Source organism: Coregonus lavaretus, assembly GCF_964263955.1.
Source record: "Coregonus lavaretus genome assembly, chromosome: 23".
Lineage (NCBI taxonomy): Eukaryota > Metazoa > Chordata > Actinopteri > Salmoniformes > Salmonidae > Coregonus > Coregonus lavaretus.
The window spans coordinates 43,746,839-43,818,927 of NC_140010.1; the positions used below are offsets into that span (position 1 = coordinate 43,746,839).

The 72,089-nt window shown below is 41.8% G+C and overlaps 3 protein-coding genes across 5 annotated transcripts in view; 1 reads left to right on the forward strand and 2 right to left on the reverse strand.

The window, feature by feature from the left end:
• The first annotated feature begins 20,082 nt into the window (after positions 1–20,082).
• Positions 20,083–37,119, forward strand: tmem71 (transmembrane protein 71). Of its 2 annotated transcripts, XM_084187961.1 has the most exons (11): positions 20,083–20,249; positions 23,060–23,119; positions 23,940–24,046; positions 28,033–28,087; positions 28,600–28,815; positions 30,178–30,362; positions 33,870–34,055; positions 34,240–34,306; positions 34,526–34,587; positions 34,689–34,738; positions 34,843–37,119. In XM_084187961.1, exons 3-11 carry the CDS (start codon positions 24,016–24,018, stop codon positions 34,864–34,866), a joined length of 876 nt encoding a protein of 291 aa, XP_084044087.1. In that variant the 5' UTR covers positions 20,083–20,249; positions 23,060–23,119; positions 23,940–24,015; the 3' UTR covers positions 34,867–37,119. The 2 variants fall into 2 exon arrangements, with proteins under 2 accessions (XP_084044087.1, XP_084044088.1); XM_084187962.1 differs by lacking the exon at positions 23,060–23,119 and having other exon boundaries at positions 20,091–20,249.
• A 2,262-nt stretch (positions 37,120–39,381) lies between these two features.
• LOC311150459 (uncharacterized protein) lies at positions 39,382–41,959 on the reverse strand. 2 transcript variants are annotated; one of them, XM_084187959.1, is made up of 4 exons: positions 41,542–41,959; positions 41,299–41,402; positions 40,873–40,975; positions 39,382–40,471 (listed from the first exon to the last, which is right to left on the reverse strand). In XM_084187959.1, exons 1-4 carry the CDS (start codon positions 41,906–41,908, stop codon positions 39,561–39,563), a joined length of 1,485 nt encoding a protein of 494 aa, XP_084044085.1. In that variant the 5' UTR covers positions 41,909–41,959; the 3' UTR covers positions 39,382–39,560. The 2 variants fall into 2 exon arrangements, with proteins under 2 accessions (XP_084044085.1, XP_084044086.1); XM_084187960.1 differs by having other exon boundaries at positions 39,479–40,471; positions 41,557–41,959.
• Positions 41,960–63,927: 21,968 nt separating this feature from the next.
• Positions 63,928–72,089, reverse strand: part of LOC311099215 (uncharacterized protein) — a 15,610-nt gene continuing 7,448 nt past the window's right edge. The window contains exon 3 of the mRNA XM_084139894.1: positions 63,928–65,587. Within this exon, the coding sequence (XP_083996020.1) occupies positions 64,626–65,587 (962 nt within the window). The 3' untranslated portion in view covers positions 63,928–64,625. The remainder of the gene's footprint in view (positions 65,588–72,089) is intronic.

Genomic DNA, 72,089 nt, shown 5'->3' on the forward strand with positions numbered 1-72,089 from the left:
GGGGGAGGATGGCAATTACTGATGAGCTACGTGTTCTTGCTGATTCCCTAGGCAGAGGGGCAGACCTTCGAGACCTTCAAGATCTTCAAGATATTTCAGATATCCAAGATGCACCAGATATCCCCATCATTGATTTCTCTGCCCTTGACTAGTTCCCTGAGAATAAGGGGAATGGCATACTGACAATAATAAAGAGCAAAAGAACAAGACATAGAAAAGATATAGACAGGATTAAAATGTATATTCTTGCACAGGCAGGAACCATAACTAAAATACAGGAAGGGATCACTATTAGAGTACGAGGGTTAAATGGTTATTGGTGTGGGAGGAACCAGCACAAGGATTATGGGGAAATCACATGGGGTAACTGTGACCTTAAGATAATAAAAGAAAAAGACAGATGGATCATAGACATAAGGATAACAGCCCACGACTTAGATAAACAATTTGATGTAGTACTTAGTGCTAAATTTCCAGGGGGAAGGTTTGTTGGAGTAGTTATTCTTTGGGAAAGTGCACTAAACCTTGTACATGTTAGAGCCATACCAACTGCAGAAGAAAGGGAATGGAAGGAGCCGTTAAACAATGACTAGTATAGATGAGTACAATATATTACATTAAAATTAAATAAAGAAAATAGTCTAGTATGCACCACATCTCCTTTAAAATAATTAACAGTAATTACAAATCCTCACAGTTACCAAGACTGTGCTATGATTCAACCACAACTTCTGTCATTTAAGGAACTCAGAAAGACCATATCGCCCAGCAGAATGTTTGTCATATTTAGGAAATTCTAAATGTAAATAATTTTATAATCAACCAGGATGGGGAGAGAAGTGTAAGCAATTAGATGTTAGAATAGGAACAAGGAAAATGGAAACACCAGAGTAATATCAAATAGACTATGAGCAAATATAGGAATGTTACAATAAAACAATTGGGTTATAGAATTTGGGAGAATTCAAGGGAGAATGTGAAACTATGTGGCATTTATACAGATAGCCTTTGGAATGCAGGGACCCCTCAAAGATAAATCTATCAGGCAGCAGGATCAAGTATTATAAATTGGTATTAAGAATGATTGGTGAAACATAATAATATGTCATATAGTCAATGCTGACAGGGATTTCTTGGATTGTAAATGAACTTAACTAAACTGTTATGATCTGTCCTTCTCGAGGTTACTACGGATGGTGTCTTAATGCATAGCAGAGATAATTCGGTCCAGAACGGTGTGAACCTCAATAAAAACCAAAAACCCTCTACCCGGCTGAAGAGGAGCAACAAAGGCGTTGAAGACGTTCCTGTCCAGTACCACCTCTAGCAGGAGACCTGATTCAGAACCAGCATCCAATCGAAGCAATCAACTGCCTTTTCTCTTATGCCTTTTCTTTCAAGAATGTGACAGGAGTCCATGTGGAGTGGGCAGGAAGAGAGAGCTATTCAAATACAACATTTCTCATAGTTTGGGTATACTGGTTGGCAAAATGGACAAAACAGAATGGAGGTAGAGGTGGGGCGGCTCAGGTGTGAATTGGAATTGGGACATTGCCATGGGCAATCCAAGATGAACTATGAAGTTATCTGAAGAACATAATGAAGACACGCCAGAAGATTGAGTGCCGGGGGAGGAAGGGATTGTTATTTTAGGTAGTAGGTTGATTAAGGAGGTATTATACACAGCTAAATGTATAGTAATTTAGACTAGGAATGCATTGATATACTGATCTGTTGTAATTCTCTTTATGAGGAAGCTAATGCTAGAATTATGGATAATATAAATGTACATTCTGCCAGTGTCAGTATGTGCCAAGTTGAGAGTTTTAACTTTGAATGATGGAACCAAGGTGACTAACTAAAAATTGCCGTTCTAAATTTGTTTTGGGTAATTCATTTGATTATGATTATGAATTGTAAGCTGACTGATTGATCTGAATGAAGTTATGTGAGTTAAAGATGTTGACACTATTCTTAAACATGTCCTAGGTAGTATGGTTAAAACAACGCTACGTTAGTTTTAATGTGTTAGGATACTAACACTTATGAGAATTGTTTTGAGTAGAAATATTGATATAGTTCATTGTGAGTATAACCTTGAATGCAAAGATTGTGATTGATAGCATAAACATAATATACTTTTGTAAATTAATGGGATTAGTAATCCCTTATGGGGGGATATGATGGAGATTTTTTTGTGGACTATGAGACAAAACTGGGTTAATCATGAACATAAAGTTAGAATTCTTTGTTGCTAGGCAAATAACTTAATTGGGTCATTAAAATGTGTGTGTGTGAAGTGGGAATCTGACCTAGGGTCGAATTGCTCGCTCTTACTTAAATCCATGGCTGTCCTACTTTATCAGAGACTGAAACCAGACTGTGGCCTTTTGCCTCTCTCCTCAAACAAAGTGGAAAAAGTGGCCAGGGTTGGACAGAGTTCAGGCTAAACCTTTGTCTCTCCTGGGCTATCTTCTTGATTGATTACAGCATGATGGGGTGGGGTTTGTGTATGTTTGAAAGATTTAAGCATGGACCTGTCATGTTCAATAATCAGTCTTCAGGTCAAGCCCGGGAGAACCGGGGTTGAACAGAGTTTAAACTAAACTTGAGTGTTTTTGCAAGATAAGGGATTGATTGATTGTATTACTATTGATTCTGAACTAAATGAAAGTCGAATTTAGCCGCCATCACAGACAAAGGAAGTGGGCGGAACAATAAAGAGCAGGAAACTGAAAAGGGAGGGGTTTTGAGCTAGAAGGGATGAAAATGGGACTATATAGATGGGGAACAAAAAGAGAGAGGGGGCCGAATCTGCAGATTAGCCTGGCTTTGTTGAAATTGTAATAAAGTCATTCTTGATTCTACAAGAACTTTGATTTTTAATAAAGTATAGTGATTATTTTCCACAACACTAAACAAAGCTAAAGAAAGTGGATCAGTGCCTCAAAGGACCTTTAACCAAAGAACAGTTGCTGAGTGCATATTATGATGTTTTCAACGATCCATTGGAGTCTGTGCCAGGAGTCTGTACTGGACCCAAGTTGCACCCCTGTACAATGTGCACCACGGAATGTGCCTGTAGCCTTGAAGGCACGAGTGAAAGCCCAACTTGAGAAATATGAACGTGATGGACATATCCCCCCAGTGGCTGAGCCAACGCCCTGGATAAGCAACATGGTTGTAGTTGCCAAGCTAGAAAATATCAGATTATGTATGGACCCAAAACCCCTTAATCAAGCACTGAAAAGGTCTCACTACCTTATGCCAACATCAGAGGATGTGTTGTACAAACTGCCTAAGATGCCTTTCTCTAGTGTAAACTTGATGAGGACAGCTGCAGGATGACAACGTTCTGGATGCCATGGGGGAGGATGAGATGGCTGAAACTTCCCTTTGGGGTGTCCGTGGCCCCTGAGATTTATCAACGTAAGCAACGTGAACTGCTGGGGGACCTCAGAGGCATCGAGCCGATCGCAGATGATATTCTTGTTGTCGGATGCGGTGACTCTGATAAAGATGCAGAGCGTGACCACGACGACAATCTGCATGCACTGATGGAGCGGTGTAGGGAGGTGAGACTCAGGCTCAGTGTGCAAAATCTGCAGTTAAAGCTGAAAGCAGTTCAGTTTCATGGACACATACTATCCTTAGAGGGACTGAGAATAGACCCAGAGAACACCAGGGCTGTACTGGACATGCCGACGCCCACTGATGACAAGGCAGTACAGCGTTTCATTGGATTTGTGACATACCTGGCCAAGTTTCTGCCCAAGCTGTCTGAGGTGTGTGAGACACTTTGCCGGCTCCTGGACAAGAACAGTGTGTGGCACTGGCTGCCTAAACATGACTAAGCTGTACAGGAAATAAAGTGCCTGGTGTCTGTCACGACTATTCTGAGGTACTACGACGTCTCGAAACCGGTCACTGTGCAGAGAGACGCAAGCAAGAATGGATTAGGGTGCTGCCTAATGCAACAGGGACAGCCCGTGGCGTTTACTTCGCGAACATTGACGCCAACAGAGCAAAACTATGCTCAAATAGAAAAGGAATGTTTGAGTATTATATTTTCTTGCCAGAGATTTCATCATTCTCTGTATGGCAGAGTTAATAACAGCAGAGACAGATAATAAGCTGTTGATCGCAATCTTCAAGAAGCCGCTCCTCTGTGCCCCTAAGCGTCTAAGGTATGTTAATGCAGTTGCAAAACTACAACTTGGGTGTCATCTACAAGCATGGGCCAGAAATGTTCATTAGCGACGCTCTGAGCAGAGCAACAACACAAGGCAGGAGGACAGATGCACCACACACACAGCACACTGTGTGCAACGTAGAGCGTGAGCAGGCTGCATTCACACACATTGACCAGGCACAGGATCTCAATGTTACAACCCACAGGTTCCGTCAGATTTTACAGTACACTGAGGTCGATGAAGACCTACAGGATTTAAAGTCAGTTGTTCTCTCAGGATGGCCTGCTGTGAAATAGGACACCTCTTTGAGTGTAAGAGATTATTGGTCCTTTCGTGATGAAATCAACGTGCAGAAAGGGGTGCTGTACAGAGGACAATTTGTTATTATTTCAAGGGCACTGAGGGCGGAAATGCTTAGCCACATACATGCTAGCCACATTGGCGGGGAGACAGGCAAGGAACACACTTTTCTGGCTGAACATGAGAGGGGAAATCAAGGACTATGTGTCCAACTGCTCAGCCTGTAATGAATATGCACGAGCACAGCAAAAGGAATCAATGATGTCACATGACATCCCATGGCAAACAGTGAGCATGAACCTTTTTGCCTATGCAGGGAAGTACTTCCAGATCTTGGTTGATCATTACTCAGATTACTGGGAGGTGCAACACGGGATGGACAGTAGACTCAAGTCATCGCTGCCGGTGTCACCCAGCCTGCTGCAGCCATCTGTGGTTGTGGGTGTCACTGAAAAACCCAGACAGAAAATAACCCTATGACGTGGCCTCCAGAGACCTCCCTGACTTAAATAATGGAGATCAGATCAGAATGCGACCATTACCAGGTGATACCCGCACAGGACGGTGGCGGCTCGGTTCCTGTCTGAACAGGGTCGCTCCCCGGGCGTTTCTTGTGGATGTCGACGGCACACTCTACAGACGCAACAAATCAAATCAAATCAAATAGTGTTTGTCACATGCGCTAAATACAACAGGTGTAGACCTTACAGTGAAATACTTACTTACAAGCCCTTAACCAACAATGCAGTTTTAAGAAAGAATACCCCAAAAAAAATATATAAAATTCACACAAACAAATACAATAATACGAAATAGAAGTAACAAATATTTAAAGAGCAGCAGTAAAAATAACAATAGAGAGGCTATATACAGGGGGTACTGGTACCGAGTCAATGTGCGAGGGCACTGGTTAGTCGAGGTAATTGAGGTAATATGTACATGTAGGTAGAGTTTTTAAAGTGACTATGCATAGATAATAAACAGAGGGGGGGCAATGCAAATAGTCTGGGTAGCCATTTGATTAGATGTTCAGCAGTCTTATGGCTTGTGGGTAAAAGCTGTTTAGGTGCCTCTTGGACCTAGACTTGGCGCTCCAGTACCGCTTGCCGTGCGGTAGCAGAGAGAACAGTCTATGACTAGGGTGGCCTTCCTCTGACACCGCCTGGTATAGAGGTCCTGGATGGCAGGAAGCTTGGCCCCACTGATGTACTGGGCCGTACGCACTACCCTCTGTAGTGCCTTGCGGTCGGAGGCCGAGCAGTTGCCATACCAGGCAGTGATGCAACCAGTCAAGATGCTCTCGATGGTGCAGTTGTAGAACCTTTTGAGGATCTGAGGACCCATGCCAAATCTTTTCAGTGGACCTTCGAGTGGCAGAACAGGCCGCACAGAGGCACAGGGATGAAACTCATTCAACGCCACAGCATGAGAAATTTGAGCGTGGTCAGCCAGACCCAGACAGGGCAGTGGGAACTGGAAAGTCTGGAAATGAGGGTGAGAAGCTGAAGGACTGTGGGGAGGGGCATATGGGTGAGCCACATAACACACAGGCATATGTGCAAAGAACACATTGCTCACCTGCACCACAATTAGACACTGAAAGACCCGCTGTGCATCTGCGTAGTGGCCGTCTGTCACGACCACCCAAAAGACTCAATCTATAAGTGACAAGTTTCACTGACCTAAAGCCGATAGGCTTTGGACTTTGGGGCAGACATATAGTTTTAATATTCGTATCAGGTTTTATTAAAAAAAATTTTTTTAAGACAATATATTTTCAGTTGAGCATTGTAGGCAAGGATGTTGGATCGATTTGTTATCTGTTGTAATGGCCGGCAGGGATGTAGCGCAGTTGGTAGAGCATGGTGTTTGCAACGCCAGGGTTGTGGGTTCGATTCCCACGGGGGGCCAGTATGAAAAAATAAAAAAATAATGTATGCACTCACTAACTGTAAGTCGCTCTGGATAAGAGTGTCTGCTAAATGACTAAAATGTAAATGTTCAAAACTTAAACATTTAAAAGAAAGGAGATGGTATGTGTAAGGCTTGGATGCCACCTGCTGGTATGGTGCTAAACTGTTAGGTTATAGATGCAGTTCTTGGGTTTCGAGCGCAGTGCGAGTGAAAATTTGAAATGGAAGTTATACCTTAGAAAAAAAGATTGCAGTTTTGAAAGTGCAGTAACTGCAGTTGACTGTGGTATTTTGGATGCAGTAATTGCAGAATAACTGCACTGTACTGCAGTTGAACTGCAGTTATACTGCACTGTAACTGCAGTTAAACTGCAAAATTACTGTAGTAAAAAAAAGTTTACTTTTGTATTTGCAGTATTTGCAGCATACTGCAGTTAGACTGCACTTTAACTGCTGTTATACTGCATTGTACTGCAGTTAAACTGCACTCTGACTGCAATCTTTTTTCGTAAGGGATGGAACTCCCTCGCGTGCTTCTGTTATGGGGAAAAGTCCATAATGAAACTGACATTAAATGTGGCGAATGATACATTTGCATCTGTTGGCCATCAATTAGCCTAATAATGTATTTGCCTATGTCAGTTACTGTAGCCTACCATTTTATACAATAAATATGTTGAAATGATTATATCATTGCAAATCAATTTGTGACACTTATGTAGCCTACCTGGAGCTGGCAAACGGATTTAATCAGTGGTAGAAAAAGTACCCTATTGTCATGTTTGAGTAAAAGTAAGATACCTTAATAGAAAATACTACTTGAATAAAAGTCAAAGTATTTGTTTTAAATATACTTAAGTATCAAAAGTAATTGTAATTGCTAAAATATACTTAAGTATCAAAAGTAAAAGTATAAATCATTTCAAGTTCCTTATATTAAGCAAACCAGATGGCACCATTTGCTTGTTTTTAAATCTACGGATAGCCAGGGGCTATCTCCAACACAGACATAATTTATAAACGAAGCATGTGTGTTTAGTGAGTCCGCCAGATCAGAGGCAGTAGGGATGACCAGGGATGTTCTTTTGATAAGTGCGTCAATTGGACCATTTTGTTAGAATGCATTAGATTGAAGGTAACAGTCAGTCAGAATAGGCTACAAGTAAAAAAAAAACACTGGCTGTTGTTGACAAGCATAGGCCTATTCAGTTCATATCCATATTATTAATATTTGATTTAGTGATTGAAATTACCCATCCTCAGTAGCCTATTCCAGCAGGCTATTGGGCAATTGAAGCACTTCTTACCTCGAAATCACCTTGTTAGTCATGTTTAATAAATGAGTCTGTCAATTTCAACTAAGCAAGCTGCTAAATCGTTCATCTTACATCTTGCCTACATCTTCCCTAGGCTACTGTAGGCAATCTGAAATGAGATGTAGGCATATCAGGGGCTATAGACTACTTACATCTAGCTAACCAAACCATGGCAAAGTTTAATTACAATCATAAACCCAGGTTTTAGTCAGTAAGCCTATGCCTATTGAAATGACAAGTCAATCTCGCAACTAGGCCATTTATAATGGTTTGTAGTCTTAACATCTGGCACATAATAATGGCTCAATTGCCTGAAAATAGCCTAACATTTATTTTTTTAAGTTTTATAAGGGCAAATTATATTTTCTCTTGCGACATATTCAAATTACTTTATTAGTCACATTAGCTCACAACAATTATTATTTTGATGGAAAAACAAATTTAGCTTCTTAGGTCATTAGAAGTTAAGTCGATATTCTTAATTTGCTCGATAACATTATTGAAAAAGGGTTTATTGGCTAACTGTGGCAACTCTTCTCTTGCTGCGAAAACATCCCCACCAATTGGGCTAGTTTTCAGGCTTTGTGGGCAGGTTTCGAGTAGTCTAATGTTAGGTAGACCTGTCAACCCTGCCTGTGAGGGCGGGACATTTTCGATACAACGTTGATCTTGAGAACGTGCAGGGCGACGACCAGGTAGCAGCTGCGCATATCTCATTCAGGGGGACACCTCTCAGCGCAGCCCAGGATGTGGCGACACTTCTGGTCGAGTGACATATCACACCTTCTGGGACAGGGAACCCTTGTAGGCCTGAGTGATGACATCCACAACCCAGTGTGAAAGCCTCTGCTTGGACAATGCAAGGCCTTTTGACTTTCCACCGAAGCACAGAAACAGCTGGTCTGATTTCCTGTAATGCTCCGAGGCTTACATATAGCGTTTGTGGGAAAAGACTGGACACAGGAGATTTGCTCGCTCCTCCTTCGCATTCTTGAAAGGAGGGGGGCGGTAGGCCGTCAGTTCGATGGCTTGATTGATGTGAAGGGGTGATAAAAGCCTTAGGCAAAAAGGTTGGATTGGGCCATAAGGTCACACCTAGGTTGTCCAGCTCCTCCGTATGCTCAAAGGGAGGTTTCGTCAAAGCCTCCAATACTATTGGCAGATATTGGAGGCTTTGACGAAACCTCCTTTCGACCGCACGGACGGCCATGGGGGGATGCAGCCGGCGGACACCTTGTAAGAATTGGCAGATGAGGTAGTGGACCCCTGCCGATTTTTCATTGATGCCGGAATTGATCCAAGAGGGACACCTGTAGTCAGGTAGGCTCTCTTCCTCCACGGCCGCAGATGTCACACCCTGATCTATTTCACCCGTCTTCGTGCTTGTCTCCACCCCCCTCCAGGTGTCTCCCATCTTCCCCATTATCCCCTGTGTATTTATACCTGTGTTCTCTGTTTGTCTGTTGCCAGTTCGTCTTGTCTCGTCAAGCCTACCAGCGTTTTTCCCGTACTCCTGTTTTGCTGTAGCCCGTTTTCCAGTTTTTCCCAGTTTTGTCCATTCTGCCTGTCCTGACCCTGAGCCTGCCTGCCGTTCTGTACCTTGTGACACTGTTCTGGATTACCGACCTTTGCCTGCCTCGACCCTGAGCCTGCCTGCCGTTTCTGTACCTTTCGCTCTCTGCCCTTGACCTGTTGTTTGCCTGCCCCCTGTTTTTGTAAATAAACTTTTGCTATTTCGAACTGTCTGCATCTGGGTCTTATCCTGAGTCGTGATAGCAGAGTAGAGTAGCACGCCCTTGTCACCCGTATTTTGGTGTTTCTATCCAGCTTGGGGTCCAAGCGGAGGTTGTTGAACCACACTTGTAGTGACAAAGACAGCAGGCCTAACGGTGTCACCGCGGAGGCCGCTGCGAGCATGCCCATCAGTTGTTGGAATGTTCGTACCTTCACCAACGCATTCAACTGGAATTGTTGCAGAAGAAGAATGCTGTCCACGCGCTGAGGTGTTATTCATGCCCTCATAGTGCGGGAGTTCAGAGCCATGCCAATAAAGGTGACCTTTTGGCTTGGTGTGTAGTTGCTCTTTTCGTTGTTCACGGTAAGACCCAGTGCGGTGACGTGGTTCAGTGTCAGCGCTGTGCCCTCGGCCGCACAGTCACGAGAGTGGGCGCAGATGAGCCAGTCGTCTTGATCCCCTGTAGGTGGAGGGAGCGAAGGGCTGTGCTCACGCATCTTGTAAAGACTTGAGGAGCCAGGGAGAGGCCAAAGGGTAATACCGCGAACTGGTATGCCTGGCCTTGGAAGGTGAACCGCAGAAAACGCCTGTATTCCGGTAACACAGGAATGTGAAAATAAGCGTCCTTTAAGTCCAGGGACGTGAACCATTCCCCTGCGGCTACGGTCTGGAAAACGTTGACCGTCGGCAACATGTGAAAGTGGAGATCTTTTAGGAAAACATTGAACCGTTTTAAATCCAGAACTGGACGGAAGCCTCCGTCTTTCTTCGGAACCAGAAAATAGGTTGAGTAAAAGCCATCTTGCTGTTCTGATGATTTATTATTGTGATCGCACCCATCTCCAGGAGTAATCTCCTGGTTGAGGGTGCAAGCTTTCAGGAGGTCTGTGACTGAAGTCATTCTGACCCATGAGACTGGTGGGGGTCGGCGTCGGAACTGCAGCCTGTACCATTTTGAGAGGGTCATCACCACCCATGGGTCTGAGTAGTGGGATGCCCAGTAGGTCAGGTGCTGCTGGGTAAATTGGACGACGGCCGACCCCTCCCTGCCATTCAGTTTCTGCCCCCACGCCTGTTTGTGGGGTGGGAGGGAGGGGGGGGGGGGGGGGGGGCACTGACCACGGCTCCAGCCTCTTAGGGGCTGGGTGGGTGGCTGCATCGTCGTCTGGGGCTGGCGAGCACCTGTGTTAGGCTGGTGGTAGGACCAAGGGCGGTAAGGTTCCCGAACATCAGGCATCCCTCTGCCACGACTCTGTGATGCCTGGTTTCTGGGCTGTGGGTTCCACAGCGGTGTAGTATGACTCTGTTTTCTACGTTTGATGGCCCGCTCAGCCGCGGGGCCGAAGAGCAGTCCGGGGACCACTGGGAGCTTTTTCAGCGTCCGTCTGGAGTCATTGTACATTGGGGTTTGGGCGAGCCAGACCTGGCGACAAGTCCCAACCAGGGTGGGCATCAGTCTGCCAAGCTCATGAATGCAAATGCTTGAAGAGATCCGTAATTTAGGTTGTAGAGGTCCAGGTCTGCATGCTCCGGCTGGAGCATCCTGTTTTGTGCTAGCATGAACACCGAGAGTGCGTTCCCAATGCGGGCCATGCGGGCCGCTGTGTCGTAGGCCCATGACAGTGGCCCCTCATCTGTGGCCCTAGGTGGATCTTGGCGAACAATGCCGGACGCTGGTAAATTATCTGTGAAAACCAAGCCCTCAACTCTGGTTAGCCACGCTTTCCTCACCTTCACAGGCAGGATGGCGCAGTTAATGCAGGAGTCAGAAAGGGTCTCACGCAGGTGGCCAACACCTAGGCAGGCGGGACACAGGTCATGACCATCTTCTACTTGTAATTCAGCTCCACAAGAGGAGCAGCCATGCATGCCCAGTATCATGGTGATGCAGTGTTCTCTCAGCTCAGAATGTGAAGAACAAAATTATAAAATATAAATATAACATATTTATTGTGGAATATACTGATTAATCAAATTAACTAATGTAATAGTAACCGTAGACTGTATACAACCGCTACCACAATACACAGTAAGGGTAGAGATATACAGTGGCTTGCGAAAGTATTCACCCCCATTGGCATTTTTCCTATTTTGTTGCCTTACAACCTGGAATTAAAATGGATTTTTTGGGGGTTTGTATCATTTGATTTACACAACATGCCTACCACGTTGAAGATGCAAAATATTTTTTATTGTGAAACAAACAAGAAATAAGACAAAAAAACAGAAAACTTGAGCGTGCATAACTATTCACCCCCCAAAGTCAATACTTTGTAGAGCCACCTTTTGCAGAAATTACAGCTGCAAGTCTCTTGGGGTATGTCTCTATAAGCTTGGCACATCTAGACACTGGGATTTTTGCCCAATCTTCAAGGCAAAACTGCTCCAGCTCCTTCAAATTGGATGGGTTCCGCTGGTGTACAGCAATCTTTAAGTCATACCACAGATTCTCAATTGGATTGAGGTCTGTACCTGTTTCTTCCAGCATCTTCACAAGGTCCTTTGCTGTTGTTCTGGGATTGATTTGCACTTTTCGCACCAAAGTACGTTCATCTCTAGGAGACAGAACGCGTCTCCTTCCTGAGCGGTATGACGGCTGCGTGGTCCCATGGTGTTTATACTTGCGTACTATTATTTGTACAGATGAACGTGGTACCTTCAGGCATTTGGAAATTGCTCCCAAGGATGAACCAGACTTGTGGAGGTCTACAATTATTTTTCTAAGGTCTTGGCTGATTTCTTTTGATTTTCCCATGATGTCAAGCAAAGAGGCACTGAGTTTGAAGGTAGGCATTGAAATACATCCACAGGTACACCTCCAATTGACTCAAATTATGTCAATTAGCCTATCAGAAGCTTCTAAAGCCAATACATACTTTTCTGGAATTTTCCAAGCTGTTTAAAGGCACAGTCAACTTAGTGTATGTAAACATCTGACCCACTGGAATTCAGTGAATTATAAGTGAAATAATCTATATGTAAACAATTGTTGGAAACATTACTTGTGTCATGCACAAAGTAGATGTCCTAACCAAGTGGTTGAAAAACAAGTTTTAATGACTCCAACCTAAGTGTATGTAAACTTCCGACTTTAACTGTAGCTAACAGTACACTTTAACTTGAAATGAAAACGACTTTCTGTCAAAATTAGAAACGTGTAATATCTGAAAATGTAGCTAGCTAGACTCTCTTGCCGTAAATATGGATGGACGCTTCTCCCTCTCTGTCACGGATGCCATGGTTGCCCTTAGTTTGAAGATGTAATCCGGAAGCTTCTGTGTTCTCTTTTCGACTCTGTCTGCTTATTTGCAATCAAACGCCATAATTTTCTCCATCTCCTTAGCTATCATACTCTAATTCCACTGATTTCAAAACTCTGTCTTCCAGAAAGTGGAGAGCAACTCTTATGCAGTTCTACAATGTGATATATATTTGTTTAAAGCCGCATTAGAAAGGATTACCTACACATACTGACCAGCTCATATTATAGACAGAAGCGAGCTACATGGCAGACCAATCCGAACTCATCTCCAGGCATGTCCAGCCCACTCATTATCTAAGCCAATCATGGCTAGTGGGAAGGTTGCTGTCTTTTTCAATGGCTAAACCAACTAGGCTCCTAATTTAATAATATAATAATATAATATGCCATTTAGCAGACGCTTTTATCCAAAGCGACTTACAGTCATGCGTTATTATTAAGGCACATGAAAGTTCACATGTTCCAGAAGGTATTTCTGCAAAAAAAATTGATTAAAAAAAGAAAAATTAACGTTCAAATGGCGCTGCTGTGAAGTAGTGACACGCGATATACGCCTAGTTTCCTGAAACAATCACATATTTAAAAGAATCCATCTACCTTGTGGATCTGTTTGGACAATTTGCACATTTGGATCAAAATTATTCTTAATTAATATCATCACCCCTTTTGAGTTTCTTTGCCTATGGGAGAAGTATATTTCACCCCCCAAGTCCTTTTCCCACACAAATTAATCTAAAATTGTTGAATGAGTTTCCTGTAAATAATAGATATTGTGTTCCTTCTCTTTTAGCCAGGTAAATACTGATAAGCTTTTCTTATTATCTGCTATTCCATTACCATTATAACTGGCTATACCTATTTCACCATTTACCATAATGAGACACAAGTTTCAATTATATTTATCATAATAAATGTTTGTAAATTTACCATTAAAAAGTACCATGATGATTGAGTGTCCATATAGCTGTACCATGATATTTGCACTGCTACTGAGTAAACCACCAATTGTTCTCCACTATTCCACCTGCTAAAACCTCCCCCCATCCCAAGTTGGGTTGTCGTCCCAGTGACTGGCAGACCACCCCTGTCCACCTGGATCCTAGGGCCTTCGAGAGATTGGGACCCATGATTTAAAAATAGCACACAGTGCCACCTACATACAGAACAGAAGCAGATTAACAGCCAAAAGCATCCAAAACGTACCATATTTGGTTAGTAAAGTCCCTACTGAGTATTTTCCAACCCACTTTAGCTGAGACAGGTAGAAAAGTTCTCTCTACAGGCCAATATTTTCAACATACCAGTGTCATCATTGTATTCTTTCATTATTGTCTTAAAACATGTTTTAAAACCATCTATTTGTTTTCATAAATTACTTATTTCATTTTCGTGTTGGCACAATAAAAGTGGGCATTGATTAAAATTAAATATATTTTCAATGAGTTATCCACATTGCAATGTTTTGAAATGTGGACTTTTATTTTGAAGGTTTTTATTACCATACAAACTGACGTCATAATTTCTGCTGCTGGCAGAATACTAGTCTGTGTAGCCAGGCAAAATCAACACGGCTTGCATGTTGAATTTGTATCTTAACGTTTAGAATAGATTGATCCTAAATTTAAACATATGCAGAGTATTTACAGCCTACCGCTCTCTGGGACATACAGAAAGACTTCGATAAGCAAGAGAGTTTGTAAGTAGCCCTATCGCTTTTACCGAATCATTTTCTTTTATTCCACCAAACAGTTATAGTTTTCAGTCTCGGCTTGATTTTGAACTTGATAGCTCTAAATTCAATAGGCACACATTATTTATGTATTTTTGAGTGTTCATTTCAAATCTTGGTTGAAATTAACACATGAATATTGTGGTTTTATGATGAAAGGTATCGTTATAGCCTATGCATTCTTCAAGGACAGTAGCCTATAAATCAGTGGGCTATTGCTGCAACGCTATTTCCTAGCTCCCTGTATCAGCAAATAGCCTTTTCTATGTAGGCCCTTTCCTCCAGCAGCATAACCTCCAGCATCATCTGTTCCTGCATCATCAGTCGGGGCCTACCGGTAGACAACCTGCTAGGTTCAGTAAATGACAGACTTTCATTTAGAATTTTGCAGAACGCGTGAAAGTCCCTTATGCACTATAGGCAATAACAATAGTGAATTGCAATAGTATTTGTTTCTTCAATTGAAACTCAAAATGTCAAATTCAGATAAATTCAGACAAATAACAAAGCAATGCATCAAATGTATATTACGGCATGCAGTCCTGAGGCAAAACTGGGATCTATGGTATACGGGTAGGTAGCGATTGACTATTTCTCAAGGTTAAATGGAATTTGCACATCTCAGCAGGTCTGAAAAACACCAATTAACGTATGCTTAATTCAAGCTCTGACCTATTAAAGCAATTACAGTATTTATGGTTTAACATTATATTCTTATTTATAATAGTGACTCCAAAATAACACAATACATTATTTACCATTCATTTTTATTGGGCACAAAATAATATGAAACACAACCAAAACAAACTGCAAATGTATACAACCAGTTTGATGTAGTCATTGCGTGCTAGGAATACGTGAACAAATACTAAACTTTTCACAACTTCAACATTTTTAGGGTTGTCAATCATTTTGACCCCTACCTTTTTGGGGAAAATATATATATTACTTGTTAAACAAAACCTCTTTCTCTGAGCAATTGTATTAGTATAAAATATAATTTCCCAAAATGTTTTTTGCAAACAATATAGCTCAGTATTTGAATTATTTATTTTATACAGTCATTATTGCTCTTTATCTTTATTAAGGGTGTCAATCATTTCAGACCCCACTGTATATCATCGACATTATTCGTAGGTAAATGTCTAAAATGCCAGCCGTTTTAAACTTTTTTGTGTGTAAAAAACACTGAATATATATTGTAGACATACAATTAAATAATAATTAAGATAATGTCACTCATGAAGTTGTAGTGTAAAACGTGGAGTTTTTTTTTGTTGCAACCATTATTTCATTTGTTGTAAACAAATTGCTTTTATGTCTATTACATAATTTTCAATTTCCTCATGATAGAAGATGGTCAGTGCACAAGTGGTCTTTGGCTTGTGGTGGGATATGTGTCTAGCCTTTAACCACTTCAAGTACTCAAATGTAAATTTTAACAACACTGATACATGGCTCATCAAGAGAAACTCTACAGAATATGAAAAAGTGTTGATTAGATTTCACTTGTCACGTCACCTATTACTACTTAGCTTTGTGAATTGTTGAACTGTTGTCATTGTAACCACTGATGGTTATTGTGTAAGATCATTATATGACCATGATTCACTTTACAGTTCGGTACTTGGTTTGTAAGACTATAATCAAAACCATTGTAATGTATTCCCATTGTATTATACATTTTCATACCCATGTTTGTCAAAATGTTGCTCAGCCTACATAGTGCCTCTACTTTTACTGGCAAATGAACACACAGGAAGACAGATAGCTGCCTCTGTCACTTCCTCAGGAAAGTGGGTTGTGTATGTTGAGGTTGCGTGTTCACTCCTTTTAATGCTGTTTAAAAACAATGACAACTTAAGCCACATGACTGAAGTAAGAGGCCTGCTGGCTTTTGTCATATTGCACAGCGCAAAAGACACAATCAACTGTCCATGTCAACAGCCCTTGGCTCTCTAGGAGCTCTGATGCCTTGCATTGTTCTACTGCTGGCTCACACATCATCCATGTATCCATGCCATGTTTTTTTTTAGTTCTGGGAGATATGCACGGCTCTCAGGATGGGGGCCTTAAGGGTTGGTTTTACTTTATAGCATAAGGACCAGTGATAGATTTGAGATAAACACGTGACTCGGAACATGGTATGTTTACGTCCATATTGCGAAGTACAATGCCATCCCTGTGCCACAAGAGACAAGACAGAATGTCAGCCTTTTATTTTTATCATATTCAAACCAAAACAAGGCAACGTACGCTTTTCCGAACGGTCTAGTGCATCAAGGCTGTGGTTTATACTAATAACATCAAAAGACTGGCTTCAGAAAGCTACACACCTTCAGAAAATATTCACACCCCTTGACTTTTTACACATTTTGTTGTTACAATGTGGGATTAAAAATGATTTGTCAATTTTTGTCAACAATCTACACAATGTCAGTGGGGGGAAAAAAGGATGTGGACACCTGCTTGTCGAACATCTCATTCCAGAATCGTGGGCATTAATATGGAGTTGGTCCCGCCTTTGCTGCTATAACAGCCTCCACTCTTCTGGGAAGGCTTTCCACTAGATGTTGGAACATTGATGCGGGGACTTGCTTCCATTCAGCCACGAGCATTAGTGAGGTCGGCACTGATGTTGGGGGATTAGGCCTGGCTCACAGTCGGCGTTCCAATTCTTCCCAAAGGTTTTTGATGGGGTTGAGGTCAGGGCTCTGTGCAGGCCAGTCAAGTTCTTCCACACCGATCTCGACAAACCATTTCTGTATGGACCTCTCTTTGTGCACGGGGGCATTGTCATGCTGACACAGGAAAAGGCCTTCACCAAACTTTTGCCACAAAGTTGGAATCACAGAATCTTCTAGAATGTCATTGTATGCTGTAGCGTTAACATTTCCCTTCACTGGAACTAAGGGGCCTAGCCCGAACCATGAAAAACAGCCCCAGACCATTAATTCCTCCTCCACCAAACTTTACAGTTGGCACTATGCATTGGGGCAGGTAGCGTTCTCCTGGAATCCGCAAAAAACCCAGATTTGTCTGTCGGACTGCCAGATGTTAAAGCGTGATTCATCACTCCAGAGAACGCGTTTCCACTACTCCAGAGTCCAATGGTGGCGTGCTTTACACCACTCCAGCCGACGCTTGGCGTTGTGCATGGTGATCTTAGGCTTGTGTGCGGCTGTTTTCATTTCATGGAGCTCCCGACAAATTATTATTGTGCTGACGTTGCTTCCAGAGGCAGTTTGGAACTCGGTAGTGAGTGTTGCAACCGAGGACAGACGATTTATACGCGCTACCCGTTTCAGCATACGGCGGTCCTGTTCTGTGAGCTTGTGTGGCCAACCACTTCGCGGCTGAGCCATTGTTGCTCCTAGACGTTTCCACAATAACAGCACTTACAGTTGAATGGGGCAGCTCTAGCAGGGCACACATTTTACTAACTTGTTGGAAAGGTGGCATCCCATGACGGTGCCACGTTGAAAGTCACTGAGCTCTTCAGTAAGGCCATTCTACTGCCAATGTTTGTCTATGGAGATTGCATGGCTGTGTGCTCGATTGTATACACCTGTCAGCAACCGGTGTGGCTGAAATAGCCAAATCCACTAATTTGAAGGGGTGTCCACATACTTTTGTGTATATATACATGAGGGAAATAAGTATTTGACCCCCTCTCAATCAGAAAGATTTCTGGCTCCCAGGTGTCTTTTATACAGGTAACGAGCTGAGATTAGGAGCACACTCTTAAAGGGAGTGCTCCTAATCTCAGCTTGTTACCTGTATAAAAGACACCTGTCCACAGAAGCAATCAATCAATCAGATTCCAAACTCTCCACCATTGCCAAGACCAAAGAGCTCTCCAAGGATGTCAGGAACAAGATTGTAGACCTACACAAGGCTGGAATGGGCTACAAGACCATCGCCAAGCAGCTTGGTGAGAAGGTGACAACAGTTGGTGTGATTATTCGCAAATGGAAGAAACAAAAAAGACCTGTCAATCTCCCTCGGCCTGGGGCTCCATGCAAGATCTCACCTCGTGGAGTTGCAATGATCATGAGAACGGTGAGGAATCAGCCCAGCACTACACAGGAGGATCTTGTCAATGATCTCAAGGCAGCTGGGACCATAGTCCTATATAAAAGACACCTGGGAGCCAGAAATCTTTCTGATTGAGAGGGGGTCAAATACTTATTTCCCTCATTAAAATGCAAATCAATTTATAACATTTTTGACATGCGTTTTTCTGGATTTTTGTTGTTGTTATTCTGTCTCTCACTGTTCAAATAAACCTACCATTACAATTATAGACTGATCATTTCTTTGTCAGTGGGCAAACGTGCAAAATCAGCAGGGGATCAAATACTTTTTTCCCTCACTGTAAGTACAATGTTGTTGATCCATCCTCAGTTTTTTCTTATCATAGCCATTAAACTCTGTAACTGTTTTAAAATCACCATTGGCCTCATGGTGAAATCCCATTTTTTTCTCCTCTCTGGCAACTGAGTAAGGAAGGACGCCTGTATCTTTATAGTGATTGAGTGTATTGATACACCATCCAAAGTGTAAATAATAACTTCACCATGCTCAAAGGGATATGCAATGTCAGCTTTTTTTTTTTTTACCCATCTATCAATAGGTGCCCTTCTTTGCAAGGCATTGGAAAACCTCCCTGGTCTTTGTGGTTGAATCTGTGTTTGAAATTCAATGCTCGACTGAGGGACCATACAGATAATTGTATGTGTGGGGTACAGAGATGAGGTAGTCATTCAAAGATCATGTTAAACACTTATTGCACATAGTGAGTCCATCTAACTTATTGCGACTTGTGAGGCAAATGTTTACTTCTGAATTTATTTAGGCTTGTCATAACAAAGAGGTTGAATACTTATTGACTCAAGATATTTCAGCGTTTTATTTTTAATTAATAATAAAATAAATGAAATACATAATTCCACTTTGACATTATGGGATATTTTAATCCATTTTAAATAAACACAATTTTGAAAAAGGCAAGGGGTGTGAAATACTTTCTGACGGCACTGCAGAAAGCCAGTTTCCAGACACACTTTACATGCCAACCGTTGTGCTATTCCCCTCAGGCCCACTGAAACACTGGGCCTCTGTTCCACTCGCTTACTGCTATATATCCTGTGTCAGCAGACAGAGACGGTTACCACGGCGGAAAGTCTGACCCACATAGTCTTATGGGTCGGGAGTCACAGAGCCATCCCATAATGCCTCTCATTTGGACGAAAGCCCCAGGAAGACAGACGTACAGAAACAAACAAGTCTGGCGGACAATTGAGCGTCTGGCACCAGAAAAGACCAAACAAGCATACAGAGAGGATTTAAAAAACAACAAATAGCCTCTATGAACATAACATACTGTACTGCTAATAAGGTTGAATGCGAGAATTTATTAATGTTTTAATTTGGGCTTATTTCTTTGTAGTATCCCAGAATATTTTTTGGCTAGATTTGGATAACGATCATCTATCAAGAACAGAAATGGACACATTGGCATTATCCTGCAATGTTGAATAGCTTCTAGTCAGGATAGAGTTAACAGGAAATGTGACATCAATGTCTTTCTTTTTCTTTTTTGCCCTCTGGTTTTCTGCAGCTGTTTTTCTCAGGGTGTTAGAGAATGAACAAGATTTCAGACTGCATGAGAACGGAGTCCTCACTAAACAAATACAATTTCAGTTAAACTAGATTTGAAGTAACTCCGCAAACGCATCGTCCCACAAAATATATTAAGGGTGTTGCAAATTCCATTTATTTCAAGCGGAACTGTTTGGGTAAGACTGATCAACTGAGTTTCACATACTTTGTGAAATGTCCTAAAAAAAAGTGAATGTGGGTAATACGCAAACCTCTGCTTTTTGTCTCTAAATGTAATAGTAGTACTTAAATCAGTAGTACTTTGTAAACTAGAAGTACCAGTGTTGAAATTGGCATTTTGGTTAATGCATGTTAGAATCATCTTAGATACCTCATAAAGATATACAAATCCCTGTATACTTAGAGATTCCCAATGCTGCCTTGCATTTCAGCAGTCTACCATGTAGTCAGTCAGCAGTGTTTTGATTGGAAAGCCCATCAGAAACCGAGAGAAGGACTGGTCTGATAACTCAGGAGGGGATTACCAGGGCAGAGTAATCTTGGTAATAACTAGAGGATTAAGCTAAGGACTTTAAAGTAACTGCCCAGTGTTTCCAGATTTCTATGAAATATGACGTATAATTACTTGTTACAATATAGTTTTCCTTCCTAAAAATGGTAATTATGTTAAAAAGCAGCTTTTCTGTGTTGGAATGGTGTGGGCGTACCCCAACAACAGAATGGTGTGGGCGTATACCGGTCATAAAAAATATTCATGCGGGTAGACTGCTAATCCTCAGGGACATGACATCATGCTCTATGAGGAAATAGCAAGCATTTTTGGTGGGGTTTTTGAAGTGTTGTTTCTCCAATTGTATGCTTTGGCCACAAAAACGGGTATAGGACGAGTCAATGTTTTGGATATGGGTTAACAGAATATGAACTTTTAGAAGTTAGATTTCCACTGGGCAGTTACTTTAAGGCAGCGTTTCCCAAACTCGGTCCTCGGGACCCCAAGGGTGCACGTTTTGGTTTTTGCCCTAACACCACAGCTGATTCAAATGATCAAAACTTGATGATTAGTTGATTATTTGAATCAGCTGTGTAGTGCTAGGGCAAAAACCAAAACGTGCACCCCCTGGGATCCCGAGGACTGAGTTTGAGAAACCCTGCTTTAAGGATTTATGTCACTTGGGTACTCTGGGTACTTCTCTGTCCTACGTCTGGTATTGCAATGTTTGCTTTGCTCCTTGCTTGAGTGGTATCTGCTGCACAAGACTGGTACAGTAATTGGCATCAAGGTGAATGATGTTGATGTCTAAATACAAATAATCAATCCTAATATGCAATTGATGATAAATGGGGTGTATTGGAATACACTATATATACCCTTCAAATTAGTGGATTCGGCTATTTCAGCCACATCCGTTGCTGACAAGTGTATACAATTGAGCACAGAGCCATGCAATATCCATAGACAAACATTGGCAGTAGAATGGCCCTACTGAAGAGCTCAGTGACTTTCAACGTGGCACCGTCATAAGATATCACCTTTCCAACAAGTCAGTAAGTCAAATTTCTGCCCTGCTAGAGCTGTAAGTGCTGTTATTGTGAAGTGGAAACGTCTAGGAGCAACAACGGCTCCTAGACGTAAAAATCATCTGTCCTCGGTTGCAACACTCACTACCAAGTTCCAAACTGCCTCTGGAAGCAACGTCAGCACAATAACTGTTTGTCGGGAGCTTCATGAAATGGGTTTCCATGGCTGAGCAGCCGCACACAAACCTAAGATCACAATGCCAAGCGTCGGCTGGAGTGGTGTAAAGCTTGCCGCCATTGGACTCTGGAGCAGTGGAAACGCGTTCTCTGGAATAATTAATCACGCTTCACCATCTGGCAGTCCAACGGACAAATCTGGATTTAGCGGATGCCAGGAGAACGCTACCTGCCCGAATGCATAGTGCCAACTTTGAAGTTTGGTGGAGGAGGAATAATGGTCTGGGGCTGTTTTTCATGGTTCGGGCTAGGCCCCTTAGTTCCAGTGAAGGGAAATCTTAACGCTACAGCATACAATGACATTCTAGAAGATTCTGTGCTTCCAACTTTGTGGCAACAGTTTGGTGAAGGCCTTTTCCTGTGTCAGCATGACAATGCCCGCGTGCACAAAGAGAGGTCCATGCAGAAATGGTTTGTCGAGATCGGTGTGTAAGAACTTGACTGGCCTGCACAGAGCCCTGACCTCAACCCCATCGAACACCTTTGGGATGTCCAGGCCTGTCTGAAGTTTGCCAATGACCATCTGGATGATCCAGAGGAGAATGGGAGAAGGTCATGTGGTCTGATGAGACAAAAATAGAGCTTTTTGGTCTAAACTCCACTCGCTGTGTTTGGAGGAAGAAGGAGGATGAGTACAACCCCAAGAACACCATCCCAACCGTGAAGCATGGAGGTGGAAACATCATTCTTTGGGGATGCTTTTCTGCAAAGGGGACAGGACGACTGCACCGTATTGAGGGGAGGATGGATGGCGCCATGTATCTCGAGATCTTGGCCAACAACCTCCTTCCATCAGTAAGAGCATTGAAGATGGGTCGTGGCTGGGTCTTCCAGCATGACAACGACCCGAAACACACAGCAAGGGCAACTAAGGAGTGGCTCCGTAAGAAGCATCTCAAGGTCCTGGAGTGGCCTAGCCAGTCTCCAGACCTGAACCCAATAGAAAATCTTTGGAGGGAGCTGAAAGTCCGTATTGCCCAGCGACAGCCCCGAAACCTGAAGGACCTGGAGAAGGTCTGTATGGAGGAGTGGGCCAAAATCCCTGCTGCAGTGTGTGCAAACCTGGTCAAGACCTACAGGAAACGTATGATCTCTGTAATTGCAAACAAAGGTTTCTGTACCAAATATTAAGTTCTGCTTTTCTGATGTATCAAATACTTATGTCATGCAAAATAATGCAAATTAATTACTTAAAAATCATACAATGTGATTTTCTGGATTTTTGTTTTAGATTCCGTCTCTCACAGTCGAAGTGTACCTATGATAAAAATTACAGACCTCTACATGCTTTGTAAGTAGGAAAACCTGCAAAATCGGCAGTGTATCAAATACTTGTTCTGAAGTTCTGAACCTTTCTATTCTCATTGTTTCTACAGATTGTAAATTGAAAATACATTTTTTTGCTAAAAGTATTATTATATTATTATTATATGATCTATTGACTATGACTTTCCAGATCACCCAGTAATGCTATCTGCAGGGTTAGCTCCAGGTAAATATTGCAATCTTTTAGCCATTCCTGGACCTGTGTCCAAAAACAAGCTACAAATGGACAGTACCAAAACAAATTATCTAATGATTGTCTCTTTGCAGCAAAATCTGCAGAGCTGGGAAGATTGTATCCCCCATATAAATAACATTCTGTTGGTAGCAAGAATTTTATATAATAATTTTAATTGAAAAATTCTACGTTTTGAATCCGGCGTCGTTTTGCGTATCAGTTCATAAACACTATGCCATGGGATCGGTACGTCAAAAATGTCTTCCCAACTATTTTGCAATCTATATGGGACGGCTGTCAATCCTTTGGTCTTTAAATGAAACTGGTATACTTTTTTATTTATCACAGTTTTCTTTAACCAATTATGTTCTTTAATTCAAGGCCGACAGACAAGTTCATACAAGAGTGGAGGCTGTTATAGCAGCATGATTTTGGAATGAGATGTTCGACGAGCAGGTGTCATGTAGTGTACTTTAGTGAGAATTCAGCAACATGTTCCTTATAATTCTGTCATTTAAGGCATTTATTTTCTATGCAGAAGTCCTATGTGTTATTACTGCTTTCTGTCTGGCTTTGTCTTATCAAGACTGTTTTCTTGTGTGTTTTCTAGATTGAGACAACCAGGACCTTTCGACCGTGAACGCTCCTCCCCTGAGACAGTTCGGTGTGTGTGTGTACAGGCAGATATGGCTCTGCTGTTCAACGGGGCTGTTACAAGTACGTCAAAACTCAATTTCTAGATTTTGTATTTTTATAGTGTTTATTTACCGTCCTTCGAATTTAAAGACGGAAATACCCATCTGAACAAGACGGTTCTAAACTCAGCAAAAAAAGAAACGTCCTCTCACTGTCAACTGCGTTTATTTTCAGCAAACTTAACATGTGTAAATATTTGTATGAACATAACAAGATTCAACAACTGAGACAGAAACTGAACAAGTTCCACAGGCATGTGACTAACAGAAATTGAATAATGTGTCCCTGAACAAAGGGGGAGGTCAAAATCAAAAGTAACAGTCAGTATATGGTGTGGCCACCAGCTGCATTAAGTACTGCAGTGCATCTCCTCCTCATGGACTGCACCAGATTTGCCAGTTTTTGCTGTGAGATGTTACCCCACTCTTCCACCAAGGCACCTGCAAGTTCCCGGACATTTCTTGGGGGAATGGCCCTAGCCCTCACCCTCCGATCCAACAGGTCCCAGACGTGCTCAATGGGATTGAGATCCGGGCTCTTCGCTGGCCATGGCAGAACACTGACATTCCTGTCTTGCAGGAAATCACGCACAGAACGAACAGTATGGCTGGTGGCATTGTCATGCTGGAGGGTCATGTCAGGATGAGCCTGCAGGAAGGGTACCACATGAGGGAGGAGGATGTCTTCCCTGTAACGCACAGCGTTGAGATTCCCTGCAATGACAACAAGCTCAGTCCGATGATGCTGTGACACACCGCCCCAGACCATGACGGACCCTCCACCTCGATCCCGCTCCAGAGTATAGGTCTCGGTGCAACGCTCATTCCTTTGACGATAAATGCGAATTCGTCCATCATCCCTGGTGAGACAAAACCGCGACTCGTCAGTGAAGAGCACTTTTTGCCAGTCCTGTCTGGTCCAGCGACGGTGGGTTTGTGCCCATAGGCGACGTTGTTGCCGGTGATGTCTGGTGAGGACCTGCCTTACAACAGGCCTATAAGCCCTCAGTCCAGCCTCTCTCAGCCTATTGCGGACAGTCTGAGCACTGATGGAGGGATTGTGCGTTCCTGGTGTAACTCAGGCAGTTGTTGTTGCCATCCTGTACCTGTCCCGCAGGTGTGATGTTCGGATGTACCGATCCTGTGCAGGTGTTGTTACACGTGGTATGCCACTGCGAGGACGATCAGCTGTCCGTCCTGTCTCCCTGTAGCGCTGTCTTCGGCGTCTCACAGTACGGACGTTGCAATTTATTGCCCTGGCCACATCTGCAGTCCTCATGCCTCCTTGCAGCATGCCTAAGGCACGTTCACGCAGATGAGCAGGGACCCTGGGCATCTTTCTTTTGGTGTTTTTCAGAGTCAGTAGAAAGGCCTCTTTAGTGTCCTAAGTTTTCATAACTGTGACCTTAATTGCCTACTGTCTGTAAGCTGTTAGTGTCTTAACAACCGTTCCACAGGTGCATGTTCATTAATTGTTTATGGTTCATTGAACAAGCATGGGAAACAGTGTTTAAACCCTTTACAATGAAGATCTGTGAAGTTATTTGGATTTGTACTAATTATCTTTGAAAGACGGGGTTCCTTTTTTTGCTGAGTTTATATACTTTATCCTTTTGTCTATTAGAGTCACTTTACCGATGGTTCCTGACTATCCCCATATCCCCATAGGGATATCCAAAGTCAACCCAAATTTACCACATGCATTACGATCGGGTGGCATGCATCTGCACTCCAAATTGATGATTACTTGTGTGCTGCCAGCTGTGGGCAGGTTTGAAACAAACCCAACCTTACTTTACGTTGTGATGTAGTCACGACCACAAGTCTCACAGAACTCCAAAATTATCCTATTTAGACGTTGTAGTACATTTCTACAGTAGAATAAATGTTTGACTCATATCGATGGCACATAGACTGTTTTCTAGTTGGTTTTTAGGAGCAATTGCTCTTTACGCTCTAAAAGTCTAAGCCATGGGGGGGAGATACTAAGCTAACATCGAATTTTTTTAAGATGGTCATACCATGGATCATTTATCTATTTGATTTGGAATTTTACGACCCCTTTAGGTATCCCCAAAAAATATTTACTACTATAGCCGAAAGAAATGCATTGAATAACATATTCATAAATGGCAGAAAAGGCCAGAAAAAAATAAATAAGGGTTTTGAAGGGTCTGTCTGATATCTAGGAGATATAAAAATGCTAAGGAAATATACAGTGCATTTGGAAAGTATTCAGACCCCTTCCCTTTCTCCACATTTTGTTACGTTACAGCCTTATTCTAAAATGTATTTAAAAAATGTTCTCAATCTACACACAATACCCCATAATGACAAGGTTTTTCAAAATGTTTGCACATTTCAAATTAAAAAAATACCTTATTTACATACACTACCATTCAAAAGTTTGGGGTCACTTAGAAATGTAATTCAATTTTTTTGTCTATTAAAATAACATCAAATTGATCAGAAATACAGTGTAGACATTGTTAATGTTGTAAATGGCTATTGTAGCTGGAAACAGCTGATTTATTTTATGGAATATCTACATAGGCGTACAGAGGCCCATTATCAGCAACCATCAGTCCTGTGTTCCAATCGCACGTTGTGTTTGCTAATCCAAGTTTATCATTTTAAAAGGCTAATTGATCATTAGAAAATCATTTTGCAATTACGTTAGCACGGCTGAAAACTGTTGTGCTGATTAAAGAAGCAATAAAACTGGCCTTCTTGAGACTAGTTGAGTATCTGGAGCATCAGCAATTATGGGTTCGATTACAGGCTCAAAATGGCCAGAAACAAAGAAGTTTCTTCTGAAACTCGTCAGTCTATTCTTGTTCTGCGAAATGAAGGCTATTCCATGCAAGAAATTGCCAAGAAACTGAAGATCTCGTACAATGCTGTGTACTACTCCCTTCACAGAACAGCGCAAACTGGCTCTAACCAGAATAGAAAGAGGAGTGGGAGGCCCCGGTGCACAACTGAGCAAGAGGACAAATACATTAGTGTCTAGTTTGAGAAACAGGCGCCTCACAGGTCCAGACCATGAGAAACAAGATTCTCTGGGCTGATGAAACCAAGATTGAACTCTTTGGCCTGAATCGCAAGTGTCATGTCTGGAGGAAACCTTGGCACCATCCCTACGTTGAAGCATGGTGGTGGCTGCTGTGGGGATGTTTTGCAGTGGCAGGGAGACTAGTCAGGATCGAGGGAAAGATGAATGGAGCAAAGTACAGAGAGATCCTTGATGAAAACCTGCTCCAGAGCGCTCGGGACCTCAGACTGGGGCGAAGATTCACCTTCCAACAGGACAACGACCCTAAGCACACAGCCAATACAACGCAGGAGTGGCTTCGGGACAAGTCTCTGAAGGTCCTTGAGCCCTACCCAAGAAGACTCGAGGCTGTAATCGCTGCCAAAAGGTGCTTCAACAAAGTACTGAGTAAAGGGATACTTGTGTAAATGTGATATTTACTTTGTTTTTATTTCTATACATTTGTAAAAATGTAAAACCTGTTTTTGCTTTGTCATTATGGGGTATTGTGTGTATATTAAGGACATAAAAAAAAAAAAAAAAACATTTTAGAATGATGCTGTAACGTGTTTTTTTTGGGAAAAAGTCAAGGGGTTGAATATTTTCCAAATGCACTGTATATATTTTTTGGGACACATTTAACCCCTTATTTTTTTATTAGTTTGTAGGCCAAGCGTTTTTGTGAGAACACGGATTTTCGGGATGTCTCATGGTCTGACAAACACCGCTTTAGCTCGGCCACCTCCCACCGCAGATGCGTAAGGCCAACATGGGCGAATGCTTTGGATTGAGACACATCCCATGCGTATCTCAAGCTTAAACTGACGGATTTTGATGGGGATTTTTTATTATGTTACTTAGACTGACGCACGGGTGCATCAATAAACTCTTAAGGATTTTAATGAATTAGGCTAGCCAACAAACTTGTGAAGTCTTGGAAGTCATAATCGGTCAATATTTTTGTATATCAACAGGTTCACCTATAAAGAGAAAGAGAGAACAAACATTGGCTGACGAGTCATGTCAAAGGTAAAACTAAAAAAAGTTATGAATGGTCATATGTTTGATGGCAAAATGTAGGCTTTGAGGTGCACTGTAGCGTTGCTTCGAGTATAATTACTTTCCTGTATTGGATCAGATTGCATACACAACTTCACTTCATGTTTCTGTACATTCTAGAGTCATTTAGATAATTACAGTTACCTAAATAAAATAGTTTATCATAGGTCTGCCATGTTTGGATGCAACTATGTATGCAAGGGGTGACCAGCCCTCCCCCTGGAGAGCTATTGAGTATGCAGGCTTTTGCTCCAACCCCATTGTTACACACCTGTTTCAACTAATCAAGGTCTTGGGGAACATCTAACTAGTCAAATCAGATGTGCTAGCTTGGAGTTGGAGCGGAAGCCTGCTGAACAGTACCTGTCCAGGAGGAAAGTTTGGCAGCGCTGTTGTAAGCTTTGAAAGACATATTTGAAGTGATGTTGAAGTGTTGAATAACTCTTGACATTCTGTCTTTGTTCTCTTTGTGTACTCTGTAGCCTGGGCCTGTCCCTCCTATCATCTCCAGACTCATCATATGAGTGTTACTCCGTGAACCCTGTGACGGGCTCCCCCAGCTGCTGCCGCCGGAGCCCCCGCCTCCTCAACAACGGCTACTACGTCCTGACTGAGGACAGCTACACCTGGGATGACGAGGGCAATGTCTCTCTCACCCCCTCCAAAATCAAACTGTCCTACAAAGAGAATCTAGTCAGGTCAGTTGTTCCAAAGAGCCGCGCCACGTTGAATCCAGAACTGAGAAAACGATGGTATTATTCTATTATGTAAAACACTTTCTGTGCAAATACTTGGTTTGCCAGATGCAATGGAACCAATAGAATAGTCCCGGAAGTGCGAACTTCGAGCTAAATCAAGTGTACCTCAGTATTTGACCTAGGTCTAGTTGAATGTCAGTCACTAATAGACACCATTTAGCTAGCATTCATGAATAACTATGAAAGCTCAACTGAGGTTTATAGTTTAAAATGTAGAACGACTATGGGTATTAAACAACTGAATATAATTGAAAAGGCTAAGATAAGTCCTAACTCCAACTTATGCTGTTGCAAGTTTTGTTAACATGTGCCCTTGCTCTTAACTGTACCAAACCACTGGTGTCATGGTCGGAAATGTTCTCACCGTCGTTATGCAGCTCTTGAGATTGGGTTCAAATTTCTGCCTGGGGTGGATAGATATGCCGGTCTGTGTTCAAACACAAGCCCTGTTTATAGGGATGAGGTCATAGATTAGCCTATTTGAGAGAGCTGCACGGAACATGTGAGGCTGGTTAGAGAGTCCTGTAAATTGGAGCTCGTAAGTCAAGCCAACCGTTTGCGTTGCTAAGAGATTCTAGTCAACAGAGTAAATGCAAAACATCAATGCCTTGCAGGCATTTGGTTAAAAGACTTAACATTTAGAACTTTGGTGAATATACATTTGATTGCATAATCATTCTGTCATTTTATTTGAAAGCCTATGATACACTAAATCATTTATTGGTGTTCTCGTGGAATAACGTAACAGAGATTCGTTCAGAGATGAATTTTCACATGGCATGTTTAAGTCACTGGTTTTGCGGGCTTTTGAACATACTCCACTGTCTTATTCATTATTACGAAACCCGATGGTCCTTTAGGAACCTGCTTTTGGTAAAATATTGTAATATATGCCATTTAGCAGAATTTTATCCAAACCAACATTGTGTGCTTAAAAAACAAACCACTTTGGTGTAGGGATAATAATATGAGGTACCATGTGAGCTTTGGCAGCTCTCATATTCAACACATACAGGACACCAGCCACTTGATAAGAACCTTGCTCAAAGGGACAATAACAATACCCTTTACGTTTAAGTTAGGACTTGTCTACAGACTAATGTATATTAATTAAGTCCGTCATACTAAGTATCGTGACAACATTATATTGCATCTGATCACAGTATTAATAATATTCCTAATGTGTTTATTTATTAAGAACATTAGTCTTCTACACATTTCAGTTGACATTGTCCTGCTAAAAAGTATGACAAAAATATGTACAACTTGTATTGTTTGCGTTGTGTTTTCCTCCTCTTATAGAATCTTCAGACGCAGGCGGAAGGCCCGCCGGTCTCTAGCTAGTCTGTTAAGTGACATGACTGAGACGTGTCAGTCATGGCTGGACGAGAAAGTGTTCGGAGGGGTGCGTCACCCACCACTCGCAGATTCCTCATGGATGGAGCATAGCACCACCGATTTCGACACCAGCTGCAGCTTCACTTATGGTAAGCCTGCTATGCTATGTCTGTGGGAGGCACTTGGACGGGCCAACTGTTGTGACGCTTAAGCAATGTTGCACTTATTTCATGTAATTTTGGTCATGTTTATGTATGGGCTTACAGTGAGCGAAAAAAGTATTTGATCCCCTGCTGATTTCGTACGTTTGCCCACCGACAAAGAAATGATCAGTCTATAATTTTAATGGTAGGTTTATTTGGACAGTGAGAGACAGAATAACAACAACAAAATCCAGAGAAACGCATGTCAGAAATGTTATAAATTGATTTGCATTTGAGTAAGTATTTAGTATTTAGTAAATAAGTATTTGACCCCCTCTCAATCAGAAAGATTTCTGGCTCCCAGGTGTCTTTTATACAGGTAACGAGCTGAGATTAGGAGCACACTCTTAAAGGGAGTGCTCCTAATCTCAGCTTGTTACCTGTATAAAAGACACCTGTCCACAGAAGCAATCAATCAATCAGATTCCAAACTCTCCACCGTGGCTAAGACCAAAGAGCTCTCCAAGGATGTCAGGGACAAGATTGTAGACCTACACAAGGCTGGAATGGGCTACAAGACCATCGCCAAGCAGCTTGGTGAGAAGGTGACAACAGTTGGTGCGATTATTCGCAAATGGAAGAAGCACAAAAGAACTGTCAATCTCCCTCGGCCTGGGGCTCCATGCAAGATCTCACCTTGTGGAGTTGCAATGATCATGAGAACGGTGAGGAATCAGCCCAGAATTAAACGGGAGGATCTTGTCAATGATCTCAAGGCAGCTGGGACCATAGTCACCAAGAAAACAATTGGTAACACACTACGCCGTGAAGGACTGAAATCCTGCAGTGCCCGCAAGGTCCCCCTGCTCAAGAAAGCACATATACATGCCCATCTGAAGTTTTCCAATGAACATCTGAATGATTCAAAGGAGAACTGGGTGAAAGTGTTGTGGTCAGATGAGACCAAAATGGAGCTCTTTGGCATCAACTCAACTCGCCGTGTTTGGAGGAGGAGGAATGCTGCCTATGACCCCAAGAACACCATCCCCACCGTCAAACATGGAGGTGGAAACATTATGCTTTGGGGGTGTTTTTCTGCTAAGGGGACAGGACAACTTCACCGCATCAAAGGGACGATGGACGGGGCCATGTACCGTCAAATGTTGGGTGAGAACCTCCTTCCCTCAGCCAGGGCATTGAAAATGGGTTGTGGATGGGTATTCCAGCATGACAACGACCCAAAACACACGGCCAAGGCAACAAAGGAGTGGCTCAAAAAGAAGCACATTAAGGTCCTGGAGTGGCCTAGCCAGTCTCCAGACAATAATCCCATAGAAAATCTGTGGAGGGAGCTGAAGGTTTGAGTTGCCAAACGTCAGCCTTCGAAAACTTAATGACTTGGAGAAGATCTGCAAAGAGGAGTGGGACAAAATCCCTCCTGAGATGTGTGCAAACCTGGTGGCCAACTACAAGAAACGTCTGACCTCTGATTGCCAACAAGGGTTTTGCCACCAAGTACTAAGTCATGTTTTGCAGAGGGGTCAAATACTTATTTCCCTCATTAAAATGCAAATCAATTTATAACATTTTTGACATGTGTTTTTCTGGATTTTCTTGTTGTTATTCTGTCTCTCACTGTTCAAATAAACCTACCATTACAATTATAGGCTGATCATTTCTTTGTCAGTGGGCAAACGTACAAAATCAGCAGGGGATCAAATACTTTTTTCCCTCACTGTATAAAGGGTATTGTTGTTGTCCACTTTAGCAAGGTTCGTTTCAAGTGGCTGCTGTCCTATACAGTGCCTTCGGAAAGTATTCAGACCCCTTGACTTTTTCCACATTGTTACATTACAGCCTTATTCTAAATCGATTAAATAAATAAAAATCCTCAGCAATCTACACACAATACCCCATAATGACAAGCGAAAATAGGTTTAGAATATTTTGCAAATGTATGAAAAAATAAAAACATACCTTATTTAGATAAGTATTCAGAACCTTTGCTTTGAGACTCGAAATTGAGCTTAGGTGCATCCGGTTTCCATTGATCATCCTTGAGATGTTTCTACAACTTGATTGGAGTCCACCTGTGGTAAATTCAATTGATTGGACATTATTTGGAAAGGCACACACCTGTCTAAATAAGGTCCCACAGTTGACAGTGCGTGTCAGAGCAAAAACCAAGCCATGAGGTCGAAGTAATTGTCCGTAGACAGGATTGTGTCGGCAGGGATCTGGGGAAGGGTACCAAAACACTTCTGCAGCATTGAAGGTCCCCAAGAACACAGTAGCCTCCATCATTCTTAAATGGAAGAAGTTTGGAACCACCAAGACTCTTCCTAGAGCTGGCCGCCAGGACAAACTGAGCAATCGGGGGAGAAGGGCCTTGGTCAGGGAGGTGACCAAGAACCCGATGGTCACTCTGACAGAGCTCTAGTGTTCCTCTGTGGAGATGGGAGAACCTTCCAGAAGGACAACCATCTCTGCAGCACTCAACCAATCAGGCCTTTATGGTGGAGTGGCCAGACGGAAGCCACTCCTCAGTAAAAGGAACATGACAGCCCACTTGGAGTTTGCCAAAAGGCACCTAAAGACTCTCAGACCATGAGAAACAAGATTCTCTGGTCTGATGAAACCAAGATTGAATTATTTGGCCTGAATGCCAAGCGTGACGTCTGGAGGAAACTTGACACCACCTGAAGCGTGGTGGCAGCATTATGCTGTGGGGATGTTTTTCAGCGGCAGGGACTGGGAGACTAGTCAGGATCGAGGGAAAGATGAATGGAGAAAAGTACAGAGAGATCCTTGATGAAAACCTGCTCCAGAGCGCTCAGGACCTCAGACTGGGGCGAAGGTTCACCTTCCAACAGGACAACGACCCTATGCACACAGCCAAGACAACGCAGGAGTGGCTTCGGGACAAGTCTCTGAAGGTCCTTGAGTGGCCCAGCCAGAGCCCAGACTTGTACCCGATCAAACATCTCTGGAGAGTCCTGAAAATAGCTGTGCAGCAACACTTCCCATCCAACCTGACAGAGCTTGAGAGGATCTGCATAGAAGAATGGGAGAAACTTCCCAAATACAGGTGTGCCAAGCTTGTAGTGTCATACCCAAGAAGACTCGATGCTGTAATCGCTGCCAAAGGTGCTTCAACAAAGTACTGAGTAAAGGTCTGAATACGTCATCAGTTTTTTATTTTTAATAAATTAGCAAACATTTCTAAAAACCTGTTTTTGCTTTGTCGTCATGGGGTATTGTGTGTAGATTGATGAGAACAAAACAATTTAATCAATTTTAGAATAAGGCTAACGTAACAAAATATGGAAAAAGTCAAGGGGTCTGAATACTTTCCGAAGGCACTGTATGTATTGAATGTGAGAGCTGCCAAAGCTCACATGGTATCTCATATCATCCCTAGCCTGCTTCGAGGGTAAACCACACCCACCTTGAATAGATGCATGAAATTAACAGCCTTCCTCAGCTGTAGTCGTGTCTCCTTTGCCATTCCAGACGACAGTGAGGTAATTTCCCCACCCACGAAGTTGACTCACGAGCTCATGCTACAGGAGGAGATCGTCACGGAGACCTGCATCCCTCAGGAGCATTTCGGCCAATCCCTTCGTGGCCTTCTGGAAGTCCCGCCCCCCTCAGCCTTCCTCTCCACTAGCTGCTGTCTCCCTAAACCCCAGCCAGCAGGTGAGCTGTAGTCCATTGTCATCTCATTATCTACACTCTCTTCTGTGTATTCTCAAATGTTTAACTGTTGGGTATATCATTATAAATCAAGCTCCCCCTCTCACCTCAACAGTACTAGATGATGACAGGAGAGGAGGTTCCATTGGGTTTCTGTCAGTTTTGTTAAAATATTTATGCGTTTCAGATTTTCCCATGGTGAAAGCTCTCTTCATCATTCTCATGGTCTTTATCTTCTCTGCCGTATTCTCAAGGTAAGCCATCAGTATAAAGGTGTATGGAGTGGCATTTACTTTTAACTGAATATTAAAATAACCAGCATAAAATATTTGCACATTTTAGGAAAGTAAACAGTATAAACATTTGCAAACCTCATTCATTGTGAATTCTTTGGTAAAAGCTTGCCAACCCCTTAAAATATTATTCTCTTGTATATAATACCTGCTAACGTAAACTATTTCATTATTTTTCAGGTGCCTGTTGTGGGGACTGACAATGGCATTCACAACATTTATATTGATAATGATATATCTATGTAAGTATACCTTTTGTGTATTCAGTGTGGCTTTTGAAGCAAATTTCCAATGGTGTTTTAAAAATTCTGACCATTAATTTAATACATTGCCTTTTCTCCAGTCCTCTCTCAGTCTGGGCCCATGGGCAAGTGGAGAAAAGCAAAGACCGAGGTGAGTCATATTCTCAAATATTAAATTACATTACTTTTGACCTCAGGCAACGACATGTTCTATATTAACGTGGTCAATAACTTTGTTCTTAATTTTTGTTACAGGATATTACATCAAAAAATGAGTAGATGAAAGCTGTGTGTACACACACACACACACTTCTGTTTACTCATGAAATCAATACTTTTTGCAAGGAGATGGAAATTAAGCTATGATAATGAAAAGAAGGGTGGATGTGGACCACAAGAAAAAGAGTAATGGAGATTACCTTACATTTCATTAGATAAATGCGTGTAGATTGCACTTGCACATAATGTAACATGAGTTACATTAATCTGGTCATAAAACAGGTTATTGGGCTCAATTGAGCAGGTCTAGGGTGACATTGGTCATGCAAAAAAGAGCAAAGATCAGTGGAATAAATACAGTAAAACTCAATCAAAAGCAATTTAATTTGAAACACTTTAATGAGAAGGAGAAGATAATTTAACTGTATTTTTGTAAAATACGATGCACGCGACGATGCATTGTGTATTTGGAACTTGTATTGGATAATATGCCTTCCAGACTATTTGAAATGTTAGTTATTTTGCTCACTGATCACTGCCATTTGCTTGTGCAAGATGTTGCCCATAATCCTGAATATAAAAATAAATCAGTAATATTCATATCGTACATTATGAACACATTTTTTATGTATTCTTCAAATACCTGAATTTATATTGTTGATAGCTGATCTTGTGTTTTTTGGGGCTGTCCAATGTTACTTATTTTCTAGCTTCCAGTATTTTGAATACAATTGCAGGGCCATTAAAGTAGCAGTGGCTTGCAATCTGAGCTGTTTTTTCTCACAAATGACAGCTGCAACTTTTAATCTGAATAGAACCAAATGGAAATGCAACATGCTAAGTGCCTTCTTTAGCTTAGCTAATAGCATGCTGTGCCTGCTAAACAAAACAGGGCTACATATCCGTAGGCAGTAGACTGCAGAATCCTTAAGCGCAATCAGATATAGTTAAAATACAGGGAAGTGACAGAAAATGTTGCTTGACTAGAAAAGTTAGCACTGTGTGAGGATGCCTATACGCTCATGGTAGTGCTGAAATGTATATACATTTTTGTATTCAGGGTGCATTTTTCTTGGAAGGAATATGGGGAGGAGGTGGTCATTTTCATAATGCTCATACTTTTAGCTGCCTCTTGTGGTTAACCACAACCACTTAGCAGTGGATCGAAATAATGGAATGTGAATGTTGAGATTATACTAAATGATGGCGGCAAATCGCCCCCTCCCTTTATTTGACTCATTAATGGCACAATGTTGAGTACGTAATGGCATTGAAAGTTAAGAATAGTCATGGTTGTTTATCTTCCCAGAAGGAAAGCATGTTTTACGTCAGGAAAAGGAACAGGGCACAGCAAGTAGCTGAATAAAGTGAATACTGTATAGCTTTATAAAGTTTAAATATGAGTCATGTTTGGGCCTCCACTACGGCAAGCTTTTTAGAGAATCTAAAGAAAATAGGTGATTTGTGCTTTAATTAGTTGCTAATTTTGTACTGTACAACTCAACTCTTGTCATTCTTTGTATAAATTGGATGTTGTTGGTGCTTTAGAAAAGCTGTATTTGATTGTCTCCGTATATGTACTGTTTGTCCAAGACGAAAGTGACTTGAGAAGTATTGCTGTATTTATTCACTCCAAGTGCCAAATATGAGACAATTCTGACCAGAAAGTGTTAAATCACCAATACTTCATCAATGAGCCAAAATTAATATAAAAAGTTGTTTTGCCGGTAGACACCATTTATTGCTAGTTTGTAAACAAAAGCTAATGTACATACTACTGTATATGTAGACAACATGGATGTTATTTCTTTGTAATATTCATGATTTATTGGCATATACTGAATGTACTTTACAAGACCTTGAGATTTAAGTAATTTCCTATTGTGTGCATAAAACATGTTCGGTCACGCTTACAGTACCTTTACATAAACCAGTTTGACATGTTACTTTTTTACAATCATAATTTTAATTGCTTTGATACTCAACTAGTTTCCAAATTTGCAAAATGTGTGGTTCTTGTATGCATGTTTGTCTTTTGCACTCACTTTGAATGCATTCTAACAAATAGATGTAATTGAAAATGTAATGTCTGTTGCACTGTTTTTATATTCTTTAAATAGTTAGAGCTATATTGTAAGCATTGTAAAATGTTATCTTAAATATTTTAACAGATTTGTAAAATAGTTAAACCCAACTGGTTTATGCAACTTTATTAAATGTAATATTTTGTATACTTATGTGACCTTATGTTCAAGATTCAATATTTGCAGTCTATAACGTATCTTCTATTAAATAAAAATGTAGCATCATGAATGACTCGTCATCACTGTTCAAACCACTGAACACTTTCTGCACCAGCTGAGGAGTAGAGACTGACATTGATAGCTCAGTAATCTTTCATTGACTGTGAGGCCTTCATGTAGCAGTGAGCCTGTGCAACATCCATCCATTAAATTTGACTGCTCTTTAGGAACCCTATTAATCATGACTACACCACGCTCGTATTATTGTCAAAATACAAAAAACACTGTCTGGTCAATACACTTATGAAAGTTATTTGTTTGACAATAACACTTACGTTTACAAACCATCACTATTTTCCTCAAAAAATTAGTCTATCATGTCAGAAGATGAGTGACTAACAACTTCAAATGATAGTTACAAAAACACTAATTGAAAAGTGTAAGGAATAATTTTTGGATTATCAAGTCCCTCAGTCAAGCACCTGATTCCTTTGCAGGTTGACGTTTATTGGGATGAATCTTGTCCTGGAGGCAGAGCTGAGCGATTTCCACTAGACGGGCCAGCTGCAAAGTCAAAATTGGCTATATACAGTGCATTCGGAATGTATTCAGACCCCTTCCCCTTTTCCACATTTTGTTAAGTTACAGCCTTATTCGAAAATGGATTAACTTAATTTTCCTCAATCTACACACAATACCCCATAATGACAAGGCAAACTGTTTTTTAGAAATGTTTGCAAAAAATAAAATAATAATAATAATATTTACATAGGTATTCAGATCCTTTAACATTTAAGTCATTTAGCAGACGCTCTTATCCAGAGCGACTTACAGTTAGTGAGTGCATACATTTTTATACTGGCCCCCCGTGGGAAACAAACCCACAACCCTGGCGTTGCAAGCGCCATGCTCTACCAACTGAGCTACAGGGGACTACCTGCTGGTGCACCCTGTTTCCATTGATCATCCTTGATGTTTCTACAACTTGGAGTCCACCTGTGGTAAATTCAATTGATTGGACATGATTTGGAAAGGCACACACCTGTCTATATAAGGTCCCACAGTTGACAGTGCATGTCAGAGCAAAAACCAAGCCATGAGGTCGACGGAATTGTCTGTAGAGCTCCGAGACAGGATTGTGTCGAAGCACAGATCTGGGGAAGGGTACCAAAAAATGTCTGCATCATTGATGGTCCCCAAGAACAGTGGCCTCCATCATTCTTAAATGGAAGAAGTTTGGAACCACCAAGACTCTTCCAAGAGCTGGCTGCCTGGCCAAACTGAGTAATCGGGGGAGAAGGGCCTTGGTCAGGGAGGTGACCAAGAACCCGATGGTCACTCTGACAGAGCTCCAGAGTTCCTCTGTGAAGATCGGAGAACCTTCCAGAAGGACAACCATCTCTGCAGCACTCCACCAATCAGGCCTTTATGGTAGAGTGGGCAGACAGAAGCCACTCCTCAGTAAAAGGCACATGACAGCCCGCTTGAAGTTTGCCAAAAGGCACCTAAAGGACTCTCAGACCATGAGAACAAGATTCTCTGGTCTGATGAAACCAAGATTGAACTCTTTGGCCTGAATGCCAAGCGTCACATCTGGAGGAAACCTGGCACCATCCCTACGGTGAAGCATGGTGGTGGCAGCATCATGCTGTCGGGATGTTTTTCAGCGGCAGGAATTTAGAGACTAGTCAGGGTCGAGGGAAAGATGAACGGAGCAAAGTACAGAGAGAGATCCTTGATGAAAACCTGCTCCAGAGTACTCAGGACCTCAGACTGGGGCGAAGGTTCACCTTCCAACAGAACAACGACCCTAAGCACACAGCCAAGACAACACAGGAGTTGCTTCGGGACAAGTATCTGAATGTCCTTGAGTGGCCCAGCCAGAGCCTAGACTTGAACCCGATCTAACATCTCTGTAGAGACCTGAAAATAGCTGTGCAGCGACGCTCCCCATCCAACCTGACAGAGCCTGAGAGGATCTGCAGAGAAGAATGGGAGAAACTCCCCAAATACAGGTGTGCCAAGCTTGTAGTGTCATACCCAAGAAGACTTGAGGCTGTAGTTGCTGCCAAAGATGCTGTAACAAAGTACTGAGTAAAGGGTCTGAAAACTTACGTAAATGTGATCTTTCAGTTTCATTTTGCAAAAATGTCTAAAAACCTGTTTTTGCTTTGTCATTATGGGGTATTGTGTGTAGATTGGGGGGGGGGGAAACAATTTAATCGAATTTAGAATAAGGCTAATGTAACAAAGTGGAAAAAGTCAAGGGGTCTGAATACTTTCCCGAATGCACTGTATATTGTACAAATTCATGTTTTTGTTTTAGCTTTTTGGTATTAATTTCAGTTCAGGATTTGGTTTAAAAATCAGATTTTATGACTGTGACTACCCTGCAGAGCTGCCTCCAGTCATCCCAATAAATGCCGACCTGCGAGTCCCTTTTCTGTTCAAGCTGGGCTGAAGCACATTTAAGTATGCTTTAACTCATTGAAAAGTGGTTGGTAAAAGTATTTATCCATCGTGGACACTGATGTGTCTGTTGAGGTGATTGGCCGATATGAAAGTCTTCCCACAGTGCAGGCATCTGAACTGCTTACATCCCGTGTGTACGCTCAGGTGGACTTTGAGTGAGCCCGACTGGGCAAAGCGCTTGCCGCAGTGGCTGCAGCCGTAGCGTCTCTCCCCCGTGTGAACGCTCTGGTGTCGCTTGAGGTTGCTGGAGTCAGAGAAGCGCTTCCCGCACTGTGCGCAGCTGAATGGCTTCTCCCCGGTGTGAACCCTCAGGTGTGTCTTGAGGTTCTTCAGACAAGTCAAAGTCTTACCACAGAAACTACAAATTAACAGCTTACCTGCTGAGATGTCGCCGTTGTTACTCCCATCATTGTTATTATGACTGTTATGGGAGACCCAACCATCCGTCATTACCAAAGCATTGGATCTCGTTTCCATGCCTTTTCGTACAGTCATGTGAGGCTCTGAGGGCAACGGCGCCCTCTGTCTACCATCTTGGTAAACTACAGGTTTTTTGTGCTCAGTTATGGAGTGACTCACTTTGTTAACTTCATACGGTAATCCATTCTCTGAATCAGATTGAATTGGTACAACATCCACATGAGAGTAAGAGCACTCTGGAAGATCAGCACCAGGACCCTGTGAGCTAAGGGTCCCAAGTTGTCTGTGGGGCTCAAACATCATACAATCAAAGCCCACATAGTTAAGTATTCCATCACCATTTTCCAATCCTGGGTTTAGAGATCTTTTGTTCACACTCAGGTTATTTGGTCCTGGCAGGAGGCTGCTGTCCGTTTCACCACTCACCCATAAACAAGAGCTGGCATTCTCCTGTTTGCTGATTGGTTGAGCACCCTTTGTGTCAATGTTGCATTGCCTTTCTCCTCCATCAGCACTGTGATTTAAAGCTCCTACAAAATCAACAACACCGTGGATGCTGAACTGGATGCTGATCATGAAGGTAATCGTCACAAATCAGTTGAAGCATATGAGCAATTTCAGAGAAATGTATTGGTATAAATCTATACAGTATAGACTATATGAAAGCCAAAATATTGACATGAATTCAGTTGTACTTAAATGTATTCATTGTAAAACGTATGTAGTTTAACATTGTTGCAATCACTTTACATGACAGTATTCATTTGTCAAGTTTGTTGGTCAATAGAAAAGGTTGATTCATTCATTATTTATGGGAAAAGGCCTAACGGAATGGCCCAGCATCAAAGTGTAATGAGATGTGCAAATGAAAACACTTTTCCAAAAGGTATAATGAAAACACTTAATTAAGCTTGTCTACCATTTTACTTACCGGTACTCAGTCTCTCCCGTTGGTCATGATTCTCCCAGGCTTCCTTCCACCTCTCCTCTTTGATGGTAGGTGATTTGTGGTTTATCTCTTCCAACACTGCAGGCTGTTGGACACAAGGTTGAGTAAAATCAGTTGGGATGCCATAAATAACTGGGAATAATCCACTTACTGTGCACAAACTGTGAGAAAATGGTACACTGTACCCACGTCACAGTCAAAGAAAACTGAAAAAACACAACAAGAACACTAACAGTACAGTAAACAGGTAAAACAGCATCGCTTTACTGAAAGATTACCACTAAGTAGGCTAGGTCATTTTTGCTTTCAGACCTAGGTGGTGTGGTGTTGATAACCATTGTGAAATAGTAGGCTGCCTTTTTGAAACAGTGGGAAAATGAGGAACACAGACCCAAACGTAAAGCTTACCTTTCTCTGTGTTGTTGTTTGTCCAGTGTCATCTGAGGACTCAATGTCCCTAAACATGCTGGTGACCAACTGGGAATCAATTGCTCTCCGACATTGTACCTCGCCTAAAATGAGTAGAGGGGAATTGTATGCATACACACACAATACACTGTATTAATGGTGTCTTCAACCAATTTGTTTCTAAAATGATGTTGTAACCAATAAATGTAAATTAAAATTGTTGTAACCAATTAATGTAACTACGTAAATGTAAAGTACTGTTTGATGTCCTTTTCGATTCCATGCAAAGGTGAGCTCGAGACCGACTGTGCGCAAGGGTGGAGTTTCCCATTCCCGCTCTCAGAGCACTCGCACGAGACACTTTCAGCTCCATCAGCCGTAGTTTTTTCCTCAATGCTTCATTCTCCTTCTGGCCTCGAGATATCTCCACATGCAGGACGGCATAGCCATTGTCAACAAGCTCGCAGATTTCAGCCACGGCCGCATTAGCCAAAACCTCCATGATGGAGGCTAGCTGAGTGTGAAAGGCAACAGAATTTGCCATTACTACCGAAAATGCTTTCAGGATTGTTAATACGAAGTGTAGAAGAAATAGGCTGTAGAAAAGCATAGATGCCGACGCCTCGAAATCAAATGTAGTGCGGCACCAATAAAATGTAAACAGAGCGCCTATGTTGACCAGGAAGTATTTTGGTTACCGTTCACACTGCGCGTGCGTGGCAATTTCACCTCTGCGTCCTACTACTTCTTCTTCGTCTTATTTTTGTTCTATGCTATCATTGCGGTCCGCAAACAATCGTTGAAGTGCATGCTGCCTTCTACTGTGCTGGAATGTACGATCAATCATGATCTGCCATATTCTGCACTACCATGAAAATAAAATAAAAACGAAATAAATTCCTACTAACTTCTACCTCCCCCTCCCCCCAAAACCCCTCCCTAACCCCATTAAACTTTATATATATCATGCTGAAACACTGCACTGTCGGAGCTAGAAGCACAAGCATTTCTCTACACTCGCAATAACATCTGCTAAACACCTGTATGTGACAAATAACATTTGATTGGATTTGATTTGATTTGAAACACTCCACCCTTAGGATTGTTCGGCATGTCAACAACCATTTCAATAGTAACATCTCTTACCCCCAATATCTCTTTTGCCATCTCCACAATAACCTTCAACCTGGCATTTCTGCTTTCCACAACCCGAGTCGTATTGATAACCTTACCAATAAAAGCTATGAAGTCAACTTTATTAATTATCAAAGTGTCCTTTGACACCGCACATTCATGAGCACAATATTTCTGAACAGGCCTCCTAACTATGTCAGGACCAGCAGAAACTCCAGCCCCGACATTCGGTCCACTTACTACAGGAGCAGCCATGGAAGCTCCATCATTCCACCAATCTTACAGCCTCTGCATAGGATACATCATGACTAATTCTATATCTCAGAGCCTCTCGCTGCACCTGGCATCCACCAATTGTTGCACTATGTTCCCCCCACCCCCACAACTACAACACTTAGCTTTCACATTGCTCCCACATTCACCATAATCATGTTCCTCTCCACACTTGGCAGATCTTTTCCTTCCTTTACATTGAACAGCTACATGTTCCATTCTTTGGCATTTAAAACACTGCAATGGGGATGGGACAAATTCTCTGACATTGAAACTAAGGAATCCTATCTGTACTTTCCCAGGCATAACCTTGTCAAACCTCAGCAGCACTGATAGGCTTTCACTTATTTTAGCTTCTTTCCTACTGATCAACATTTTGGCCTCAATCACTCTTCCTCCCTTCACATTTTCTTTAATATCATCTATGGACATAGATATTGGGACCCCAGTGATGACTCCCCTCAATCTAGCATAAGCACCAGGGACATCTTCTTACCATTAAGCTTTTCCATTTTCAGAATCTTCTCTTGCAGAACCTGGCTACCACAAAATATGAACAATCTACCATTTCCAATTAACCAAGCTAATTTCACTTCACCTACCTCTTTCTCTATGGCATTAGTTAGTCGGATAGGGTGTAAGTGAGGCCCTGTGCTCTCATCAAACACTATCTCCACTTTCCACTCCAACACATCATTACTCTTGCCTCCTATCTTGGCCCTCTTTATGCTTTCTTTACTAGACACTCCACTGCTTTCTGTATCATGATCTCTCTTCTTCCTATGACTTTCCACTACCTGATCCTCATCCTCCCGCTCCATACCATCAGAACTGACACCCATATTGTTCGCATTCCAGCACAGCTGTTGCTTCACCAACCTTTTCTCCCTTTCCTCCATTTCGTCCGCACTACTCGCCGCCATTTCCAACTCCTCGGCTTCAGCAGTCACCTCGTGCCTCCTTTCCCAACCGCGAGTGGCATTCATCGGGTGTCAAACTCATTCCACCTCATCGATCACACTCGTTACCTGCATATTACTGGATGAGAGCACTGAGGTATAATAAGAACGGATGAGAGTCGAGATCAATTATTTATATACACTAGATCAGTGGTTCCCAACCTTTTTCTGTCACTATACCACCAACTGAATTTTGCTCTGCCCGGAGTACCCCTGAAGTACCCGCTCATGTGCATTTTACCAGTAAGCCTATGGTCTCATGAGTCTTATCAAGTACCCCCTGTGGATAGGCCAAGTACCCCAGGGGTCCTTGTGACCCTGGTTGGGAACCACTGCACTAGATGACTACATTGGTTTTTGCCACATTTATTCTATTACAGACACCTTAATGCATACTTTTACATTATACTATGTGAGCTGAGCATTAAAACAAATGATAATATACAAATATTTTCCTTATTATAACTCAGAGGTTCCGAGTTCTCTTGAAAGCACCATTACACGTTGTTGACTCCAGACAGACCTTACAACGCCTGGATAGGTATTTTAAGTATCAGCAAACCACATCATACATTGTTTTAGCAATTTGTCAGTTGATGACACAGTCAATGACGTCGCATGTAGCCTAGAGGTTAAGAGTGCTGGGCCAATAACTGAAAGTTAGCTGGTTTAAAACCCCAAGCCGACTAGGTAAAATATCTGTTGATGTGTCCTTGAGCAAGGGATTTAACCCTAATTGCTCCTGTAAGTCGCCCTGGATAAGAGCGTCTGCTAAATGACGTAAATGCACACAGCCATTGGTTGTTGTGTCGCCTTGCCTTGGCGACACAACAACCTATGGCTGTGTGCATTTACGTCATTTAGCACTACACAACTTACAAAATCCTAACATAGAGTTTTCAGCAGCAGCTAAAGGGGATCCATAATAAATACAAATACAAATACAATTCAAAATTTGTCAGATGAAGTTTCGCTCCCATTCAGTTTCAACGGGGGCACGCGGAGCAAGGGGCAGGGGATTATGGGGAGGTGAGCTGCAACAACTCTACTAGCAGAGTGGTAGAAAAAGTACAGCTGTGTTCTACTTTATGAAAAACGCATGCGGCCACCGCTGCCGTTAACCAATCAGGTGAGGAGCAGAGTTTGAAAATCTTCCGTTCATGAAACATACAAAGCTTTCGGAAGGTATTCAGACCTCTTGTCTTTTTCCACATTTTGTTAGGTTACAGCCTTATTCTAAAATTGATTAAATTGTTTTTTCCCCCTCATCAATCTACACACAATACCCCATAGTTACAAAGCAAAAACAGGTTTTTAGAAATTGTTGCTAATGTATAAAAAAAAAACTGAAATATAACATTTACTTAAGTATTCAGACCCTTTACTGAGTACTTTGTTGAAGCACCTTTGGCAGCGATTACAGCCTTGAGTCTTCTTGGGTATGACGCTACAAGCTTGGCACATGTGTATTTGGGGAGTTTCTCCCATTCTTCTCTGCAGATCCTCTCAAGCTCTGTCAGGTTGGATGGGGAGCGTCGCTGCACAGCTATTTTCAGGTCTCTTCAGAGATGTTCGATCAGGTTCAAGTCCGGACTCTGACTGGGCCACTCAAGGACATTCAGAGACTTGTCCCGAAGCAACTCCTGCGTTGTCTTGGCTGTGTGCTTAGGGTCGTTGTTCTGTTGGAAGGTGAACCTTATCCCCAGTCTGAAGTCCTGATCGCTCTGGAGCAGGTTTTCAGCAAGGATCTCTCTGTACTTTACTCCGTTCATCTTTCTCTCGATCCTGACTAGTCTCCCAGTCCCTGCCACTGAAACACATCCCAACAGCATGATGCTGCCCCCGCCATGCTTCACCGTAGGGATGGTGCCAGGTTTCCTCCAGACGTGAAGCTTGGCATTCAGGCCAAAGAGTTCAATCTTGGTTTCATCAGACCAAAGAATCTTGTTTCTCATGGTCTGAGAGTCCTTTAGGTGCCTTTTGGCAAACTCCAAGCGGGCTGTCATGTGCCTTTTACTGAGGAGTGGCTTCTGTCTGGCCACTCTACCATAATGGCTTGATTGGTGGAGTGCTTCAGAGATGGTTGCCCTTCTGGAAGGTTCTCCCATCTCTACAGAGGAACTCTGGAGCTCTGTCAGAATGACCATCAGGTTCTTGGTCACCCCCCTCAAAGTCAATACTTTGTAGAGCCACATTTTGCAGCAATTACAGCTGCAAGTCTCTTGGGGTATGTCTCTATAAGCTTGACACATCTGGCCACTGGGATTTTTGCCCATTCTTCAAGGCAAAACTGCTCCAGCTCCTTCAAGTTGGATGGGTTCCGCTGGTGTACAGCAATCTTTAAGTCATACCACAGATTCTCAATTGGATTGAGGTCTGGGCTTTGACTAGGCCATTCCAAGACATTTCAATGTTTCCCCTTAAACCACTCGAGTGTTGCTTTAGCAGTATGCTTAGGGTCATTGTCCTGCTGGAAGGTGAACCTCCGTCCCAGTCTCAAATCTCTGGAAGACTGAAACAGGTTTCCCTCAAGAATTTCCCTGTATATAGCGCCATCCATTATTCCTTCAATCCTGACCATTTTCCCAGTCCCTGCTGATGTAAAACATCCCCACAGCATGATGCTGCCACCACCATGCTTCACTGTGGGGATGGTGTTCTCGGGGGGATGAGAGGTGTTGGGTTTGCGCCAGACATAGCGTTTTCCTTGATGGCCAAAAATCTCAATTTTAGTCTCATCTGACCAGAGTACCTTCATCCATATGTTTGGGGAGTCTCCCACATGCCTTTTGGTCCATGAATTTAGTTGGGCGGCCCTCTCTTGGCAGGTTTGTTGTGGTGCCAGATTCTTTCCATTTTTAATAATGGATTTAAATGATATTTCTTTATAACCCAACCCTGATCTGTACTTCTCCACAACTTTGTCCCTGACCTGTTTGGAGAGCTCCTTGGTCTTCATGGTGCCGCTTGCTTGGTGGTGCACCTTGCTTAGTGGTGTTGCAGACTCTGGGGGCCTTTCTGAACAGGTGTATATACAGTTGAATTCGGAAGTTTACATACACTTAGGTTGGAGTTATTAAAACTTGTTTTTCAACCACTCCACAAATGTCTTGTTAACAAAGTTTTGGCAAGTCAGTTAGGACATCTACTTTGTGCATGACACAAGTAATTATTCCAACAATTGTTTACAGACAGATTATTTCACTTATGCATCACAATTCCAGTGGGTCAATTGCAGTGGGTCAGAAGTTGACATACACTAAGTTGATTGTGCCTTTAAACAGCTTGGAAAATTCCAGAAAATGATGTCAGGGCTTTAGAAGCTTCTGAGGGGCTAATTGACATCATTTGAGTCAATTGGAGGTGTACCTGTGGATGTATTTCAAGGCCTACCTTCAAACTCAGTGCCTCTTTGCTTGACATCATGGGAAAATCAAAAGAAATCAGCCAAGACCTCAGAAAAATAATTGTAGACCTCCAGAAGTCTGGTTCATCCTTGGGAGCAATTTCCAAACACCTGAAGGTACCACGTTCATCTGTACAAACAATAGTACGCAAGTATAAACACCATGGGACCACGCAGCCGTCATACCGCTCAGGAAGGAGACGCATTCTGTCTCCTAGAGATGAACGTACTTTGGTGCGAAAAGTGCAAATCAATCACAGAACAACAGCAAAGGACCTTGTGAAGATGCTGGCGAAAACAGGTACATAAGTATCTATATCCACAGTAAAACGAGTCCTATATCGACATAACCTGAAAGGCCGCTCAGCAAGGAAGAAGCCACTGCTCCAAAACCGCCATAAAAAAGCCAGACTACGGTTTGCAACTGCACATGGGGACAAAGATTGTACTTTTTGGAGAAATGCCCTCTGGTCTGATGAAACAAAAATATAACTGTTTGGCCATAATGACCATCGTTATGTTTGGAGGAAAAAGGGGATGATGGCTTGCAAGCCGAAGAACACCATCCCAACCGTGAAGCACGGGGGTGGCAGCATCATGCTGTGAAGTTTCTTTGCTGCAGGAGGGACTGGTGCACTTCACAAAATAGATGGCATCATGAGGAAGGAAAATTATGCAACATCTCAAGACCTCAGTCAGGAAGTTAAAGCTTGGTTGCAAATGGGTCTTCCAAATGGACAATGACCCCAAGCATACTTCCAAAGTTGTGGCAAAATGGCTTAAGGACAACAAAGTCAAGGTATTGGAGTGGCCATCACAAAGCCCTGACCTCAATCCTATAGAATATTTGTGGGCAGAACTGAAAAAGCGTGTGCGAGTTAGGAGGCCTACAAACCTGACTCAGTTACACCAGCTCTGTCAGGAGGAATGGGCCAAAATTCACCCAGATTATTGTGGGAAGCTTGTGGAAGGCTACCCGAAACGTTTGACCCAAGTTAAACAATTTAAAGGCAATGCTACCAAATACTAATTGAGTGTATGTGACCTTCTGACCCACTGGGAATGTGATGAAATAAATACAAGTTGAAATAAATCATTCTCTCTACTATTATTCTGACATTTCACATTCTTAAAATAAAAGTGGTGATCCTAACTGACCTAAGACAGGGAATATTTACTAGGATTAAATGTCAGGAATTGTGAAAAACTGAGTTTAAATGTATTTGGTTAAGGTGTATGTAAACTTCCGACATCAACTGTATACTGAGATCATGTGATAGATCATGTGACACTTAGATTGCACAGAGGTGGACTTTATTTAACTAATTATGTGACTTCTGAAGGTAATTGGTTGCACCAGATCTTATTTAAAGGCTTCATAGCAAAGGGGGTGAATACATATGCAAATTTTTTAACAATTTTTTTCTTCCTTCCACTTCACCAATTTGGACTATTTTGTGTATGTCCATACATGAAATGCAAATAAAATCCATTTAAATTACAGGTTGTAATGCAACAAAATAAGAAAAAGCGCCAAGGGGGATGAATACTTTTGCAAGGCACTGTATATGTGTATTGTCACTGTCAACACTGCCAGCTTCAATCTCACCCAGTGTTGCAGGTTGCCATAAGCAGGAATATGCAGTATCCCCACCTATTTCTCTACAGATATACTCACCTATACTCAAGAGTTGTCAAACTTGGCCTTCGTTAGCCAACCATTGAGAATAATTGAATGACTGAACAATTGAATGATCCATCTTAATTATTTTAATTTTAAATTATTAGGTGGGGGGAATGACCACCTATAGCTAGCTACCTACACCAATTGTTGATAATTAGTTCATACTCACCTGATGGCAGAGAGAGGGTGATGGTCAAAACTTCGTATGTCAAGCCGTGTTAGCTGGGGCTGGATAGTCTTTAACGATCCTTGTAAAGTGTACAGACAGACACACGCATACACACACACACCTGTTTGGTATTATAGCTAGCTAGCTTTAGCTCGATGCTTGGTGGCTTTTAATATAAGCTCCCTTTCTTGTCTGTCAGTAAAGCCAGCAAGCATTGAAGGCAGGCAGCTAGCTAGTTAGCTAGCTAACTAACTAACTAACTAATGTTAGTTGTTGGTGGCCATTATTTATAACTAACCTGGTGAACGCTAGCTAGCTGGAGCGATGAATAGGTAACGTCAGATAGTCACTCAGCTTTTACTTTGAAAACAGCTAGCACACGTATCCTGTTGCAGGTACACGTATACTAGTGTGGGGATCTATTTTCTCATAACTGGATGTGATGCCTAGCTTAGAAGGAATGCATTAATGATTAAACATAATGGGTTTGTACTGTACTGATATAAATTGTTTCACATAGCAAGCTGTGATTCATGTGAGGAATGTTAGGGAGTAGGGTGAGACAGACTTGTATTTCTCACAGACACATACACACTGCCTCTTTGTTAAACCGCGCTCAAGGACGTGTACTGCAAAAAGGTGCTAACTATACAAGTTGTTATGATAACAACTTATGCCTGGCAACAATGTGCAACAGTGAAGCGCCAAGGGGCTGGGACCAGCCTGTGCGCCAACGATTGGCTGAGTAAGTCTAAACCACGCTCAGTCTCTACCCTGATAGGCCCAGCAAGGAGCGGGAACTATCACTGTCAGGGTATTTAAAGAAGAGCCTGTAACAATGGATCAGTTCTCTGTCTGCCCTGCGTGGTATTTCAGTGAGCCCGTATACGAACCAACATACTTATCATACATACATTTTGCATATAATAAATTTAGCTTGGATTGAATATCTCTTGATTATGTTTTCTCTTATTCCAATACCAGATTTGAATTACGCTATTCCTAACACTAGCTAGGTACACGTATACTAGCTAGGTACATTTGCATTGGCTAGCTAACATTAGCTAGCTAGCTGGTCATGCGGGAAGATGGAAAATAGTCAGTAAGCATTACTCCCCGCTACCTAGCTAATGTTAACGTGCCTCCGCAACATTGCCAAAGGAATTGGAAGGTGGCTGATGACATGGCAAGTGGCAACTTGGTAGGCACAGCTTGTCCCATTAATTAATCATAAAATTGAGGATTAGCTGATAACTGCGAAACAAACATTCTGGAAAATATAGAAAACCTTGAACTATTTATTGATCAGCATTTTGATATGCTCTAAAACATTATCAGATACATTGAAGCGAACAAGAGAAGACCTCTTCTCGAGCTCTTCGAGCGAAACTGAAGCGAAGCCGCTGTCTAAAATTCCAAATGTAACATTGGAGGGGGAGGTTTTTATAACTATGTCTCCAGAAGATAGAGCATTGCTTACAAGCATGAGCGAGCAGTTAAAAAAGCTGGAGACATAGGGAAGGTTGAGGTCTTAAAAACAGGAATGGATTACAGTAATAAAATGATGGAAGAAATACGAGCGGGAAATAAGATATTTAAAACTACCGTGGACTCCCTAAAAGACACTACAGAGAGGCTACGGTATGATAAAACAATGAAAGTAGAATTACTTGATCTTAAAGTGCAGAAGTATGAAGAATAATATTGTCATAATGGGAATAAAGGAGGATGAAAATGAAAACTTTCAGTCAACGGATGAAAAAGTTAAGGTTTTCATGAAACGTAATCTCAATATAATGGACGAACAGGTGGATACAATTGATTTTCAAGGGGAGTGAAGGCCCTGTTCGATAGAAGCTAGGCTAACTCACTACAAAATGAAGATTGCCTTGCTACAACAGGTTAGGGATTAATTAAAAATATATATACAAAAAAAATTATCCATGACTCATTACATTTTTATTATTTTTGGTACGGAACCGTGGACTATGTGGACTTAAAATAAGGTTGGACTTATGGGAAGGCGAAATGGGTATGATGACCTTCTTTTTCTACTTAGGCAAAACAGAATTTTGGACTATGTGGACTTAAACTTTTGGATTTAGGGGAAGGTGAAGATGAGTAAGGCTGACCTTTTTTCTTTTTGTTTGTTTATTTATTTAATTTGAAGACTGCACAGGCAGTAAAATAGAAAAACCAAGGTTGTTTTTTCAGTTTGATATGATATGGCCTCATGGTAGAGATCGGGGTATATTATGACTTAAAATCTGTTATATAGTGCGGCCCTTTTTGGCGGATGTGAATCAGAACTAATTGAATTTAGGATAAAACAAAATAAATATGAATAGATCTTATGTAGGGCTAGGATAAAATATGACATAATTAAAAACCTATCTAGGTTCTTTACTGGAGTAGGCCTATTCGATCCTATAATAATTGGATCGTATAGGCCTATCTTTTTATATTTAAAAAATTGATCTCAATCTTTAAAATGTAAAGGACGCACCGGCAAATGGATTGGGTATTGTCAACAGGGTTGTTGTCTCTATTAGTATGCGGCTGGCTGGTTAACATTGGGTTAAACTGATTAAGGTTAACGGTAGAGTAAACACAATAACTGTCTTATGGAAGCACTTCTCTAAGCGAGAAGTAGATTATATTTTTACATGAGCTACTGGACTACAGTGCATTCGGAAAGTATTCAGACCCCTTGACTTTTTCCACATTTTGTACATTACATGCCTTATTCTAAAAATTATTAAATTTTTTTAAAATCCTCATCAATCTACACACAATACCCCATAATGACAAAGCAAAAACAGGTAAAAAAAAAAAAAAACAGAAATACCTTATTTCATAAATATTTGTATTTATTATGGATCCCCAAGGCAGCAGCTGCTCTTCCTAGGGTCCAGCAACATTAAGGCAGTTATACATTTAAAAAACATTACAATACATTCATAACAGATTTCACAGCCTTCAGGCCCCTACTCCACTACCACATATCTACAACACAAAATCCATGTGTACGTGTGTGAATAGAGCTTATGTTTTCATGTGTGTGTATGCATGTGACTGTGCCTATGTTTGTGTTCCTTCACAGTCCCCGCTGTTCCATAAGGTGTATTTTTATCTGTTTTTTAAATCTGATTCTACTACTTGCATCAGTTACAGTGGGGAGAACAAGTATTTAATACACTGCCAATTTTGCAGGTTTTCCTACTTACAAAGCATGTAGAGGTCTGTAATTTTTATCATAGCTACACTTCAACTGTGAGAGACGGAATCTAAAACAAAAATCCAGAAAATCACATTGTATGATTTTTAAGTAATTCATTTGCATTTTATTGCATGACATAAGTATTTGATACATCAGAAAAGCAGAACTTAATATTTGGTACAGAAACCTTTGTTTGCAATTACAGAGATCATATGTTTCCTGTAGGTCTTGACCAGGTTTGCACACACTGCAGCAGGGATTTCGGCCCACTCCTCCATACAGACCTTCTCCAGATCCTTCAGGTTTCGGGGCTGTCGCTGGGCAATACGGACTTTCAGCTCCCTCCAAAGATGTTCTATTGGGTTCAGGTCTGGAGACTGGCTAGGCCACTCCAGGACCTTGAGATGCTTCTTACGGAGCCACTCCTTAGTTGCCCTGGCTGTGTGTTTCGGGTCGTTGTCATGCTGGAGGACCCAGCCACGACCCATCTTCAATGCTCTTACTGAGGGAAGGAGATTGTTGGCCAAGATCTCGCGATACATGGCCCCATCCATCCTCCCCTCAATACGGTGCAGTCGTCCTGTCCCCTTTGCAGAAAAGTATCCCCAAAGAATGATGTTTCCACCTCCATGCTTCAAGGTTGGGATGGTGTTCTTGGGGTTGTACTCATCCTTCTTCTTCCTCCAAACACGGCGAGTGGAGTTGAGACCAATAAGCTCTATTTTTGTCTCATCAGACCATCTGACCTTCTCCCATTCCTCCTCTGGATCATCCAGATGGTCATTGGCAAACTGCAGACGGGCCTGGACATGCACTGGCTTGAGCAGGGGGACCTTGCGTGCGCTGCAGGATTTTAATCCATGACGGCGTAGTGTGTTACTAATGGTTTTCTTTGAGACTGTGGTCCCAGCTCTCTTCAGGTCATTGACCAGGTCCTGCCGTGTAGTTCTGGGCTAATCCCTCACCTTCCTCATGATCATTGATGCCCCACGAGGTGAGATCTTGCATGGAGCCCCAGACCGAGGGTGATTGACCGTCATCTTGAACTTCTTCAATTTTCTAATAATTGCGCCAACAGTTGTTGCCTTCTCACCAAGCTGCTTGCCTATTGTCCTGTAGCCCATCCCAGCCTTGTGCAGGTCTACCATTTTATCCCTGATGTCCTTACACAGCTCTCTGGTCTTGGCCATTGTGGAGAGGTTGGAGTCTGTTTGATTGAGTGTGTGGACACGTTACTTTTATACAGGTAACGAGTTCAAACAGGTGCAGTTAATACAGGTAATGAGTGGAGAACAGGAGGGCTTCTTAAAGAAAAACTAACAGGTCTGTGAGAGCCGGAATTCTTACTGGTAGGTAGGTGATCAAATACTTATGTCATGCAATAAAATGCAAATGAATTACTTAAAAATCATACAATGTGATTTTCTGGATTTTTGTTTTAGATTCCGTCTCTCACAGTTGAAGTGTACCTATGATAAAAATTACAGACCTCTACATGTTTTGTAAGTAGGAAAACCTGCAAAATCGGCAGTGTATCAAATATTGTTCTCCCCACTGTACCTGATGTGGAATAGCGTTCCATGTAGTCATGGCTCTATGTAGTACTGTGCACCTCCCATAGTCTGTTCTGGACATGGGGACTGTGAAGAGACCTCTGGTGGCATGTCTTGTGGGGTATGCATGGGTGCCCGAGCTGTGTGTCAGTAGTTCAAACAGACAGCTCGGTGCATTCAACATGTCAATACCTCTCATAAATACAAGTAGTGATGAAGTCAATCTCTCCTCCACTTTGAGTCAGGAGAGATTGACATGCATATTATTAATGTTAGCTCACTGTGTACATCCAAGGGCCAGCGCCATGCTGCCCTGTTCTGAGCCAATTACAATTTTCCTAAGTCCCTTTTTGTGGCACCTGACCACACAACTGAAAAATAGTGCAGGTGCGACAAAACTAGGGCCTGTAGGACCTGCCTTGTTGATAGTGCTGTTAAGAAGGTAGAGCAACACTTTATTATGGACAGACATCTCCCCATTTTAGCTACTGTTGTGTCAATATGTTTTGACCATGACAGTTTACAATACAGGGTTAGTCCAAGCAGTTTAGTCAACTCAACTTGCTCAATTTCCACATGATTTGTCCCAAATACAACGCTTTTAGTTTTTGAAAAATGTAGGACTAACTTATTCCTTGCCACCCACTCTGAAACTAACTGCAGCTCTTTGTTAAGTGTTGCAGTCATTTCAGTCGCTGTAGTAGCTGACGTGTATAGTGTTGAGTCATCTGCATACATAGACACACTGGCTTTACTCAAAGCCAGTGGCATGTCGTTAGTAAAGATTGAAAAAAGTAAGGGGCCTAGACAGCTGCCCTGGGGAATTCCTGATTCTACCTGGATTATGTTGGAGAGGCTTCCATTAAAGAACACCCTCTGTGTTCTGTTAAACAGGTAAGTCTGTATCCACAATATAGCAGGTGGAGTAAAGCCATAACACATACGTTTTTCCAGCAGCAGATTATGATCGATAATGTCAAAAACCGCACTGAAGTCTAACAAAACAGCCCACACAATCTTTTTATCATCAATTTCTCTCAGCCAATCATTAGTCATTTGTGTAAGTGCTGTGATTGTTGATTGTCCTTCTCTATAAGCATGCTGAATGGTTGTTGTCAATTTGTTTACTGTAAAATAGCATTGTATCTGGTCAAACACCATTTCTTCCAATAGTTTACTAAGGGTTGGTAACAGGCTAATTGGTCGGCTATTTGAGCCAGTAAAGGGGGCTTTACTATTCTTAGGTAGCGGAATGACTTTTGCTTCCCTCCAAGCCTGGGGGCACACACATTCTAGTAGGCTTAAATTGAAAATATGGCAAATAGGAGTGGCAATATGTTCCGCTATTATCCTCAGTAATTTTCCATCTGAGTTGTCAGACCCCGGTGGCTTGTCATTGTTGATAATTTTTTCACCTCTTCCACACTGACTTGTGGAAGTTTGTATTTCATAATTTGGTCAGATATACTTGGATGTTGCTGGCATGTCATGCCTAAGTTTGCAAATCTTGGCAATGAAAAAATCATTAAAGTAGTTGGCAATATCACTTGGTTTTGTGATGAATGAGCCATCTGAATCAATGAATGATGGAGCTGAGTTTGCCTTTTTTCCCAAAATATAATTTAAGGTGCTCCAAAGCTTTTTACTATCATTCTTTATGTCATTTATCTTTGTTTCATATTGTAGTTTCTTCTTCTTTTTATTCAGTTTAGTCACATGATTTCTCAATTTGCAATATGTTTGCCAATCGGTTGTGCAGCCAGACTTATTTACCATTCCTTCTGCCTCATCCCTCTCAACCATACAATTTTTCAATTCCTCATCAATCCACGGGGATTTAACAGTTTTTACATTAATTTTCTTAAATGGGTGCATGCTTATTAGTAACTGGAATAAGCAATTTCATAAATGTGTCAAGTGCATTGTCTGTTTGCTCCTCCTTACACACCACGGACCAACATATATTATTTACATCAACAACATAGGAATCACTACAAAAGTTATTGGATGACCTCTTATACCCAATATTAGGCCCAGCCTTTGGAACTTTGGTTTTCCTAGATATGGCTACTATATTGTGATCACTACATCCAATGGATTTGGATACTGCTGTCAAACAAATATCTGCAGCATTAGTAAAGACATGATCAATACATGTTGATGATTTAATTCCTGTGCTGTTTGTAACTACCCTGGTAGGTTGACTGATAACCTGAACCAGGTTGCAGGCACTGGTTACAGTTTGAAGCTTTCTCTTGAGTGGGCAGCCTGATGAAAGCCAGTCAATATTTAAATCACCCAGAAAGTATACCTCTCTATTGATATCACATACATTATCAAGCATTTCACACATTATCCAGATACTGACTGTTAGCACTTGGTGGTCTATAGCAGCTTCCCACCAGAATTGGCTTTAGGTGAGGCAGATGAACCTGTAGCCATATTACTTCAACAGTATTTAACATGAGATCCTCTCTAATCTTCACAGGAATGTTCTAAATATAAACAGCAACACCTCCATCATTGGCATTTCTATCTTTTCTGTAAATGTTATAACCTTGTATTGCTACCACTGTATCATCAAAGGTATTATCTAAGTGAGTTTCAGAGATAGTCAGAATATGAATGTCATCTGTAACTAGCAAATTATTGATTTCATGAACCTTGTTTCTTAAGCTACATATGTTAACGTGGGCTATTTTGAGCACTTTTCTTCTGGGGTGCTTACTTGTTTTTATTGCTTTACTGGGAAGCTTAGCAGCAGTAGATGTGCTCATGTTCTTTATGTTAGTGCATGGTGAGCTGCACACAGTGGACTGCCTCCTCGGGCTCACCGGCTCAGTGCTAACAGTATCAATCTGGTTCATTGGCACAAGATTACTGCACATAATAGCTGTAGGATCAGCAGTGGCATTCAGGGTAGTTAGAGGGACATAAATTAGGTTACTTATATTGTGTTTACCGACGCCCCTGATGTAATGCACATTTGCTGAAGCATTTTGACAACTCAGCGTCACAATGGTAGGGATTAGCTGAGCTGGGCTTGGGTCATTGCTAAGTCAACGCAGTCTTATAATGCTGTGAAAGGATCCAGGAACCCAAATGATTTGGGTGGATCCCATCCTTCTTATAAAACATGTTTTGTTTCCAAAAGGTATCGAAATTGTCAATAAAAGTTACACCCGTAGCCAGTTGTGAAGAGCAAGAATCCTGCTAAAGCGTTCAATGCCACGATTCAGAGAGGGCACAGGGCCAGATATGATGGGTTTTTTGTAAGTGTCTAGCAGAGCGTCAATCAGCTCTTTAAAATCCAGTTTAAACTGTTCAGAGCTGCCCTTCATAATGTCATTAAAACCCACATGGACTACGATAGAATCGATTTCCATGTCCTGGCGTAGTACATTCGGGAGCAGCTTAGTAATGCCATTTACTCGCGCTCCGGGATAGGACATTGTTTTTGCACCAGGAACAGTCACATTTCTTACCATGGAGCTGCCCAAAATCACAGCTGGCGAGAAGGACGAGTAAATTCGGCCACTCCCACACTTCAAAGGATGCATGCCTCCGACAGACGGAGAAGCCCCGCTCGATCCAGAGCAGGGACGGAAGGTTGCCGACGTCGACTTTGAAATCGTAGTAGTAGGCACTGCGGCCGCAGACACAGGCACCCCCAGCGACGAAGGTGTAGGAAGATCAGGCTCCAGGACGGCGAAACTATTCGTTGTTTGTATCCACTCCGGGCCACTCATTGGGAGTGTAGATTGCTTTGCGGGAGGTCGCTATCTTCGGCTTCCACGGCTCATGACATGACCATCGTTGATTGCCTTTCTCCTCATGCTGCGGGCAACACCGGCCAGTTGGATAACGACAAACGACAAGGCGGAGATGCATCCAACAAGCGCGAACACCGTCCAGCCACTGGCGTCGAAAATGTAAACATTCCACTCTGCGTTTTCCCCAGTGTCTTACGTAGGCTGGCGACCTGCATGATCAAGGAAGCCACCTCAAGCCTCGGCAATTAAACAATTGCCGCATTGGATCTCCGAGTGATCCGGTTTGTCCTGAAACTAAGCGTAATAGATACAGCTCCTACAGCGCTGGAACCGTTATTTTAGTTCTACAGACAAAGAGGGCTCCATTGCAAAACTCATCTGGTACCAACTTCGTTAGCTTGATGGCTAGCAGCTTAGCGTCTCTGTCAAGCAGGCTTCAACCTGTCTCTTAATTGGGATTCCGGGACAAGAAATAGCGGTCCTAGCTGTTAAAAGCTTACTGCATCGTGGAATCCACGCAAAAACAAGTTCTGTATTCGTATTTATTAATATCGTTTTTGTTTTAATCAACAGTAACAAACCGAGTGTTTTCCAGCATACAATGTTCAGCTGCGCACTCTGTATTGTACACAACTAAAGAATCATTGTGGAATCTGAAAAGACATGTATCCCAAAAGCATGATGGTGTACTACGTGCACATGCTAATAGAAAGGAACGAGGTGGGTAGCTAGCTAAGTGTGTCATTGTAGCAAAGTATTTATACACAAAAAATCTGTTAGTTCTATTATGTAAACAATAGGCTATCATTGATGTTGGCCCAATAGGCCTGACATATTTCATTTGATTTATTAGGATCCCCATTAGCTGATGCCAATGGCGACACATAACACATAACAAAAAAGACATTACAGACAAAATACTTTACAATTTACATAAATTAAAAACATTAACATGGCTCTGTATAATACTGAATTTGTTTGGACATGGGGAGTGTGAAAAGACTTCATTAGCTGTGGTTGCTGACGCGTATATGGTTGAATCATCAGCATACATGGACACACATGCTTTGTTTAATGCCAGTGGCAGGTCATTGGTCAAAATAGAAAAGAGTAGAGGGCCTAGAGGGCTGCCCTGTGGTACACCACACTTTACATGTTTGAAATTAGAGAATCTTCCATTAAAGAAAACCCTTTGAGTTCTATTAGATAGATAGCTCTGAATCCACGATATGGCAGAGGTTGAAAAGTCGTAACACATACGTTTTCTCAACAATAGGTTATGGTCAATAATATCAAAGGCTGCACTGAAATCTAACAGTACAGTCTTCTTATTATCAATTTATTTCAACCAATCATCAGTCATTTGTGTTAATACATGTTGAGTGCCGTTCTCTATAAGCATGCTGAAAGTCTGTTGTTAATTTGTTTACAGAGAAATAGCATTGTATTTGGTCAAACACCATTTTTTTCTCCAACAGTTTGCTAAGAGCTGGCAGTAAGCTGATAGGTCTGCTGTTAGAACCAGTAAAGGTCACTTTACCACTCTTGGGTAGCGGCATGACTTTGGCTTCCCTCCAGGGATGAGGACAAACACTTTCTTCTAGGCTCAGATTAAAGATATGACAGATTGGAGTGGCTATAGAGTCAGATACCATCCTCAGTAGCTTTCCATCTAAGTTGTCAATGCCAGGTTTGTCACCTCTCCCAACCTAACAAAAAAATTCTAACTTACAATGCTTTTCTTTCATTATTTGGTTTTTTTATGCATTAATTGTTGTTCCTGCCTATGTTTGCCCACTTTGCCAATGAAGTAATCACTAAAATAATTGGCAACATCAAATGGTTTGTGATGAATAAGCCATCTATACCTGACAGTTTGGGCAGAAATTATTTGGTTGTGTAAACCCACAGTTTCTTCAGCTGTCCGGGTGACTGGTTACAGACGATCCCGCAGGTGAACAAGCATTTCGCTACACCCGCAATAACATCTGCTAAATATGTGTATGTGACCAATGAAATTTGATTTGAAGAAGCCGGATGTGGAGGTCCTGGGCTGGCATGATTACACGTGGTCTGCGGTTGTGAGGCCGGTTAGACGTACTGTCAAATTCTCTAAAATGACGTTGGAGGCGGCTTATGGTAGAGAAAGTTGGTATAACTCCCTCTGGTAGAGTGCTGATAGGTATAATTTAAATACATTTGATTATATTAATCTGCAGTGGTGACCCTGAGGAAGTTTCCCCATGTGACAAAGGGGCAGCTGGGGATTGCAATTAATTGCAGAGCTCCTATTTCAATCGAAAACCATGGTAAGTTAATTAAAGCATAAGTTAATGGTTAGTTATTACAACACAACATATCTATATCCTTACATCCTGGAAGTAGTCTACAGATTAACCTTTTTTTCTCTTTTGTAGATCCAACCAGAAGAGGAATAGATTGTCTGCGGCAGAATTTTTTTCAGGATTGTACCTTTGCTATAGACACGGAATGACTGTTAGGCTATGCTGTATTTGGCGGCTTATTGTTTCTTTATCAGATTGTGAATTTTGTTGAAGACAACACGTGCCATTCAACGGGCACCTGGCACATGCATAAGACTGTTAGTCGTATTATGATTTCACAGCGATACAATGTCACACCCGTCAAGGTAGGAAATTATATTGCTTGCCTATAAATTGTAACAATGTCAGACTGATGTCAGACAGATCCAACCGGAAGAGGAATAGATTTTCTGAGGCAGAATTTTTTTCGCCAATAATGTGATATAATTATGCTGTAAACAGTCAACCTGGAACATGCCATAGCTAGAACACTTTATATTCCGTTTATAATTTTTATTTTATTTTGTGTTTTTTGGAATTTGCATAATAAATAAAATACATTGTAAAGTACAATAAAAAAAGTATTTGGACAAAAATATCTGATTTGTCCAATTTGTGTTATTTTGCCTTATATTTTAATGGAAAATATATTTCTTACACATGCATTTAAGAATCTATTCTAACATATATTCTACAATGTATTTCAAAATGTATTTGAAATGTATTCTTAAAGATGCTCTATGAAGAAATCGAGAATGGGAAGCATAGATATAGCGCACATTTACATTTTAGTCATTTAGCAGACGCTCTTATCCAGAGCGACTTACAGTTAGTGAGTGCATACATTTTCATACTGGCCCCCCGTGGGAAACGAACCCACAACCCTGGCGTTGCAAACGCCATGCTCTACCAACTGAGCTACAGGGGACTACAAGCGGTAGATATGCCCATAGAACATATCTACCGCTTCTTAGACTTGCTTTCAATGAGAATGACAGATCTATAACACACATTTCATTTCTTTGCAGCATTAAATGTATAAAATACATATTCATATACATTTATGAACGCATTTTCAGATACATTTCAAATACATTAAGCAATATATGCCAAAATGTATTACATACAGTACCAGTCAAAAGTTTGGGACACACCTACTCATTCAAGGGTTTTTCTTTATTTTTACTATTTTCTACATTGCAGAATTATAGTGAAGACATCACAACTATGAAATAACACATATGGAATCATGTAGTAACCAAAAAAAGTGTTAAACAAATCAAAATATATTTTATATTTGAGATTCTTCAAAGTTGTCACCCTTTGCTTCCATGACAGCTTTGCAAACTCTTGGCATTCTCTCAACCAGCTTCACCTGGAATGCTTTTCCAACAGTCTTGAAGAAGATTCTCTAATTACTTATTTTCCACCATAATTTGCAAATAAATTCATTAAAAATCCTACAATGTGATTTCTGGATTTTTTTTCCTCAATTTGTCTGTCATAGTTGACGTGTACCTATGATGAAAATTACAGGCCTCTCTCATCTTTTTAAGTGGGAGAACTTGCACAATTGGTGGCTGACTAAATACTTTTTTCCCCCACTGTATGCTGAGCACTTGTTAGCTGCTTTTCCTTCACTCTGCTGTCCAACTCATCCCAAACCATCTCAATTGGGTTGAGGTCGGGGGATTGTGGAGGCCAGGTCATTGATGCAGCACTCCATCACTCTCCTTCTTGGTCAAATAGCCCTTACACAGCCTGGAGGAGTGTTGGGTCATTGTCCTGTTGAAAAACAAATGATGGTCCCACTAAGCGCAAACCAGATGGGATGGCGTATCACTGCAGAATGCTGTGGTAGCCATGCTGGTTAAGTGTGCCTTGAATTCTAAATAAATCACAGACAGTGTCACCAGCAAAGCACCCCCACACCATCACACCTCCTCCTCCATGCTTCACGGTGGGAACCACACATGCGGAGATCATCCGTTCACCTACTCTGCGTCTCACAAAGACACAGCATTTGGAACCCAAAATCTAAAATTTGGACTCATCAGACCAAAGGACAGATTTCCACCGGTCTAATGTCCATTGCTCGTGTTTCTTGGCCTGATTTACAGGTTTTGTGGATGCAAATCATTACTAGCATCATTATCATAATAATCATTACTGCTAGATTTATATTTTTCTTCATAGGGTTCAGAATCAAGCATTGTGAGATTCAACAGCGAACAAAGTGCTTTCTTCAGCTATGGAAGTATGTTGTTGTTGCTTTGGGTGAGCTGTGACACGAGTGGGGCTCATTTTCGCAGCATAAAAGCAAGCTGGATCCTCAGAATCTGTTTCAGAGTACTCCTTTTTCTTTATTCTCCGGGATAGTCACCAGTTGAAGTATCCTGGGGTAAGGAATGCTTTTGGCTGTTTCAGTACTTGGTGTCCACAAGTCTGAGTATCCCTGCTTCCGTACGCAGTGTGCAACGTTAGTTTGCTGAAGCTTCGGGATCGTGCTCTCCCTCTCTAGGTCTACGTTGATGTGCGAATCATAGTCCTCAGAGAGACGTTGGTCTGAGTGTCCAATCACAGCCCTTTTGTCTTCATCAGCACCTGATTCAAAACTGCCTATAGAGGGGGAAATAATTTATTAAACATCACTTAACAGTGAAATAGTGGATAATTGCCTTTTCTTGACTTTCGGAGAAATCATTCTAAGATGGGGTTGGTATTTTCTAGTATAGATAAACCATCCATTTCATTTGACTGGCATTTGACATTTCATTATAGGCCTCCATTGCACTTACTCTCCCTTTTTATCCTGTAGGCTTGCGGTGTTCTCCAGTCTTAACTCTTTAATTTGGATGCACTCATGCTTACCTTCACCATAGACTGTAGGGAACCAGATTAATCCTTTCTTAAAATCTTTCAATACCATATCAAGAAGAGCATGTAACTCCAATTATGTAAAAATTATAATAATGTAATAACACATTGGGAAGAACAGACTATTTTCATACCAGTACTGCATTTTTAACTAGGGTGCCTGAAATCGTATTTAACATTTCCAAGATAAGAGATATTTCTACATTTTGTCACGTTTTTAGTCATCTTCCTAGCTTTGCTCATATACTATAGACAATACTGTTTTACAGGATCTTCCTCTTCTTTGCTTGGATGCTCCCCATCGCCACAAAAGTGAATCAACTCTTTGCCAACTGGACTCCTGTAGTCATCAGCCTCTAAAAACACAAGGAGTAAAATATTGACCTGGTGTTTAGCTTTATGTGGCATTACAGAATTGAGGAGAAAACCCATGAAAACTATAGAATTGACTACAGTGGCTAGTAAAATAGTGGTGGTATCAATACCTTGGTTAAATCATTGTAGGCTAATTGTAAACAGCCAGGTTACCTGAGTTGATGACTAGTCTCACTGGGATCGAGGTGATTTCTGATGGTGTGTTTGTGCGCTACGGACTTCTTTCCATGTCCTTGCACATTACGCTTCTCCGTGATTTGTATCCTCTCCCTCAAAAATGTGTTTACTTTTTGACTTCGAGTTCATTCCTAGTGTAAAATGGCGTATCCATTGCCCACACGTTTGCATATTTCTGCCACAGCGGTGTTTACCAAGACCTCCATAATGGAGGTGAGCTGTTTGTGAAAAGGAACAGAAGTCGACATTGTGGCCGGCAAAAGGACTGACATCTTGTTATAACCGGGACCCTCAAACTATTTTCTAACCTAATCACAGGCAAACAGCATTTGTCTATGAGTCAGTTGATGTTGTTATAGGGTTTCTATTGTCAGAACAATAACAGTTGTGACAGAGGCTCCAACCTACTGTAAATGACGAAGCCTTCCGCATGGCAAGACTGTGTGACAGTATTACGCCAACCACGTTTCAAAATTCTTCGCCAATGCAGTTGCTTTTTGGAAATCATTGCATACACTGCGCACGCGCCTGTCCACCATGGACTACAGACATACACTACAGTCTGAAAATGGTTATTAGAATAATAAACTATCCATAGAAATGGAATTAGAACTGATAGTACATTTAGGTTATTATGCATATGATATGTCGGAGTCTCTCTCTACATTTTAGAATAGAGGATACAGAGATATGGAGATGCAAGCATCGAGATAAAGATGATTATCGCCATTTATTTCAACAACACCTTGGATCCAAACAACATCTAAACACAATTGTCATCAAGAGATACAATATAATACTGTTCTATTTAATTATGTGGATTGACCTACACACAACAATATCCTAATGGAACATGAAATGGTCACATTTCTTACATGTTTTCAAAGTCAAAACATTAAAAAAAAGAATCTTAAACCTAACATCGGTGTGGCTAAATGTGGAAATAAATTGAAAATGACACTAAAGTGAAAACAAGCATTTACATTCCCCAGGAAACATTCCCATGCATTGACAGCTGATTAACGGCTCCAACTTCTCTCTAGTCTACAAATTAACGCATTGATTTACTTGCCATTGTTAATTTTAACAGGCTGTTGATGAAAACAATTCTGTTGATATACTGATTCGTTGTGGTCTTCAATTGTTCTTAGTACACAGTGTAATCATAATTGTAACATTTCTGTCATTATGCTGCCATTTTAGTTTATTTAGAATGGCAAGATGTACCCAAATACATTTCAATAAATACAAATCTAGGAAAATTAAATGTTCTAATACCTAAATAAATAGATACAACTTGTAATAGTGATCTAATCAATTTTATTCAGTTTCCCATTGATTTGTATGCTTTGGGACAGTAAATGGTTAGGATTGCACTCTCATGCACGTCACTTGTTTCAACTTCACAAAGGCCTCACATTGGGGTGGTGTTTCTTCAGGTGTAACGTGAGACTGTATTTCACTATGAAACTTTTCCCACAAAGTGTACACGCAAACGGCCGTTCTCCTGTGTGTACACTCTGGTGCGTTTTCAGATGGGCTGACTGGGTGAACCTCTTCCCGCACTGGGCACAACTGAATGGTCTTTCTCCTGTGTGAATCCTCATGTGCACCTCGAGGTTCTGAGACGTCATCAGACACTTGTGACAGAAAGGGCAAACAAAACGCTTCTCCCTGCTGTCAGCGCTCCCTTGGACCTCGCTCCATTGGGGATGGTTAGACTGTTTCTCATACATGGCAAAACTCATCATGTCGGGTCCATCAAAATTCGATGCTGTGTTCATTCCCTGTGTCAGTTGACAGTGAGCGGGACTCACGCCTGAGATATTTTCGAGGTTTCGTTGGAGCGGAGAGAAGGTCATCTCTGGCTTAGCCTGTTTGGTCCACGCAGAGCACATATCCATCTCTAATTCGATAGGCTGAGAGTCAATCATGTCGATATCCCTCCTATCGCTGTGAGTCCCTACTTGACTGTTAAAGGTGACAGCTGATACAGTGGGAACAAGTGGAGGCTCTGGGTGGACCACAAGCACATCAGAGTCTGTTCCTGAGGCATAGGAGCAAACCAGCTCTGCTGTTTCCATCCCTAGGTGACCAGAGGAACCAGGCTGATTGGGGGTTTCATGCAGTGTGTATTGAGAGCCCAATATCATCCGTTTCCCGATACTTAATCTAGATGCAGGGCGTTTGAGAGTGTGCTTCGATGTCTCTTTCCTTTGCTCACCCTGGAAGATACTGTTATCTTCATTCTCTTGCCAGTCCATCTTCTTGCTCCTGAACTGTGCTGGACTGTCCCCTTCCTTTATTGTATTGGGGGATGTATGGGGAGCCACACCATCTCCTCCCACGGATGACACATTAACACCTGGAGGAAAATATCAAACAAAAACCATTGTGTTAAAGATTAAGAACTACATAGTGTAGAACTGCATGGTGGGAGCTAACTTTCTGAATGGTTTTATGGGACATATACCAGTAGTAGGGGTTATGATTACCTCATTTGATGCCACTATCTGAATCTGAGTGCACAAATATGTCATCACCTTCTATCTCTCTCTCGCGAACAAAAATAAATGCAACAATTTCAAAGATTTTACTGAGTTACAGTTCATATAAGGAAATCAGTCAATTGAAATAAATGTATTAGGCCCTAATCTATGGATTTCACGACTGGGCAAGGGTGTAGCCATGGGTGGGCATAGGCCCACCCACTTGGGCGCCAGGCCCACCCACTGGGGAGCCATGCCCAGTCAATGAAAATGAGTTTTTCCACACAAAAGGGCTTTATTACAGACAGAAGTAAGCCATCAGACAATCCGGCAGGTGAAGAAGCCGGATGTGGAGGTCCTGGGCAGGTGTGGTTACACGTGGTCTGCGGTTCTGAGGCCGGTTGGACGCATTGCCAAATTCTCTAAAACGACGTTGGAGGCAGCTTATAGTAGAGAAACAAACATTACATTCTCTGGCAACAGCTCTGATGGACATTCCTGCAGTCAGCATGCCAATTGCACACTCCCTCAAAACTTGAGACATCTGTGGTATTGTGTTGTGTGACAAAACTGCACATTTTAGAGTGGCCTTATATTGTCCACAGCACAAGGTGCACCTGAGTAATGATCTTGCTGTTTAATCAGCTTCTTGATATGCCACACCTGTCAGGTGGATGGATTATCTTGGCAAAGGAGAAATGGTCACTAACAGGGGCATTAAACAAATGTGCAAAAAATAAGAGAAATAAGCTTTTTGTGCGTATGGAAAATTTCTGAGATCTTTTATTTCAGCTCATGAAACATGGGACCAACACTTTACATGTTGCGTTTGTATTTTTGTTCAGTACACAGTACCAGTCAAAGGTTTGGACACACATACTCATTCAAGGGTTTGTCTATATTTTTTTACTATTTCCTACATTGTAGAACAATAGTAAAGACATCAAAACTATGAAATAACACATATGGAATCATGTAGTAACCAATAAAGTGTTAAACAAATCAAAATATATTTTAGATTTTAGATTCTTCAAAGTAGCCACCCTTTGCCTTGATGACAGCTTTGCACACTCTTGGCATTCTCTCAACCAGCTTCATGAGGAATGCTGAGCACCTGTTGGCTGCTTTTCCTTCACTCAGTGGTCCAACTCAGCCCAAACCATCTCAATTGGGTTGAGGTCGGGTGATTGTGGAGGCCAGGTCATCTGATGCAGCACTCCATCACTCTCCTCCTTGGTCAAATAGCCCTTACACAGCCTGGAGGTGTGTTTTGGGTCATTGTCCTCTTGAAAAACAAATGATAGTCCCACTAAGCGCAAACCAGATGGGATGGCGTATCGCTGCAAAATGCTGTGGTAGCCACGCTGGTTAAGTGTGCCCTGAATTCTAAATAAATCACAGACAGTGTCACCAGCAAAGCACCCCCACACCATCACACCTCCCCCTCCATGCTTCACTGTGGGAACCACACTTGCGGAGATCATCCGTTCACCTACTCTGCGTCTCACAAAGACACGGCGGTTGGAACCCAAAATCTCAAATTTGGACACATCAGACCAAAGGACAGATTTCCACCGGCCTAATGTCCATTGCTCGTGTTTCTTGGTCCAAGCAAGTCTCTTCTTCTTATTGGTGTCCTTTAGTATTGGTCTCTTTGCAGCATTTCGACCATGAAAGCGTGATTCACGGTGTGGCTGAAACAGCCGACTCCACTAATTTCAAGGGGTGTCCACATACCTTTGTATTTTTTTACATGTATTTTAGGCACTCCATATATACAGAACATTCGGGAAGTATTCAGACCCCTTGACTTTTTCCACATTTTGTTACGTTACAGCCTTACAGTGAGGGAAAAAAGTATTAGATCCCCTGCTGATTTTGTACGTTTGCCCACTGACAAAGAAATTATCAGTCTATAATTTTAATGGTAGGTTTATTTGAACAGTGAGAGACAGAATAACAACAACAAAATCCAGAACAACGCATGTCAAATATATTTGCATTTTAATGAGGGAAATAAGTATTTGACCCCCTATCAATCAGAAAGATTTCTGGCTCCCAGGTGTCTTTTATACAGGTAACGAGATGAGATTAGGTGCACACTCTTAAAGGGAGTGCTCCTAATCTCAGCTTGTTACCTGTTTAAAAGACACCTGTCCACAGAAGCAATCAATCAATCAGATTCCAAACTCTCCACCATGGCCAAGACCAAAGAGCTCTCCAAGGATGTCAGGGACAAGATTGTAGACCCACAAAAGGCTGGAATGGGCTACAAGACCATCGCCAAGCAGCTTGGTGAGAAGGTGACAACAGTTGGTGCGATTATTCGCAAATGGAAGAAACACAAACTAACTGTCAATCTCCCTCGGCCTGGGGCTCCATGAAAGATCTCACCTCGTGGAGTTGCAATGATCATGAGAACGGTGAGGAATCAGCTCAGAACTACACGGGTGGATCTTGTCAATGATCTCAAGGCAGCTGGGACCATAGTCACCAAGAAAACAATTGGTAACACACTACGTCGTGAAGGACTGAAATCCTGCAGTGCCCGCAAGGTCCCCCTGCTCAAGAAAGCACATATACAGGGCCGTCTGAAGTTTGCCAATGAACATCTGAATGATTCAGAGGAGAACTGGGTGAAAGTGTTGTGGTCAGATGAGACCAAAATCGAGCTCTTTGGCATCAACTCAACTCGCCGTGTTTGGAGGAGGAGGAATGCTGCCTATGACCCCAAAAACACCATCCCCACCGTCAAACATGGAGGTGGAAACATTATGCTTTGGGGGTGTTTTTCCTGCTAAGGGGACAGGACAACTTCACCGCATCAAAGGGACGATGGACGGGGCCATGTACCGTCAAATCTTGGGGGAGAACCTCCTTTCCTCAGCCAGGGCATTGAAAATGGGTCGTGGATGGGTATTCCAGCATGACAATGACCCAAAACACACGGCCAAGGCAACAAAGGAGTGGCTCAAGAAGAAGCACATTAAGGTACTGGAGTGGCCTAGCCAGTCTCCAGACCTTAATCCCGTAGAAAATCTGTGGAGGGAGCTGAAGGTTCGAGTTGCCAAACGTCAGCCTCGAAACCTTAAAGACCTCTGCAAAGAGGAGTGGAGCAAAATCCCTCCTGAGATGTGTGCAAACCTGGTGGCCAACTACAAGAAACGTCTGACCTCTGTGATTGCCAACAAGGGTTTTGCCACCAAGTACTAAGTCATGTTTTGCAGAGGAGTCAAATACATTTTTTTTTTTTTTTTTTTTTTACATGCGTTTTGTTCTGGATTTTTTTGTTTGTTATTCTCTCTCACTGTTCAAATAAACCTACCATTAAAATTATAGACTTATCATGTCTTTGTCAGTGGGCAAACGTGCAAAATCAGCAGGGGATCAAATACTTTTTTCCCTCACTGTATATTAAAATTGATTAAATCGTTTTTTCCCCTCATCAATCTACACACACTACCCCATAAGGACATCGCTGCACAGCTAGTTTCAGGTCTCTCCAGAGATGTTCGATCGGGTTCAAGTCCGGGCTCTGGTTGGGCCACTCAAGGACATTCAGAGACTTGTCCCGAAGCCACTCCTGCGTTGTCTTGTGCTTAGGGTTGTTGTCTTTTTGGAAGGTGAACCTTTGCCCCAGTCTGAGGTGGATGATGGAGAACAGAGCAAAACCCAAGCCATGAGGTTGAAGGAATTGTCCATAGAGGTCCATTTCAGCAAATAAAAGACGGATCTAAATTAATTGTTTACGAGGTTACAATGAATTACCATGAAATGTTTACGAGGTTTAATGTTTGATTTGTTACATTAAATAATTCAGTAATGACAAAAAACAATTATGGCAATCATCAATTTTACCGGCAGTAAGAAACTGCTAGCCATTGGTTGCTAACAGCTGTGAACTGCTAGCTAACTGGCAAGCACAAAAACAGTAAACAACTTCGGGAGTACAGACCCCCAGAAACCGACCGATCGTCCCCTCTAGTGGCAAAAATTGGAACTGCCGGAAATGTATAGTCAAAGAGGAGAATAATTATTCTGTCAAGGAAGTATTTTTTTTTCTCAGAAATAGCGGCATACTAAAACAAAATAAATGTGACAGTGTGTACAGTGGGGGGAAAAAGTATTTAGTCAGCCACCAATTGTGCAAGTTCTCCCACTTAAAAAGATGACAGAGGCCTGTAAATTTCATCATAGGTACACGTCAACTATGACAGACAAATTGAGAGAGAAAAAATCCAGAAAATCACATTGTAGGATTTTTTATGAATTTATTTGCAAATTATGGTGGAAAATAAGTATTTGGTCACCTACAAACAAGCAAGATTTCTGGTTCTCACAGACCTGTAACTTCTTCTTTAAGAGGCTCCTCTGTCCTCCACTCATTACCTGTATTAATGGCACCTGTTTGAACTTGTTATCAGTATAAAAGACACCTGTCCACAACCTCAAACAGTCACACTCCAAACTCCACTATGGCCAAGACCAAAGAGCTGTCAAAGGACACCAGAAACAAAATTGTAGACCTGCACCAGGCTGGGAAGACTGAATCTGCAATAGGTAAGCAGCTTGGTTTGAAGAAATCAACTGTGGGAGCAATTATTAGGAAATGGAAGACATACAAGACCACTGATAATCTCCCTCAATCTGGGGCTCCACGCAAGATCTCACCCCGTGGGGTCAAAATGATCACAAGAACGGTGAGCAAAAATCCCAGAACCACACGGGGGGACCTAGTGAATGACCTGCAGAGAGCTGGGACCAAAGTAACAAAGCCTACCATCAGTAACACACTACGCCGCCAGGGACTCAAATCCTGCAGTGCCAGACGTGTCCCCCTGCTTAAGCCAGTACATGTCCAGGCCCGTCTGAAGTTTGCTAGAGTGCATTTGGATGATCCAGAAGAGGATTGGGAGAATGTCATATGGTCAGATGAAACCAAAATAGAACTTTTTGGTAAAAACTAAACTTGTCGTGATTGGAGGACAAAGAATGCTGAGTTGCATCCAAAGAACACCATACCTACTGTGAAGCATGGGGGTGGAAACATCATGCTTTGGGGCTGTTTTTCTGCAAAGGGACCAGGACGACTGATCCGTGTAAAGGAAAGAATGAATGGGGCCATGTATCGTGAGATTTTGAGTGAAAACCTCCTTCCATCAGCAAGGGCATTGAAGATGAAACACAAACACACCGCCCGGGCAACGAAGGAGTGGCTTCGTAAGAAGCATTTCAAGGTCCTGGAGTGGTCTAGCCAGTCTCCAGATCTCAACCCCATAGAAAATCTTTGGAGGGAGTTGAAAGTCTGTGTTGCCCAGCGACAGCCCCAAAATATCACTGCTCTAGAGGAGATCTGCATGGAGGAATGGGCCAAAATACCAGCAACAGTGTGTGAAAACCTTGTGAAGACTTACAGAAAACGTTTGACCTGTGTCATTGCCAACAAAGCGTATATAACAAAGTATTGAGAAACTTTTGTTATTGACCAAATACTTATTTTCTACCATAATTTGCAAATAAATTCATTAAAAATCCTACAGTGATTTTCTGGATTAATTTTTCTCATTTTGTCTGTCATAGTTGACGTGTACCTATGATGAAAATTACAGGCCTCTCTCATCTTTTTAAGTGGGAGAACTTGCACAATTGGTGGCTGACTAAATACTTTTTTTCCCACTGTAAATGATAACACATTAGTGCAGGAAATGAAGAAATGTATTAAAATGCTGGCAGTGAATGTTGGAATTAAACACTTAACTATATAAATGAGCAAAAGCTGTAGGCATTAAGGAAATAGAAGCCTGTCTCTAATAGAAGCCTGTCTCTAATAAGCCCCTGTTGTGTTCAGTGATTTAAAGGGTTAATCTACACCCAGAAATAATGTCAATTTAATGAAAGACTGTTTTTTATCAGTGGGTAAAATACACATTTTCCTCATGATTTAACTTCTAAGTGGCCTGCCTGTGAAAAATCAGGAAATCGTGTACGAACGCATCATAGCTATATAATTCTTGTCACTGGAAATAGGGGATTACACACATTTCATAATGCTTTTAAAACAATTAGCTGCAGTCCAGATCGCCAAATCAGCCAATAGATAGTATGGGTATACTTGTCTAGAACACATCCATCCGTGTATATCGTCATGACAGAGTATAGATTTCACTTAGATGTGCTCAATCTAAACAGTCTGCCAAATTATTCACCTCCGTTTCTCCTTCAAGTACCATGTCGAAATGCGCTGTGTGTGTAAGAAACAGAGATATTACATAAAGGAGGAGATAGGAATCCCATTGGCAATGAATGGAGAAACACCCCACCCAACTGACTGTCGACCAATCGCATTCACGTTGTCATGCTGCATCACGTGGTTGCTAA

Bases quoted from the DNA above. Each gene is read 5' to 3' on its own strand.
- LOC311150459 (XM_084187959.1), bottom strand. From the start codon at position 41,908: ATGCTTTTCTACAGCCTATTTCTTCTACACTTCGTATTAACAATCCTG. The intron at 41,403-41,541 runs GTAGTTACATTA...TACTCATTTTAG, and splicing joins AAACAGTACTTTACATTTAC to GCGAGGTACAATGTCGGAGA. The intron at 40,472-40,872 runs GTAAGTAAAATG...TTGATTTTGTAG, and splicing joins ACGGGAGAGACTGAGTACCG to GAGCTTTAAATCACAGTGCT.
- tmem71 (XM_084187961.1), top strand. From the start codon at position 24,016: ATGGCTCTGCTGTTCAACGGGGCTGTTACAA. The intron at 24,047-28,032 runs GTACGTCAAAAC...GTATATCAACAG, and splicing joins GTTCAACGGGGCTGTTACAA to GTTCACCTATAAAGAGAAAG. The intron at 34,588-34,688 runs GTAAGTATACCT...CCTTTTCTCCAG, and splicing joins ATTGATAATGATATATCTAT to TCCTCTCTCAGTCTGGGCCC.